Source organism: Aulonocara sp. 'chitande type north' Nkhata Bay, linkage group LG16 (assembly GCF_057382095.1).
Source record: "Aulonocara sp. 'chitande type north' Nkhata Bay isolate Kocher_YH1m ecotype deep benthic linkage group LG16, A_spYH_male_GT1.1, whole genome shotgun sequence".
Classification (NCBI taxonomy): domain Eukaryota; kingdom Metazoa; phylum Chordata; class Actinopteri; order Cichliformes; family Cichlidae; genus Aulonocara; species Aulonocara sp. 'chitande type north' Nkhata Bay.
Window position 1 is genome coordinate 9,836,841 of NC_141359.1, and position 72,089 is coordinate 9,908,929.

The 72,089-nt window shown below is 40.6% G+C and overlaps 2 protein-coding genes across 3 annotated transcripts in view; both read left to right on the plus strand.

Annotated features, from left to right (window-relative positions):
* Positions 1 to 247: 247 nt before the first annotated feature.
* Positions 248 to 34,188, plus strand: tbx15 (T-box transcription factor 15). Its single transcript, XM_086267282.1, has 8 exons — positions 248 to 761; positions 6,812 to 7,019; positions 9,846 to 9,947; positions 17,224 to 17,395; positions 22,739 to 22,906; positions 23,156 to 23,220; positions 29,485 to 29,582; positions 32,087 to 34,188. Exons 1-8 carry the CDS (start codon positions 575 to 577, stop codon positions 32,917 to 32,919), a joined length of 1,833 nt encoding a protein of 610 aa, XP_086123408.1. The 5' UTR covers positions 248 to 574; the 3' UTR covers positions 32,920 to 34,188.
* A 14,168-nt stretch (positions 34,189 to 48,356) lies between these two features.
* Positions 48,357 to 72,089, plus strand: part of LOC147310987 (uncharacterized) — a 24,032-nt gene continuing 299 nt past the window's right edge. Inside the window, exons 1-4 of one of the 2 annotated variants that reach the window (XM_086266598.1) lie at positions 48,357 to 48,703; positions 48,905 to 48,998; positions 49,186 to 49,273; positions 49,886 to 50,612. In XM_086266598.1, the coding sequence (XP_086122724.1) occupies positions 48,658 to 48,703; positions 48,905 to 48,998; positions 49,186 to 49,273; positions 49,886 to 50,260 (603 nt within the window). In that variant the 5' untranslated portion in view covers positions 48,357 to 48,657 and the 3' untranslated portion in view covers positions 50,261 to 50,612. Of the gene's footprint in view, positions 48,704 to 48,904; positions 48,999 to 49,185; positions 49,274 to 49,885; positions 50,613 to 72,089 lie in introns of those variants that run through there. The other variant, XM_086266599.1, reaches the window with a different exon arrangement.

Sequence of the window (72,089 nt, forward strand, 5' to 3'; positions counted from 1 at the left end):
AGCACAGTAAAAACACATATGTGTCTCCATATGATTCATTATGGAGTAAGTTCGTTAGGCTGTTGAAGTCGGAGAGATGGCTCCTTTTCCCGGACGCGCTCCTTCCTGCTGCTGCCATTGGACAAAACACTTTGTCTTGCTCTGTGTTCTTACTTCTCATTGGACACGCGGCTTTGCCAGAGCGCAGGAGAGCCGCCCTCTGCGCCTTTGAGAGAGAGAAAAAAAGACTCCTCCAGAAGTGATTATCAATCAGAGAGAAGTGAGGGGGACAGAGAGAGAAAAAGACACGGAGTGGAAGCACGGAGAAACGCGTGAAGCAGCACACCGCATCAAAAACACCGAGTCCTGCCGCGCTGCCAGGATGACACAGTCCTCCAAAAGTTTGTCGCTGCGTTTCTAGTCACAGTTGGGATTACTTTGGACACTTGGTGAGTTTGCGATCCGCTGTAAACACTGACGTGTGCATTTTTTCTTCTTCTTCTTTTTATTTTTTTGATTGTTTTGCTTCGCTGCGTTGGACGGACGGAGTGGGTTTTTCGCCGCTTCCCCCCACTTAGGGTGGATTTTGTGAGAAATGAGTGAAAGGAGGCGATCTGCCGCAGCTCTGAGCTCTAGAGCCCACGCTTTTTCCGTGGAAGCCCTGATCGGCTCCAACAAGAAGAGGAAGCTCCGGGGCTGGGAGGAGAAGGAGCTGGAGTTGTCCATGGAGAGCCTCGCCACGGACGGAGAGGATCCGGCGCACTGTCTGGATATGGATCCCGGTCAGTGCGCAGACACGCACAACATCGCTCAAATGTCACTGCAGAGCACCGCAAATCCACAAGTCCCGAGTCAAAACGTGGCTCTGTGTTCAATGACCCAACCCCGTGCAGAGCACACAGAGTCCACGCTCCACATTGTTCAGATCTTTACATTAAACAGACTGAGATGCAAGCCTGTGGAGTTATGCGTTTTGGTCTACAGGGATATTGTCTCATATATTCAGCATATGCGTTGATTTTCATCAGTAACAACAATAATAATAATAATAATGTTAGGACTTAGTTGATATTTGGTAGGTTTTTTGTGGGTTGGCCAAGTTTTGACTCTGGACTGGCGGATTACAATGTGAAGCTGCACCAGAAACACATAAAAACACATTTGAATCAGCTGTTTGTTCCTTGAGCCATTTTAGCCCAGCAATAATCTGCTTGAACTGCAGGGAGGCCTCAGTTTACTGCAGGAAGGTGCACTGGTTGAAACTAACCACTCAGTCTAACACGTTTCATCCTCGAAGAGGAGCAGCCTTTAAATAGTCACAATTACACTGTCCTCTGATGAGAGTTTAAAAAATAAGTTTCTGTGGAGAATTGCATTTTGCGCTTAAGGCGCACAAATTCGCAGAGCAGCCCGTCCATTCTCCATTCACGAGTGCGCACAGAGAACGCTTAAAGAAAAAGAAAGAAATCAAATGTTGTCACGTCATCTGCTTAAAACGGGTAAGCGCTTTAAATGTGTTGTATGAAACTAACAGTCACACAAGATGATTATGAAATATTTGAGTTCATAACTGCACTCAAGTAGTGGAAAGGCGGGTTGTGTACAAGCAAAGGAAAACTAAATAATAATAATAACAATAACAACGGAGTGAAATAAATATCACAGTTTAGAAAGCGTGGCAAAAAATAATTATATTTTATTGTAAGTAGTTTTATACGTATCCTTAAAACAAGCATGCGCGATGAAGCAATTAAGAAAAATAAGTTTATATAGTTTGTTCTTTTTTTATTTAAATTTTTAAATCATAGCTTTTTTGCAGCTCAAAACAAACTTCATTGTAAGTTTTTTGCGCCAAGTCAGCATTTCTATATTTTCATTGCGCAATATAATTATTTTAAATAAAACATAATCTGTTTTGTCTCAGCAATCTTAAGGCGTAATGCGTGGAGATTAAGTAACCCTGCAAAATAACCCTGACTGTTTTTTTTGTTTGTTTTTTGTTTTAAATACCTTGAGGCTTCCCTTTGAGTTCACAATGTTCGTTTTTCGCTTCACGGGTTTCAGCTGCAATTCAATTTAGTTTTATCTTTAAAATCATTCACGAAAAAAGATTTTTGTTAAGTCGGTCACTTGAAAAGTAAAATTAATATAGAGGACTAAATGAGCCGTGTAGATAATGTACGCTATGCACATGTGAATTCACATTAGTTCGCCGCGTGGGCCTGTGTGAATCAAGTTCTATCATAACCGCATCACTGCTCATTAAATGTTTGTATGAATGCGCAGAAAGGTAGAAGCTGAGCTTTGAGCCTTGAGCTAGCTCAGACGGTCTCAGGCCAACACTACCTCGCCGCCTGCAGCAGTCTGACCTTTGGGGTCGCACGGCTACTCTCCGGTCTTCAAACGGATCCAAACGCAAACCTTAAAGAGTAAAAGCAATAATAATAAAAATAACAAAAGCGAATAAACAAAACCAAACTATAGTTTTCTCGAGGGTTTGCCTCCCAGGAGCTCTCTTGGGAAGTTTGTTGTTATTGAAGGCCGTCCGTGGTGAAATGAGGAAGGTGGAACTAAACGCTGATTACAAGCAGCTCGTTTCTGTATGTGTTTGAAAGGGTAAACGCATCAAGAAAAAATAAAGCTTGATAGTCACTGAAAAAAAACCTTCAAGTCATTTACTAAAATGTTGTTTTTGGCTGCAGCGGGGAGCAGAAAGGTCTCTAAGTTCATCTCCTCATAGTTTTTGTATAGTTTCAGAATTTGTGGCTGAGTGGACCAGTTCCTGGTCCCTCTGTCCCGCTCATTAGCAGGCGGATTCCTGGCAGGTTCCGCGGGCCCTGCTTGAGTCCGAAAGCCTCCACTTTGGCGCGTCGGGCGGAGGTGACCGAGAACAGCGAGTCTCTGTGGTCAGATTATGTGGTTTAGAGGAATCCTTAACGGAGTGATTTTATTTTTACTCAACTCCAGGCGATGCTGGAAGCCGGCTGGTCGTATAACACGTTTATTAGCCTCAAAGACAAGGGCAGGACCGAGACAAGCACAGAACTGAACCAGGCTCGGATTTAACAGCCTGCCTGGAAGAGCTCAGCAGCTCAGTTAGCTCTGAAAAAACGTTGTTTTGTTAGACCTCACAGAACTACTTCCACCACACACTCATAATATTTATCCATTAAAACATCGATTAACAAGTTAAACTACATCTACTGTGAATTCAGAATTATGCGATTTGTATGGCGGTAATTTATAATAATTACTTTTTAATACGCAGAACTGAAGCCATGCAACAAACTGACATTTTGCTAAAAATCGGGTATTTATAACCTATTAAGGTCAATGTAAAATTATATATTAATGTCACTACACCGCTCCTTCTGTTTGCCATTTCTCCAAAAGCTCCCTCTCTGTGTAAGCATGCAAGCTGATAGAGAGAGATGGGCTTGAAGTTTGCTTACTTCCAGTCTGCATCAGTGTAGGAAACAGGTGCTCTCACGGTGTGGATGGTGTTACTCACTGGTTTCATGCTGGGCAAACCGCCGCTGTCCACTTCAGATGGCGTTTTTCCAGTTTTGCAACCTAAGACATGACATCTTTTATCAGTGCACCCCAACATCAAACGGATATTTGCAGATCATTTCAAAGGGATATATTTGGCATGTATTTTCAATTTTTTAAAAAGTTGCATGATTTGTAATATTACCTACTTGTGGAATTGTTTTGAAGTGTTGCAGCCCAAATCAGGTTAAAAAGGTCAGTACTGTTCATTAGAAGGAAATTAATAAGACATCTATACTCGATAATTTAAACCAGTATTTTACACTGATGATATAGATCCGATCTTGAAGTTTTAATTGGTGATAAAATAAATTCAAATAACAATAATCTACTTCCTCATTACTTCCAGCATTTTCCTTATTAACATATTAATAACTATCTATTTACAGTTCAACCCCGCTTGAGTTCTGCTGACAGTGTAGTGACAAAATGTGAACTGCAACACAAGAGACCACTGTAATGTACAGCACAGACGATTCAGTTCTGGCCAATTAGTGGCTTAGCATCAGTGTTAGTCTCAATTTAATAAGGCCTGGCATGAGCTTAAAGAACCACAAGATGCTGGCCCCATGTGATATTCTGTTTGTGTGTGTGTGTGTGTGTGTGTGTGTGTGTGTGTGTGTGTGTGTGTGTGTGTGTAGCTAACCACAGCAGATGTCATGACAGAATTCTGCTGAGTGGGCAAATTTTTGTCTATCAATAAATGTCAGTTTTTATTTGTTCAGCATAAAGTGGGAACTTAAGCTCTGAAACAAAAACCCAGGTCTTATAATCTTGGCGCTGTGCGACTCTGGACTAAAGGTTTTATGCTGTGTTTCCTGTTTTGCTCGATTTTGACACATTTGCTCTGAGTTCTTAAACTGTGACCTGACCTCAGACGTGCCATTTAAATCTACACATGGACATAACGCACACATTGAGCTCTACCTGCTGCTAGGTATGTTTGCCTGTTTGTCATTTAGGTTTAGAGCTCTGCGTTCGTGTGTGTGTGCAGCCGCCGAGTGGCAGAGGACAGGTCCTTCAGCCTAGTGTCAGGGCGGCCCGGCTCCAGCTTGGTCCTTTGGTTCGCCCCCTCTGCATCTTGAAGACATTCATACCAAAATTATCTCATTTAATCGAGCTGCTCATGCTGTCTGGAATGCATCTGTTTCCTCTGAGCGCCTCTGCTTCACACACCATCAACTAGCTTGAGATGCCAATAGTGGATTGCACAGGGTAGCTTTTCAGCCCATGTTTACTGCAAATATTCCGATCGAGCTTAATTTTGATGGCACAGAAGTTCGCATTCTTTATTTGTTTGGAACCTCGTTACTGTTAGAGTGAACTAGCAAATGTGTTTAGATTATTAGAAGACCCCAATTCAACACTGAAACCTGACAAATGATATTCTTGTAGATTTATACCCTTATTTGAGCTTCTTATTTTAATTTGGTGACAGACTTACAGTTGTGCCACACAGCTTGAAACAGAGTTAATCAAACTTCACTGCGGACATTATTGAGACTGATGGTGGTGCAAGGCTGAAAACACTCAACCCTAGGCCAAAACATTATATGAAAATTATATACCAATAAAAAAAAAGAATAAAAGCAAATGTCTAAAGCAGGTTAACAATAGAAGTCTGTTTATCTTAATAAAATAAGGTGTTTAATTTTCATTGAAAGCCCTGAGTTTGCTTGATCTAACCTTACAGGCCCCTTTAAAAATTAATTAGAGCAATACAGACGTGATTTTTTCTTCATTTCACTTAAGCCCTCCATCCTGTCCTCTTCCTTTGGCACCAGGAGCATGTGTTTATAAAGTGTGAGGGGGCAGCTGAATGACTGTGTGCATGAGTGTGAACAGTTAAAGGGAATCATGTGTGACAGTCCTCACTGGCTGCAGTGACACTGGAAGGATCTCCCAAGAAGATGATAGAAAGACTTTCTCCGTCTCTCTGTGGTCACTGCACCCCTCGCCCCCTGCTCTTCCTATCTCTCCCCTTCACTCTCTTGTTTCCAGCAGGGTTGGCTCGGCCTGCGCCTCGGTGTTTTTTTCGCCTGGGACTCTGTCCAGTCTCTCAGCAGCTCTGCATTTACATAACCATATTTGTGTGCCCTTAGTCTGCCAAGTCAACCTCCTTGTGTCAGGGCCCTCAATAAATAATACATTATTAGATTCTTTTTATTTTTTACTTTCTGGGTGGTGGTGGTGGTGGTAGTGGTGGTGGTGTTGGAAAGTGTGTAGGATATTCGGCTATAAACTATTTCTGAGAAAAATGAAACGAGAGAAAGCATGTGGTGATCTTGTGAAGGTTTCTATCTGGATAAAGTGCAGGTTCAAAGATTTGAGCAGTGAAGTTTTTGGCAACCCAGCTGGAAAAAAAAGATGATCTTTTTTTTTATATTTAAGCCCTAAAGGTTGAAATTTTAAATCTAAAAGACATCACATGTGTTAAATCACATTACAGATTCAAGCAGAGAAAAGGGGGCAGAGCAACTGCTGGTTGTGTAAGTCTACATTCCTCTTTCGGTGGAAGGGATTTGGGGGTTTTACAGCGTTTTTTAAAATTAATTCTATTATTATTACAAGAAAGTAGCTTTTTTAGTGTAGAATGCAAACTTAAGTAACAAGTGTTTCTGATCTAAATAACACAGCTACAGCTTGGGCGACGTATTTCAACGGAGTAAATTGAACTTCTCACAGAAAGCCACTCGAATTTCTTCGGTGTGCTTTTTATTTTGTCCGCTGTATAGTAGCCTGCTAGTTTAAAGCACACTGAAATAGGGCGACGTGAAATAAAGTGAGGTCACTCTGGTTGTTTTTTGGGGGAATTAGAAGCTCAGAAAGATGGAAAAGCTCTCCTGTAGGTCTGGATTTGCTTCAAGATCGGAGCAACGTTTTATCTGGTCTAACGCTGTGACTGCGCTGATGACTTTGAACGGTCAGTCTGTAAAACTTGGTCCAGGAGGAACACTTGAGGGGAAATTTCATTTGCTAAATGTTTCCCAGTAGAATTCTTCATTGTGTGGCCCGACTTAAAATTTAATATTTTCTAAGTCGCTTTTCAAAGGCCTTTACGCAGCATTTATTCTGCTTTTGACACCGACCCAGAACTCCATGACGAGCCTGAGCCAGTAAGCCAAACGCTTCTCTCCGGCTGTAGCCGGCAGGTGATTTGGAGTCAGCCGAGAGAACCGCGCTGTACTTTCTGGCCGTGCCAAGTTTCCTGCATAAAGCTTAAAGCGCTTAATTCCACTGTTTCAGAGCTGCCTTCTCATCTTCCTCATTCCCCCCTCAGACTCAGAGGCGAGTCCCGGCTCGGACGGAGAAGGTCTAGCTGAGAGGACGTCGTGTTCTTTCGGCTCATCTGCCGATCTGGCCCCGGGCCCCTGCGACCCGTCTCCCCCGGCCTCCATGGATGAGATTCAGGTGGAGCTGCAGTGCGCGGACCTGTGGAAGCGCTTCCACGACATCGGCACGGAGATGATCATCACCAAAGCCGGCAGGTAAGGTTCATATACACCCCCTGCTCCATCCAAACTTATCACACACATCCACCCATCTTTTTTTTTCTTTATTTTATTTAATTAGAGGTAAGCGTATGAAAACAAGTCTCTCCCGCAGGCCTCTCTCTCTCTCACTCTCTCGCTCTCTCTCTCTCTCTCTCTCTCTCTCACACACACACACACACACACACACACACACACACACACACACACACACACACACACACACGCACACACACACACACACACACACACCTCTGCGCTCTGTCTGGAGGGTGTTAATGTGTTGCACATGCAGGCCGCAGTGCTGCGTTCAGGCCCTCGTGACGCGGCAGGTTATTCCTGATGTCGGAAAAGAAGGAGACCTGCTTCTAATTAATCTCTGTAACATGTTCCGGCTTTTTTGTGCTCTCTCGGGCCAACAGTCCAAACACGGAGCGAGAACAGAAGTTGACCTGCGGATCCTGAAGGAAGTACCTTTATCCCTGCGCCCGCAGCGCCGTGCGTTTCCGACATTTCCCCGCTCGCTCCACAACAGTCGGCATGACTAACAACACCTCTGATAATGTTTCCACTTGAAGGCAAATAGCCCCCTTTAACACTGTATCTGTTATTCCATCTAATTACACTCTGATACTCTTTACACTTCCGTAGAACAATTTGCCTCTTTAAAATGTTTTAGGTCTATTGAATCAAAATGTTTAGGAAACACTGCGAAATGTTCATGTAAAAATCTCATTCATGTTTGTATTATTATTATTATTAAAATTATTATTAAAATTATTATTATTAAAAATATTATTATTATCAATACTACTACTACTAGCAGTATTGATAATTAAAAACACTTCCATTCCCTAACTATAGTAGAAATGTATGTAGGCCTGTGGGAGAACTGCTTTTTCCTTTCTGCAACACAGCTAAAAAAATAAATTCTAAAAATATCGCACACTACATTATTATCATTATTATTTCAGTTTAACAGGTGAGTTGTATTTGTTTTACATTTAGAAGAATTATTATGAGATCTGCTTTGGTCCATCCTATTGAGCTTTTTTCTTTTCCTGTTGCAACACTTTGGAAACCTGAGTTCAAATATACCCAAAGCTGTTTCTCAGCTCTTCCTCTCTTCAGATTGAAATACGGTCTCATGTCGCCCTCCTCCCGCCGTCACACACTACACTTGGCCGTTTTTATGAATTGGGTTTAAATTGGTAATCGGCTCATAAATAGAGCAGCAATCAGTTTGCGCCGAAGCAGAGTGAAGGCGGACGCGACCGTCGCCGAACGTATTTCACGGCCTGCTCATAATAAGCTCATAAATCCAGAAGAGAAGGGAAGCAAGAAAACAGCCCTCTTTTCTCATTAGGCAGGCCCCGATTTACGACCGTTAAACGCACAGCCGAACAACGCGGCGTTTGAAGTGCAAAATGAGGAATTAAGCTGAAATGTCTCCCTCTCCATATACAAACTTTTATTTAATATGGGTGCAGTTTTTCCCTTTAAATTGGACATTTTTCATGCGGTTTGCATCACTTCCAGTCTCAGGCTTTGCAGGCTATAGTTTCCAAATATGAAGAGCTGGTTGATAATATTTAGGCATAAAATCCAAATAAATCATCGATACAGGATAAAAGGCAGTTTCAACTGTTTTAAAATAAGGTAATACACCTGCACAGTATTGTTAAAAGCCAAAGGTCAGGGGTCACTGGCTTGGCAGAATGGATAATACAATGAGGATTCTTCTCCACTTCAATAATGGAAATGATACACACAGAAAAATCAACTATGTATATATATATATATATATATATATATATATATATATATATATATATATATATATATATATATAGCATAATAGCATTTTTCTTATAGATGCAAAGGGGATAATTAAAAAATATGTTCAAGAAACGTAAAAAAAATACATGTGATTTAAAATATTAAATAAATCTGGAGATAATATGTAAAGCTCAGAAGACTGTCAGCTGTACAAGGCAGAAGTTGTCCAGACTGGATTTATGGCTATTAAAGGAATAATCAGGGCTAATTGAAACTGTACACAGAAATCTGGGATCTTTGGAAAATCAAACGAAGTGAGATTCCAATGTCTTGAATAATTAGTCTACTTATCGCCTGTTTTAATGAGCATAAACAGCCTAAAATGTGCCTGCGTGCTGTCTCACATCCCTGCGTCAACAATAGCCGGACTGTTCAAATGAATGAATACACACTAATGTTTCCTCATTACAGAGAGGGAAGGCTAACAGAGCAAAAGCTGAAAAAAGTTTAATTAAATATTTTTAAATCAATGTTCTTGTATTGTTATCATTATTAATATAATTGTTATTGTTGTTGTTAGTGTAATTCACCATTTAATGTGGTGGTTATGATCATTAGTGTATTTTTTTCATGCTCCTAATACGAGTGTCTGCACAGTCGGCAGTGCTGCATCATGACAAACATCAGGAGTGTTTAGGGTGACAGATGTGCATACAGCAGCATTTCTTTGTTGTGTTCTTGTTTTTGTTCCCAATTTTTCTTCCTGTCTTTTCTTTTTTTTAAACTTTTTTTGTAAATATTTAAAGCCATAAATATGTTTTATACTCCACAGTAGGAGTAAAAAAGAGACCCCCTTTTCTTAGTAGCACAGTCACTTCATCTGAAGAATGAGCTAATGAAAATCACAAAACCATTACATTTTATATAAATTTTATATATTTATAGGTGTGTGTATGCGTGTGTGTGCGTATATATGTAGTATGTTGTTATTTTGAAATAAATCGCTCTCACATCTATTACCATATGTTGCTTTTTTCCCTCTAGGAGGATGTTTCCAGCCATGCGTGTAAAGATAGCAGGTCTGGACCCTCATCAGCAGTACTACATTGCCATGGACATAGTGCCTGTGGACAACAAGAGATACAGGTACCTCCTGTTTGCACAAACATTAATGGGCGTGAAGGTTGATGTAGCCTAGTCTAGTGAGTAGCATCTAAAACAGAGGTCCTTCGCTAACGAAAGTTTATTTATGTTCCCTTCCTGTTCTACTCCCTTTCAAATGCAGAAATGGACTTCTCCCTACCCAAATGCCATTAAATCAAAAATGATTTCGTTCTTTTGGGTTTTGGTGGGAAAGTTTAATGTCCCGTGATGGTCTAAATGTTCTTTCAGATGCTTTTCACCCACGTCAAGAATTAAACTGTGGCGAAAATACTAAGTAATTGTATTTTATCAAAGCCATTAAACATGGTCGACTATGCAGATGTTATCTAACAGAAGGGTACCTTTTGTTCGCTTCATTCTGAAAGTAGCAGTCTCTTTGCCCAATAACCCTGCACGGCTAAACATGCACAGTCACATCTCTGTGTGGGAACGCACGAGCGAGCCTGCACCCTGCTGCTGCTGTAGCTGGACGCAAAACTCTACTTTCCTGGATGATTCTCAAAACGCTGGATGGAGCGTAAACATTTTGACCTAGTTGGATTGTTCTCATCTTCCTACCATTTCTCATGTTGGTGTCGTACATAACAGGATTTGGATTAAACAAAGATATTGCAGCTTTTTTCCTGCTTCACATTTTTCAAAACGGCTACTTGAGGTGTTCTTGTCGTCTTCTTGGCCGAGCAGGAAAAAGTAGTTGCTCCCATCATTTGATTAAGGAGAGCATGTGTAGGAAGAAGGCTCGCATGTGATGAATCTCTCTGGATATGCAATAAGACTGATATCCAGGCAGACAGTATTGGCCCCTGAAGTCAGAGCCAGAGAGAGGAGATTGAAATGTATTCATCATCCCACTGGCCAAGCAGCAGAGCCAGAGTCTGCCTGCAAATAGGATAACACTCAGTATTCGAGTCTAATCAGGGAAACGGGTGGAAAAAATGAGGTCAAAATGGGAAAAATGCAACGCTGCACATCTACCTGCTGCTGCCGTAGCTGACCGTCCAAGTTTTCTAGGCTGGGGTTCACCTGCACATATTCTACACAGACCACGTCTGGTTTTATTCTTATTATTGCTAATACAGGCTGGAACTTTGTCCTGAAGCAATAATAAGGCAAATAACCCATGACCTACATACTTATCTCAATCACAAAGTTTTTTTCACAGATGCTGCTATTTGTGTTTCAAGTGATTTGGCAGTGGGTTCCCCTAAGCACTAAAAGCAATCACAGCAAAGCAGACAGAAAAATCTCATTTAGCAAAGGTGAGGTGTAATAACCTGAAAGGGTAAAAATGGCAAAAATCGATGTTTTATTACTGCGACATGTCTAATCCTAAAGATAACACAAAATCCAACAATGACTTACTTTGTAGATGTTGCGTCTTCTCCCAGCACATTTGTTTCACTCGGTCTAACCATTGTTACGGAAAACTGAAAACTTAAGATCGAAACAAATGCAACCCTGTTCTAAAAAGGTTGGTGTGCTGTCATGTAATGTGAATAAAAACAGAATGCAAATCTTTATTTAAGTGAAACTAGCACCACAGCACCTATCAAATCTTTAAGATCTGAAGTTTTATACATTTTTTGGGGAAATGGGGAAAAACATGGATTAAATGATAGGTTATAGGTCCTGATTGCAGACAGGGCAGTTTAGAACCTGCACCCTTGTTTCCTGTGCTGTTGTCATATGTGCAGATTTAACTTCACCACAGACACTTCTTTAGATTCCGTGAAGTTGTTTAAAACTGAACTTCAGTTGCTGAACAATTGATCCAAACAGTCTGTCACAGAGTGGCGAAGCTTTTTTCTTACATTTTAACCTCTCTGCGATGCTCTTTTCATACTTAGTGATGTTTATAATGCAACTATTTAGCCGTGAGCTATACGATGAAGTGCTTTTAAGCATTAAACACATTTTCCATTTCTCTCCTGCTCTGTTGCTGCAGTTTTTTTTTATTGCACTTGTTGCATCATCATAATCAATATTCAAAATTCAGAAGAAAAAATGGAACCTGTCTTATGTTTGATAATAATAATACTTTTCCTTCTTTAGCTATAGTTTAAGAAAATATTCATGTTAGTTCTTATAATCCAAAAGTTATGGTTGACATCTTCAGCTTAAATTGGAAGTGTGTTTTTAACTTGCAGCGTGGATTTAATTTCAGATGTTTAAACAATGTTTTTCAATGATGAGAAAACATAAACAGCTCTTTATTTTTTTTCTTTTGTCTGGATAGATAAATTGATATAGCGCTCAAGCACTTTAAAAACATATATGTATTAATAATGATCAAATTGACTGACTTAGTGGCAACATAATTGCGTGTGTGTGGTAGATCTGAGTGTATCGGCAGTGTTTTACAGGGCATATTTTTAAAGCAGATAGTTTTGTTGCACGAAAGATGATTGCAGCGAGCTAGTTTGTTTTCGTGTGAGAGTGACTATTTGTTCAAAAGCTGAGTGCACCACAAATAGATCCCCTCTCTTTCTGCAAAACAAAACCATGTCATTCCCTGCAGAGAATCTCCACTCCCCCCACGACCACTCAAACTCAATTAAAATTCATTCATCAGGAAGAAATAAAAGTCTGCATAAAAGACAAATTAGCAAATTAAAATAAAGTGACTTCTGCAATCAGTGCATTTTATTTGACCTCCCTGCACCCTTCATTTCATTTCATTGTTTAATAATGTAAAGTTTTCCACCAGAGCGTATAGCAGACGTTCTGCCCTGCCGCCTCTCCTTGCTCTCCCACCAGCGAACCAAGACATGGAGGATTTTTAGAGGCCAGAAGATCTTGTAAAATTAAATAGGATTTTCTTCCTGGCTGGGGAATTTACCACAGGGCTTTGCAAACTGAGCTGGGAGCTGTCACTGGTGTGTCTCAGAGTCCCAGGGAGTTTGGGGTCTGGAAATAAGGTCTTTATTGGAATCGACTTGCTTTACTTGGGCTCACTGCCCCTGCTTAGGAACGTCTCATTGGTACCACGCTCATTAAATCTCCATATATTACACTTCTTTTATGTGGACAGTCATTTGGTTCGTTCTGAGTTAAGGCCATTGAGCGTGGGGTCTGTCTGGCTCCTCAAGCATACCTCATTGCTTCGAGTGTGTGGCAGTGCACGTTGCAGTTTTGCTTTAACATGCGCAGGTTCCTGCACAGAAATGGGAAAATGGATCAAACAGCCACCAACATATTCACAGACATCTACAGGGATAAAAGACAGATGTATGCAAAAATAATTACGTTACTTTAGTCATGGGGTCAATCATAGTTTCCCAACCCTATAAACTAATCCCATCTTAATTTTAAAAATGCTGTAAATGTACGTTGACTGGAAAATTGACTGTCCTTAACTTTCTTTAAACAAATGTTTATTTGCTTCTATTAGCAAATATTCTGTTAGGATTGTGTTTGGTTCTTTTGTGTTGAAGCAGGAAAACACACACGTAGAAAAGGCACAGAAACAGCCAAAGATAGACAGTAATTCCTCCAACCAGGGTTCACCAACTATATCTTAAACATAGTCTCCATTGAAAAGTCAAGTTGTAAAAGTAAATCAACCTTCTTGACTGTTGTTTGATCTTCATAAGTATAGAAATAAAAGAACCCATATGATACTCAGAAACAATTAAAAGAGCAACAGCACACACACACACACACACACACACACACACACACACACCCAAAGAGCCTTGTCAGATTTGCATGCACAGCCGCCGTTCATTCCTCAAAACTCATCTGATCGTTCAAAGCCAGATTCATGTAATCACATCAATTCCAGACATTCTTTTTCTTTATGGCAGTTTGTGAGGACCTTAGATCTTTGTATATAAATAGAAACACACATATAAAAATGAGTGAAGCCTAACATTAAGGAATGCGTACTCAAAGGGGAAACACGCCTCATTGGGCCTTCAGTCTGACATACTTATGAGGACCACTTTGACATCAGCCTTAACCGGTACCTCATCTGAACCCTAAGCCCACTTTCAGCTTTGAATAATCCCAGTATTTTTCTTATAAACAGTAACCCTGCTTCACGGGTCCTGTGAGAACTTACAAAATAACTTCGCAGGGCAGTTTGGGCCTCCCAAGCATAGAAAATCAAGAGCACACGTGTATGCGTACGGAGAGCTGCTGGTCTTCTCTTACAAACTCAGAAGTCAACCCTGAATGGTAACTCAATAGCAATATTTACTCTGTCAGTACAGTAACTCAATATACTGTCCGGGCTTGGCAAGTGTGTAAATATGTGTTTTTATGTGCATGCCAGCCTCTGTAAGAGTATACGTATGATGAGCTGGACAAACACACACACATGTGTATGCATACAGACACATACAGACTGACAACCATTTTTCCCTTCTTTTTTCTTGTGTGTTTTTCTATTTGTGTGTTTCAGTGTCCCAGTCTATATGACTGTGTTTGTGTGTCTGTGTGTGTGAGAGACAGAGAAAATTGAGAATTGGGCCAGGCGTTGCAGTTCAGTTTTGTCAGCTGTATGGTTTGGTGCTGGCTGAGGGACGGAGTTCCCCTCCCCTCACCCCCATCTGCCCAGTAAGAGTGTCACATAAAGTCCGGTCTTTATTGATCGTGCCGGTGCCAGATGGCAGATTTATGGAAGATGAAAGCGAGGGACTAATCAGATTTCCAGTCCTGTTTGGGGCTAAAGTTTCCTCCTTTCTTAACACGTTCTCTACTACGCTGAGCATAACCCTAAACAGCAGTCCAAACAGGAAATTACAGAAACGCCTGGCATCCTTTGTGGGTCTGCATATGCATGTGTGTTTGTGTTAAGGTCAAAAGTCAGGGCCATGTGTGGAGGTGATATTAGATAACACGGTAGTCAAATAGGGATTTCTGTTAACTGTACCAAATCTCTGCATTTAATAGCAAGCAAAGACATTTTAATAAATACCTTTTATACATGTTATATTTTAACTGATATTTACAATCGGGAAGAAGATGTATTTGTTATAAAGTTTCAGTGTGGGAGTATATATGTTATCATTCATGATAACAAACAACCAGAGAATTATTACCAACCGATATTTTATTCAATTTTGGTGGAGACCAAAAATGGAGCAAAAATAAGAGAAAAAAAGGAAGATACATATTATATTATTATTACACCTGTTCAGGTCAAAACACCAGGTAAAAACATGTCATAACAGTGATCAGGAGTGGGGAGAAATCTCATGTAAACTCCTGTTTTGGTGCGTGGGAAATCCACAAAGAACGAATCCATCATAGATTAATGAATGATGAAATGGATTGGAATAATGAGTGTAAAAAAACCCCCCAGAATCAAATTGGCTTAATATGGCATCTCATCATGTGGTTTCTGCAAACTGTGCAGAAACATTCAGCTTCGTCATGGTTTGCTGAAAACTGGATTCCTGTGATGATTACGCTGTTTATGGTGTAACAAACAGGGGAGAGAGAGGAAGAAATACCAATGAAAACTTTGGCTTGTGTGGTTGTGGAGTGCATTAGACACGAGGCTGTTAACAAAGACCATTTGCAGATGCAGCCTGCAGTTCAGTCGGTGTCTGTGTGTGCGTATGCGTCTTCACTCCTCAAGTCCAAGCCACTTAAGAAAACATATTAAGTAAGCTGAATGACTTTTTACTAGTCCAGCATTGAAAACGTTCTTGTGAGGATTTTTAAGAGTTTGTTTGCTAAAAACGCACACATCAGTGTACCCAGCACACGGGCCTTCCCAGGCTTTTCAATGCTGTGATGTGTGCGAGCTGTTGGAGTGTCATAGGCATATGTAAGGGGTCATGGCTAAATGCTCCAGCTTGTAGCAATGCAAAAACGGGACTCTCAATCCTAACTTTCTTTGGACTTAATCTTACTGGCTAAGCTTCATTCTTTTTAAACATGCAAGGCTCCTAAAAGCAAAAGTTAAAAAACAACAATGCAGCGCAAAGTGAAAAACACAAAGCTCCCAAACAGAGCACGAACCACTCCTCCTGTCTGACAAACATTTACTTACAAATGTAATATAGCATACTGACTTTAGCTCCAATATGGTGGCCAGAGGGTGTGTTTGCCAGCATTCCCAAAAACACCCCCTATATGCTTTTTCAAATGCTCACAAAGAGGCCGAGTTGGTATATTCTTTTTATTTTTTGTCTTGGACATAAATGTGTGGTAAAACGGGGTGGTGCAGCCCTTCAAGGCAATAACAAAAGGACCAAATGAGAGTTTTGTCCATGTTTCAGGGGTGAGTGATGACTTTGGCAGAGACGCTGCAGATAAAACACTTTCAAGTGAGCGCAGGGCCAGAACTAAAAGCAAACAGCTGTGCTTCCCACTCTCTCTCCCGCACTCACTCTCAGCCTCTCTCGGCGCTTCACTCCTATCTCTCCTTCACCTTTCCGTCTGCTGATTTCATCTCCCTCATTGTGTCCGTCTCTCCCGAAGGCCGCCCGTCTCGTCTCCACGCATTTTAATTCCCCCTCATTGTTTCTTGCATTATTCCCTTGTTTTCCATCGCACTCATTCCTTTCTTTGTCCTTTCCTGTTTTTTTAATCAGCGCACACAGAGTTAACTTGTGGCTTGTCATTTCTTTTTAAAATGAGGGTAAAAGTCAGTTACTTTTGTCACATTTTTTTCTTTCTCTCTCGCTTTCTTCTCCCTCTCTCCCTGCTGTTTAATGGGTGGGTCGCCCCATTGTGCCCAAACTCACACACAACATCGTCAAATATTACGGCTTTGCTTAATTGAAACTATGCAGCAGAGCGTGCGACTGCATATGGAATATTTTATGTTGCGCTTGTTAGAAATTTCAAGCGCAATGAAGAAACAGCAGATGAGTTTTTTAACAGCCGGTGTTGTGGCAACGTGGCCGAGTGTTTGGAGTTTGTTTTCCAGCGAAGCGAAAAAAGAAAATCACTCCAGCTTATTTGAAATCCAAACAGGCTTTATAATAACCCCTCTAACCCTCAAATAACCTCAAATGAGTTTTCAAAACAGTGAAGTGGGGAGGGAATACTAGTCATGGACTAACTTTCTGGGGAACATGATTAAGAAATCAAAGCAGAAGAAGTCTCAGTGAAGAGACATAGAAAAAAACAAGTTTACAATAACATTTAGAGTTACTCAATTTAAACATGCACAGGTCTTCTAGAACATGCAATGTCAAATGAAACCTTTGTATTTCTAGCATAAGCTCAGACTCATCCTCGTGTATCCGTTTGTGTGCGCCAGCGTTGCTTAAACCAGGTTTCCCACTGTGTTTTCTAGGTATGTGTACCACAGCTCCAAGTGGATGGTGGCGGGAAACGCAGACTCTCCGGTTCCTCCGCGGGTCTACATCCACCCAGATTCTTTGGCCTCAGGGGACACGTGGATGAGGCAGGTGGTCAGCTTTGACAAGCTCAAACTCACCAACAACGAGCTGGATGACCAGGGGCATGTAAGCACAAGACTTTTCTCTGCTACTAAGTTAACAACAACAAAACATCTGTTATGGCACTTTTGAGTCTGGATGTTTCATCACTTCCACTTTGATGTCTGGTCAAATCTACCCCCTCCACAATTGTAGTGTGAAATAAGCAAATTCTTCCTGTGTCTGGAATTTATAACAAAGCTGATCAACTGCACATTTCTTCATGGCTGACTGATTTGTAACTTTAAAAAATACAAGTTCTACAAGTTCTTTTAATAAGATGATTTTTTTGTATTGACTTAACAGTGAAAACACATGAAGAGTAGAACTTACTTACAAAACACTAGATCAGTCATGCTCACCTCCTCTCTTGCTAGTCCATGTGCAATAATTTCGATGTTTCCCAAATAATGTAAAGTAGTACAAGCATATTTACAACAATGCCATGAAATGAGAACTTTAAATCATGCAGTGTAAAATGTTAATGGTTTAATTTTAAGCTCACTTCCTTAAACTGCTGCTGAAGGGCCCATGTGCAACTTTAAGGCCACTGGACCCAAAGGCCAATCAAATGTGAGTAAATGGTGCTACGCAGCTAAATAATCTGAATACGAAGCAGATTATTTGTCAACACTACGTTTTTAAAATTTGCAAATAAAAGTTTTGGAATCGTCGTTTATGTTCGTCGTTATATCTTAGAACAAAATCTAGAAATATTTTAAATAAAAGCTGAAGCAGCAGTGTGGATAAAACTTTGGACCACAATGACATACAAAAACAGAGTGACCTATCTGAGCTGCATTTGGTTTAAATGTTCAAGCTGTGATTTATACACATGCACTCGGTGCACTCCTGGAGCTGTGTGGCAGCTTGTGGATGGAAATGTTTTGAAGTGTTTTCTTGAAATGAAAGTTGACACGTTTCTTTGTAGAATTTGTGCTTTCGGGACTCACAGAGCCGTGAGACTTGTTCACAATCGAACCAGATATAGTGCATTCACGCTCAGGCCGCCCCCTTTTTCGAAGGATGGGCTGCTCTGAGTTCATTTAGAGGATTAAAGTGGAAAGATATTAAAAGTTTCCTTGTTTGAATATATCATTTTCCTTTCCTTGGGGGATTTTGTTAAGGTCATTTAAATGATTGAATTTGATTTGTAGTACGCTCCAGCAGCCACATCACTGTGCTAAATTTTAAGTCTGACCACAGTCTCTCTGATTTACTGCCCTGCTTGTATCCAGTCAGTAACAGAGGTAGTTAGCTATAGTGAGCCTCTTATTGCTTCTTGGCTGCTTAAAATATGTTATCCGGGCTTCATAGGTGAAATATTTAAAGCAAAAAAGCAAAAACTTTGACCATAATTTGTCTGATTTATTGCCCTCCTTATATATAATCAGCAAGTGGCCAGCAAGCTAAAATCAGTCCTGTATTTCCACTTGATTCCTCCTCTTATGGTAGAAATGAGTTTCATGTGAACGGAATTATAGTGAAAGCTGTTAGTTTAATTGTCCTCTTATGCTTAGCCCTAGCTTAAAAAAAAATGGCCAAATATAATACAGATAATATGAAAACTACCTAAGGTTGTTTGTGTAGCAGCACTGCTACCTATGACGTCAGCAGTCGCCAGCAGCAGACGTTGCATAAACACTGAGTGGTTTGTTGGAGTAGAGTTCGAATGTTACTTTTTTCTTATCAACACTGATGGAGGAAACAAGTCAATCAAAAGTTAAGTTTATTCTAAATTCAGCAACCTGTTTGATGTATAAATATCAACCTGTTTGCTAACATGCTAGCCACAGCCGCCATAAAAGTCTGTCATCTCGAGTCTGCATGAACTCCATGTGCTTTTAGAAACTAAAGGAGAGCTGGTGCTAAGAGAGGAAGGATGACACAGTGTCTGTCTGAGAGATCAGAGTTTCTGTTGCTACAAATCAACTTTGTTACTGAGAAAAAAGATCATACAGTTTTTATAGAAGCCTTGTAGTGACACCGCCATGACAGAGATGTCTCCTGCTCTGTGACAAAATGGCGGGTTCCACATTTGTGCAGCGCACTGCGTGGGCACGGCAGGTTGCTGCTCTGCAGATGATCACATCAGCTCAGTGGTGACAAAAGTAACAACATCTGGGCGTCAGCGCACGACGATTCGCTTGCAGGGCTTCTTCAGAGTGACGGGAGGTTGTCTTTCCTTTCCTGCTGCTCGGCTTTAGGGTCTTTGTTTCCCTGGAGGGTCTTTAGAGGCCAAAGAAAATTAATTTCGGAGCTTCCTGTGTGGGAAACCTCACCACGTCTCACTCATCCTCCTGACTTGTGGTGTCGTGAAATGTCTGCCTCATCACAAACAGAAACCATACGTGTCATGAATCATCAGGTGTCACAACAGAAGCAGTCTGTGAGCAAAATCAATATTTTTGCACGTCTCTCCGAGCGCATTATCAGAGCAGCGTTGCCATTTTACAATAAAAACTTGATCCATTCACAGCACTTGTCAGCAGATATGAGGTGATCTCACCTGTGTAAAGCTAAACAATCAAAAATCTGAATTAAAAGTAAAGCGCAGACAGCGCTGGAAGTCCACCTCGAGATATTTAGAGACAGGGGTTAAATATGGAGCACATATACAAAACATTATCAGCTTAAACAACATGATTTATTGTTGACTGCATGACTTTAGATACTCTTTTAACCTGCAGCGCTCCATCATTCATTAAGGATAAAATTCATCCCATCATTCTGTTTTGGTCGAGTATGAAAGAAATGCCCAGGTTGCTCAATTCAAAATAACACAGCAATAATATAAAAACACATTAACTTAATCATGTCATTAACTTTATTGTTTTTCATATTATGTTGTTTATTTTTTGTAAATTATTATTTTACAATGAATTTCTTTATGTTAACATAACCGTAAAATAAATGACATGAAATAAAATGGACAAGAATTTCTTGTGGAATTTAAAATAATCTAAAGTGACATCAAATCCAGCAGGAACTTATACTCCACCAGTAACTGTGCTCCACTATATATACTTTAAATAATCTAAGCTTATAAAAGTTTATTTTATACATTCATACAGTTTCGTGCTATCTTGATGATGATTATGTTGAAAAATAAAGTTAAAAATAAATTCACAATATAATATTCTTATAATATAAATCATTTTACATAATAATGCTATTCTATAGAAAATCTGAACATAAAAATATTAGCAGTAATGATATCAACCAAATTACTGTAACTTTTTGTTTTACCTTTTTTTATTTGGCAAACTAATTACATTTTTTTAAAGTGTGTGTTGTTTGAGTTGGTAAGAGATTACAAACAAGTGCACTTTTTAAACTATGTTATTGTACGTGCATTACTAATGCATTCACATTTTATTTGTATTTTTAAACTGCAGTTATTATCAACATGCAATTAATTTGCAAGTATTTTTGCAAGACTGTTGAATGTTAGTCAAAGCAACAGTGTAACTGTTTTATATCAAGATTGCACTTTGCTTTTTTTGCTTTTATTTTTCAAATGCGGTGAAAACTCTCCGTCCAGCAGTTTTGTGTCATTTGCACACGGGGGAAACCGTGCCGCAAGCTAAAAGCTTCTCTTACCTCAGTGCCTGCATGGACTCATTACCCTCAGTCTGCATTCTTATAGCTTCAAATCTGCCTCATGCTGTCCCTCTCTCACTGTTCTATGGGAAAACCTAATAAAATGCTAAAGCAGACTCGACTAGCCAAAACATTTTTTGTTACTTCTGTTTTGTTCTTTGTTAATGATCCATTGCATGGTAACGTATCAATGCTGCTGTGTGAAACCGTTCAAAATGCCACAGAAGATGTTTCTACAGTCTGCTTTGAGGCCTTTGCCCCTTTTTCTTTTATACTGAGTAAAAGACCTTCCAGAGACACAGCTGACTCATATATAGTCAGTGAATCCTCGACCGTTTTCACAGCTGAAATCACAGGCTTGCTTTGATTACTAATTGTTTATGGTCATTAAAGTGTTTTAACTATGTTTTTAAAAAAATCAATTAAAGCCAAATGTGCCTTAGACATTGAACGGGATCTAACTTGGTGGACATGCACGCGACATCTGTTATGTGCATGTGTTGGTGTCCCTGGTGTGAATGTCCAGATTATTTTCAAAGGGGGTCCAAAGAACGTCATTACCTACCACGGAAATGAAAACACCACTTATTAAACAATTGTATTTGAGCGTGAACAACTGTCAGCTGATGTCCTCTGGCTGCTCCTTGAGTCATTTGTTCTGAGTTCAGCGAGTCAAAGTGTGACTTTGAACCACAAGATAGTTGTTTCATTATTTTAACTTTTTTTTTCTTTTTGATAATTTACATTTTATTTAAAGTCTGTAAATAACCTGAAAATACGACTGGATTTTGCTCGAGCGCTTATGGCTGGAGTGGCAGACAATACGAATTGAAACTTTAGAATTTCACATTCTGTCAAATTGATTTGATATCACTATATTTAAACATTAAAATCTCCAAGATAAATTTTTTTTTCACAGCTCTGTTTTATCAATTGAAACAAACGTAGTCTGAAAACAACCCACAAAATGTGAAAGTATTTTTTCCATGGTGCAAAACTTATGCCTGGACGTGCTGCCTGGAGACCGTTCCTCTGACCACCCGGGTAAAGATACACCACAGCACCCGCCCACGCAGTTTGATTGGCAGGTCATCACTGGGCAGAGCATGCCAAAACACCACAAAAATGAATACCGAGCAACACAGATGGAGACATGTCTTTAAAATGAGGATTGCAGATCAGCACATGCGTCTCCACGCAGATGCCCAGTCATGATTCGTGTGCGTGTAGTGTGTGTGATTTGAGGTCTGGAACACTGAATGTAATGTTTTTGATATTCAGAGGTGTTTTCCCCCTGCGGCTCTAGTTTGAAATGACCCCCTCTGTTGTAACAGAGTGCTGAGGTGGTGGGGGGGTTGTGGGTGTTTGGCTCTGGGGAGGTTTTCTCACTCTCAGATTAATCAGGAGCAGACTGAAAGCCTGAGGCGAGGTTGGGGCCGACACTGTCTGACGCCTCCGCTCTGCAGTGAAATAATGTGAAATAATCCTCAAGCCAGCGTCACTGCAGTGAGAACTTTGTTTCCGCTTAATGTCACGTAGCCCTGGTCGGGAATCAGTGCAGCTAATTGATGTTTACAAGAAAGCGTTTTTTTAGGACGGAGGTTTTATGTTGTATTTTGAGTGTTTTGTACATTTCAAGGCACCTATAATGCATTCACACACAGATTTGTAACTACCGAGATCATCCTTCACAGATTACGCACCCCTGCGTACATTCACACAAAATGACTGACTGCACTTCACTCTCTTCTTTTCTCATATTTACAGATCATCCTCCACTCCATGCACAAGTATCAGCCTCGTGTTCATGTCATCAGGAAGGACTTCAGCAGTGAACTGTCTCCAAACAAACCAGTGCCCAGTGGGGAAGGAGTTAAGACCTTCAGCTTCCCTGAGACAGTCTTTACCACAGTCACTGCTTATCAGAACCAGCAGGTATTCAGCTCTGACTTTATCACCATAGTAAAAACTGATTACAGGATATTACTTTAAAACAAAAAAAGAAATCAGACGTAATTTCAGAAGTGCTCTGAAATTACTCATCTCTGAAAAGCTTTAAAAAATCCCTTTATATAATCTGCTTTCTTAAAAATCCTCACATTTTATAGCGATGGCATTTTCTACTCAAGCATTTTTGAAAGTTTATAAATAAAATGTCTCTTTCTATGTTGTCCTTTTCTGCAGATTACCAGACTAAAGATTGACCGCAACCCATTTGCCAAAGGTTTCAGAGACTCTGGAAGAAACAGGTACATTGTTACAACATCATCCAGGCAATACACCCTCCTTAGGTGTCTTCAGTGCTTTGTCTCTGTTATCAGCCAAAGCAGTTATACTGAGTCTTAGCTGACACATGCAAAGAGATAAATAACAACCACGTGATTCAGATTCTCCAATCAATCTAACCTCTGTGTTGTTAGACTCTATGGGGGGTAAACAAAGAACCCCATGCTAATTGTTGCACTGTGTGACCTTTATTGTGGAAATAATCCTCTGAAGATAGCACACATGCAGCTGCTGCCCAGATCTGCAGTACAGACAGACACACTGATGCACAAGCGAGAGAAAACAACGTTTGTTCTCTTTTGCTTTCATTGTTTCATTCCTCTGATTTTCAGGTCTTAAACTAATAACCTGTACGTGCATAAACAGGTTGAAACTGGAAATCAATGTCAAACGCTGTCAAAACACTGAACAGATACTGATGTATGTATTTATTATGTATTTATTTATTTCCACTTTTTGATTTTATTAAGACTTAAAGCTAGGAGTTGTTTCTGCTTTGAAAGGTGTTGTGACAAAGGGTTGTAGCTAATGCCCGGTTATATCAATACTGATTCAAGTAAAGGCCCACCTATGTTTGTGTTGTTGGTGCCTTTCCAACAAATAATATTACTTGCTGGGATGTATAGACTGTCCAAGAAGTTTGTACTTAATCTTTGAGTAAATTTGAGTATTTTACTAGTCTGTTGCTTGGAACTGATATATGGTACCTGTGCGGCTTATTAACTGAGCTTAGCGGTAAACCTGCCTCTCCATCACCTCGTCCAAATATTGTTACTTCTGGCTCAATCACTAGTGGGTGCATGTTGCTGTTCCTAGAATATGGTTTGCTGCACTGTGACTAGCTAATGAACAAGTATCCATACATCTTTAATCTTAACTGTAAATATTTGCTTGTCTCTGACATCTGCTGTGAGCTGATTATTAGTTTTTCCACATTTTGTCAAAGGTACCAAGTTTTCATCTCTCTCACGGTCACCTTTAGCTTCAAAGTGGGCTGATTGTTTTTATTTTAGACATTTAGCTCCATAAAACCCCTAAAATTTCATCACTCACTTAAGACCTGCTTCAGACTGAAATAAAGCCATAAAATGTGATTGGAACAACGGCTACATGTAACTAAATTTAGGCCAGTTTAACCTAGACGTCTAGACATGCTTTGACCTGAAAATCACCATATCCGTGCTTACGGGAATATTAACACTGTCTGTACTCGTGTTTTCTTTCTTTTTTAATCATGCCCACATTCCCACACGACCTATAAAGCAGTGAAGCCGGCCATTTAGTCGCTATGAATTACAACCAGAATTCCGTGAGATATGTTTGCTCTCCTCTTCCTGACACAAATCCAAACAAAAGGCAAATGAAACACAATACAAAAATGGTTTGACTCTTATTGTCGCACGGTAAAAGGTTGCACTGGGACATGTTGTCATTACTGTCTTGTTACTGTGTGATGTTAGCCAGAGACAGCAGCCTGACTCTGCACTGTGGAATACTTACTTCTACTTACTTTTCAAGCTAACTAATAACATTATTGATTATGTTGGATTTTATCCTGATGTTCTACATCACTGTTTACCTCTCCTTCTGCCTCTATCCCCCTCCTCTCATCTCCTCCCCTCTTTTCTCTTGATTCGCCTTGTTGCACCCAGTCACTGAATCATCCTATATCTATAACATAGTGGAGGAGAGGAGGAAAGAGAAGGGGTCTCCACACATGAAAGCAGCCCCCTCATCTGGTCCGCATTATTGGCGCACAGATATTTGAGACATCTTTTTTCGTTTTTCAGACAATAGACCGTTTGATTTATGAACTGGCATTAGAATTTCATTGCAGAAAAGCTACAGATGAAAAGATAACAGAGCACAAGAGATTTGTCTTTGGAGAGAGAAAATGAATTGATCCTCACGTACTGCTCAGGATTCCTTCCCTTCACGCCCGTCTGGGATTTGTTTTGGTTCAGATTTGGCCAGGACACACTGAGATTTCAGACTGCTTCTGTTACCTTAAAAGCCCTCTCTCAGTCATTCTGAATTTCATGCTTTGTGTCGGAGCTGATTTCTTTTTTTTTATTGCGTCATTCATGAATATTGTTAGCGAGCTGCAGCTCTGACCTTTGACCTTCATGCTGCTGTTTCAGAATAATTATGGTGATTTGGGAGTTTGGTCACACAGGATGAAGTTATTAGCTCAATATGAAATGTAACTGTAGATACGGCGTGTTTCCAGCTCACAGTCAGGTCTGATTTTTAATCAAGAAAAAAACTGCAAATATTCAGTTCAATCAAACATAAACGTCTGATTATAATTACACTTTGGCAAATCTTGAATTATGAAGGTCAACCCAGTATTAGGGCATAAATGCAATAAATGATCATATATCATCATGATGATGATGATGATTATTATTATTATTATTATTATTATTAACTGCAACATTGCTAATACAAGAGATAGGGCCAAGGGCAGATGCTTCTGCATCCCCTGAATTATTTTCACAAGATTTCTCAACATTTTGATGATCAAATGATGATAAACGAAACCACAATTAGCAAAAACTGGTTAAAAAAAATTTCATTAGCATGATAATCATGATTTTTCTCTTGGTCAAAAGTTTGTCTATCAAGGAAAAATCCTGCAACACGACCACCTCTGACTAACATTATCATCGATTTGGATGCAGTTTCCGATGTGGCAGTGATTGGATGCTGGCATCAGCATCAGGTGCAGCTTGTTAGGTTAGTGGCTCCTGTGAGCAGTCAGTGGATGTTGTCTGAAGCAAATGCCGATGTGTGTTGGCAAAGCCAAGAAATTCCAGCTGCACGGACAGATCAGGCGGAGTCGTTCGTAATTTTATTATGTGCACATGCATCCTTGGTGGCTAATCATCATCATCATCATCATCATCAACTTTATTTATAAAGCACTTTAAAACAACCACAGCTGACACAAAGTGCTGTACATTGGAACTGTAAAATAAAATTACATGAGATATAAATAAAAAACAAATAAAAGAAGAGTGAAATCATTAATTAAATAACTACTGCATTAAAAAAGAAACTAAGTCTCACTGAGGTTAAAAGCCAAGGAATAAAAGTGGGTTTTAAGACGTGATTTAAAAGTGGACAGTGAAGGGGCCTCTCTAACATGCATGGGCAAATTATTCCATAATTTTGGAGCCACAATAGAGAAGGCCCTGTCCCCTCTGAGCTTCCTCCTGGATCTCGGTACCTCCAGGAGCAGCTGGTCAGCTGACCTGAGAGACCGACAGGGTATGTGGGGATGAAGAAGCTCAGAGAGGTAAGGCGGGGCAAGACTGTGTAGACATTTAAAAACAAACATAAGAATTTTAAAATTAACTCTAAAAGACACAGGCAGCCAGTGCAGAGAGGCCAGCACGGGGGTTATATGCTCTCTTTTTCGAGTTCCTGTTAGGAGTCGTGCAGCCGCATTTTGAACCAGCTGCAGACGTGAGAGCAATGACTGACTGACCCCCACATAAAGTGAGTTACAGTAGTCCAGGCGGGAAGAAATAAAAGCATGGATCACTGTTTCAAGGTGCTGCCTCGAAAGAAAAGATTTTAGTCTTGCCAGTCGCCTTAAATGATAAAAACTGGACTTCACCACTGCTCTGATTTGGTTGTCCAATTTAAAATCACTGTCCAACTTAAAACCAAGGTCAGTAACAACAGATTTAAAATAGACTTCCAGGGATCCTAAAACAACAGAGGAGGACTCACAGGGACCACTGGGTCCAAACACCAACACTTCTGTTTTCTTTTTATTAAAATTTAAAAAGTTTCGAGCCAACCAAGCTTTAATGTCATCTAGACATGTCAAGAGAGGTTTTATGGAGATGGCATCCTTGCGTTTTAGTGTCAAATAAATTTGGCAGTCATCGGCATAACAGTGAAATGAGATCCCATGCCTTCTAAGGATAGAACCCAGAGGCAGTAGATACAGAGAAAAGAGCAGTGGCCCTAAAATTGAGCCCTGTGGGACACCACATGACAGAGGAGCAGAAGACGATTCGTAACCGAGAAGGCTGACAGAGAAAGTTCTATCTGACAAATAAGACCTAAACCAATTGAGTGCAGTGCCACCAATACCCACTACATCATGTAATCGAGAAATTAACATATTGTGGTCTACTGTGTCAAAGGCAGCAGTTAGGTCAAGCAAGACAAGAACAACATGGTTACCAGAATCACATGCCAGAAGGATGTCATTAAAAACCCTTAGTAATGCAGATTCTGTTCTGTGAAGGGTTTTAAAACCTGACTGAAAAACCTCAAAGATTCCATTTTCATCTAGAAAATCTTTCAGTTGACTAAAAACAATTTTCTCTAAAACCTTGGAGACTAAAGGCAGCTTGGAAATAGGCCTATAGTTCACTAAAACTGTGTGATCAAGGCCAGGTTTCTTAAGCAGTGGCTGTACTACTGCATGTTTGAAATTTGCAGGAACCACACCAGAAGACAGACTGCTGTTAATAATGTCAAGGACATACTGTTGTATACTAGGAAAAATTTCTTTAAAGAATTGTGGAGGGACAGGATCCCGTGGGGAACCTAATGTGTCAGATTAGGGTTAGAAAGGTCAACAGGTGAGACAGACGAGATAAAAGCAATTAACATTTCCTGTGCTTAGCTTGAACAAGTCACAATTATCTGTAATGAGTAACGACAGTCGTTTAGTCCACATCTTTCTTGTCACCTTGTGGTAAACACTAGATAGGAAGGAAAATCAAGGTAATTTCCAGTGAAACCAAACCTTGCTCACCCCCTAATAAAATACTAACCCTCTCTTGATTTGCCTTCTCTGCAGCCAGGTTGAGCAAAATGTAAAAGTGCTGCAGCTGCAACTGAAAGCAGTGGAAACAGGCAGCTGCGCACATAAAAGCAGGTGTGACATATTTTGTTATTATTGCCACGCGCGTCTTTTAAACGTTACTCAGCTTCTATTAGTATCGGATATGGGTGACATAAACAGTTATAAAAAATACCTAAGGTACTTTCTTTGGGTTTTTAAGCTGTAAAATGAACGTGCAGCTCATTTGCTGTGAAGCATTACCAACCGATTCCATATTCAGGGGAAATTCCAAATTAATAGAAAGGCCAAACTTGCACTGCTAATTCTCAAATTAAGCACCATCTTGTTTTCCTTTTTCTGAGTTTCTTGTTGAATCTTAATGCGGTCCTCTCTCAGCCTTACGGTTATGGGGGTGTCGTCAGTTGTCTGGTGACCAGGCTTTATGGCCCGGTGGAGGGATACAGCTCATTTGTTGGGTTTTGGTCCCGCGGCAGCAGTGCAACTGTATGAATGAGTGCAGTGATGATGAGGGCTGGGCTGATTAGCATGGCGCACTAACGAGCTGCCACAGCCAGGGAGCTGGTGGCCCTAAAATAACACAGGGAGCAGAGCGGACGCTGCTTTGCCTGGGCCAGAGCCGAGTGCCATGTGGGGAAGTAAATCAAGCAGGAAGGAGAACCATGTACAGATTCAGGATGAAATGTCACCTCAGATTTATATGCACACTAAAATTCTGCTCCTTTTTAATGGCCCCAGTTTCCTCCTAGCTGGACTCTGGTTTATCCCACCTCTCTCTCCATCTACATTATATATCTCAAACCCACCCCAGCTCCCGATGTTTCTAGCTGTCTCACTGACATGTAGAATATCACTGCCCATTTTTCTTCCATTGATGTTTTCAGTATATTTAGATTCTCCCTCTATGTACTCGTCAAGTCACAGTTTATTAATTCTATTAACAGAAACGAGTAAATTCCTTATTTAACTCTATTAAAAGTACAGTTTTAAAATAAAGTTAAGTATTAAAAAGGCTGATTTTGGTGCAAGAGTGAAGAAAGAAATATGAATACTTTCCCCAAACTTTGGTTATTGTTCTCATTAAGCGTTTCAGTGTTCATTTCAAACATTTAAATGTCTATAGTAACAATCAAAGCTCATAATTATCTAAAATCAGGCTTCTAGAACTTTAAATACAACGGTGAGCCTGATCGAGGCTTCAAGCTTTAGACTAAAAAAAAAGAGATACATGCTTAAAATCAGTGATTAATCTATGACTGATAATATTATTTTCTCTGTCCTAGCAGCAGCTTTTATTGTAAACTTCACTAAAAAAAAAAAAACTTGCCTCTTGTTTCCATTTCTTTTTTTGTGTTTGTGTGTGTGTCCTAAAATTGGTTTTGCATGTCTCTGTCAGGACTGGCCTTGAGGCGATCATGGAAACATATGCTTTCTGGAGACCTCCAGTGAGGACACTCACATTTGAAGACTTTACAAATATGCAGAAACAGCAAGGTATGTAAATAAATATATTTGTGCAGTCCTTCTCATCTGTCTTAAAGGAACAAATTTACCTTAACTTTGTGATATTAAAAAAAGTATTACAGTAGAATAATGTAAGGCAAAAAAAACCCAACCTACTAATAAACTACTGACTGTGAAACTGTATGATATTGCTTCCTTTTACAATATGCTATATTCAGTCGGTATTTTAAACCTTTAGATCTTCTTTTCTATGTGTTGAAAAACACGCCACACAATTATAAGTTTCCGTATTATAAAGCCTTTTCTCAGTTTTTGACCAATAAATCAGTAAGTAAACTTTGAAGACTTTGATGGGTATCAACCAGATTTTAATGGATTCTTAAAATGACCCCACTTTACACCCCTACAAATTTTGGCATAACTTTTTGAACTATTGTGTTTACAGACAGAATGACACGCGTGCAAACGCTAACAAACACATAACCTACTTGGCAGGGGTAATGAAATGCAAAATGATGTTAAAGTCACATTTATGGTTAAGAAACACACACACACACACACACACACACACACACACACACACACACACACACACACACACACACACACACACACACACACACCATAATAAGTTTATGAATGACTGTCAGTACATCAAGGATCGCTGTATCATGATACCATCATTGTCACGGGCGACTTGCACGAGTATTGTAATTATGAATTAGTTTGTGTTTTCAGATAAAACCTGTAAACTGAAACCAAACATGAAACGATCACTGACTGGAACATTTTTACTTTCGTTTTTTTTTTTTTGTGATTTTAAATGTATTTGGTTTAAAATTGGATTTTCATAACTGAAACGTCACATCATCTTTTTTTTAGGGCTCATTACAGTGTAGTGTAATACATTACTGCACAGTTACCTAGAGTTGTGTGCAGTGGTACTTACCATGACCTTGGCGCATTGGTGTCCCAGTGTGAACTCTCCATGTGCATATTTTCCCTCCATATATCAGCTGTGGTTGTCCTTCATCTGAGCTTGGCCATACACTGCTCCTCTGGCAGGTCTGCCTGCGTCTGCTGAACTTTTCACATCACGCGTAGCCGTTGCAAATAAAATCGTTAAACAAACCCTGTGGCTTTTGGACGGCTCCACGACAAGAGTCAGCGTCACTTGGGCCACCTCCCTTTGTCTCAGCTCCAGAGTCGACAACCAGGAACGAGTCATGGCTCATATCAAGGGCCTCGCCGCTTTCAAGCAACTCTAAAGCAATGCTGACCTGATCCATGTTACCCTCGGAGGTCAGCATGACGTGATGCTCCATGTTTTGTCAGAGCGGGCTGACACGTGTTTGTTATCTTTAAACTTCTCCGCAGTGATTAAGATTTAATTAGAGTCCTTGCTCTGTCAGTGAACCCTGTATCATCTCATAAAGACTCTGTGTTGTGTGCATGTGCACTCTGTGGTAACTGTAAGGAACTGTATAGCTTTGCTCTTATGGCACCAGACACCCTTTTCCCCTTCAAAGCAATCAAGCATTCTCCCTCGGCACTGAAGCCCCCCGAGCCCGTCTATCCAGAGGAAAACATGACATCACTTAACTATCGTTCTCTCTTTCCGAAATATATCTACCTTGCCCCCCTTTTCTTTTCTCTCCCTCCTCATAAGCTCCCCCCTTCATCTCCTTGAGCTGAGCAGAGCGCTGCGGCGATATTATCGAAGGCATATGGTGCAAAGAAGAGCCCGAGCCAAGCGAGTCCTGGATTATTTAGTTATGCGTCCTCCTCATTCCGGTTTCAAACTGAATTTTAGGACAGCAGCATGAACGTGAGCCAAGTTCTTATTAACACAAAAGTATGTGATTAATACCTCACAGCTTTCACATCTCTCTGAAAGGCTTGGCCTGAGGATCTTACTTGTGCCACCAAACTTATATGCATGTATTATATGTGGGGTGACACGAATCTCCTCAGAACAGAATATTTAATGCGGCGTGTTTTACAAAACAGTTCGTGATCGTGTATACAGAGTACGGCTGCAGTTGGTCTGAGAACAGGGGTTTGACAAAGCCCATTTGTCAAACAACACACAATCTCATGGGAACTTCAGTTTGAAGCCTCTAGTTCTTCAGTCTAGTGCAGGGGTGGGCAATCTCAGTCCACGAGGGCCGGTGTCTCTGCAGGTTTTAGATGTGTCCTCGAACCAACACAGCTGATTTAAATGGCTAAATTACCTTCTCAACATGTCCTGAAGTTCTCCAGAGGCCTGGTAACGAACTAATCATGTGATTCAGGTGTGTTGACCCAAGGTGAGATCTAAAACCTGCAAAGAAACATAAGCAAAAGTTGAATGCAACAGAAACCGAGACATGTCAGTCACAGTGTGGTCATGCCCTAAGGGATACCCTGCTTTATCGCTTTTTAATGCAGGTTTAAGGCCATTTGGAGAAGCCTTTTGAGGCATTACAGTTTCTGGTACTCCCACATTGGCTTTTGTATAGTTCACTCATTCTCTCTGTATTTCTGTTTTGCAGGGGGCAGCACAGGCACTTCTCCTACCACCTCCAGCACAGGAACTCCATCTCCCTCTAGTGCAGCACACCTCCTTTCTCCCTCCTGCTCCCCTCCAACCTTTCACTTGGCCCCTAACACCTTCAATGTGGGCTGTAGGGAAAGTCAGCTTTGCAACCTGGGCCTGTCGGAGTACCCTGCCTGTGCTCGCAGCAACATGGCGGCCCTACAGGGATATGGCGGCCTGGCTGAAAGTTCATATGGACGCCTCCAGGCTGCAGGGAGTGCTGTGGCGTCTGGTCAGCCCTCTGAATCCTTTTTGCCACAGAGGACTTCCTCTTTGATTGCTGCCGGCATGCAGGGTAGCACTCACGCTTCCCTGACTGGCAGCGGCAGTGGCGGCGGCGGCGGGGGCAAAATGGATGGCTATAGCAGTCAGCTCGGCTCATTCCCAGCCTCTCAGCTTCAGTACGTGATGCAAACCGGGGGAAGCTCCAGCTCAGCCTCGTCCTCTTCATCCGGATCCGCCCCTTCCTCTGCCCACATGTTTGGTGGAAGCCACCACCACGTGCAGCAGGGCTCCTACAACGCTTTCTCCCTCCACAACCCTTACAATTTGTACGGATATAACTTCCCCACTTCTCCTCGCCTGGCCGCCAGCCCCGAGAAACCCCAGGGCGGTTTGCTCTGCTCCTCCACTCCTGCAGGGGCATTCGCCGAGCGCCAGTACTTGTCCAACGGAAGCATGGACACCATGCACATGATCGGCAACACCACCGGTGGCCAGCAAAGCAGCAGCTCTTGTGACGGACGTCAGTATGGCTCCTCGTCTCAGATGTCCATGCACATGGTGTAGGAACTCAGACCCAACCTTGCAGGGCGCCACGTTTTTAATGTCTTCAATATGAAAAGTAAATCTACGAACCTGGTTTGGTGTTAAGTTTGAACCAGTGTTTTCACATGAAGGATAGATATACTGAGGTACAAAGGAAGCTTTCAGAAAAAGGATGTCCTCTCAACATTTTGTTTTTAAAGATACTTACAGTGGAAGACAAAAATATTATTTAATTATCTTTGTATTAATGAAGGACGGCAACTTGACAGCAATGAAACAACAACCTCATTCAGATCAGTGTTATAAGAAGTGGCAGTGTACTTACTCTGGTACAGAGGGGATTATCAGTTGTGAGTGTCATTGTGCAATAGAAGCAACAGGTTCTTCAAAATGACTTGATTCTTTGGGGACTCAAATGTCATCTGCTCTTCCTGCCATTCTGTAACCAAAGAACCTTCTATGTGATACAGAGGGCTTTTACTTCACTCGGCACTTGTGCCATATTAGCTTGGGAATGCCAAAGTGTCAGTGGTTGCTGACAAAATCCACAGTTTTTGGCTGGAATGAAATAGACAACTGGACCGGATCACCGAATGACTCTCCATGCTCCACGTACATGCAGGAGAGAAACTGGTGCATGCTGTGGCAGATGGTGAAAACACACAAATCTGGTAATTGATGCAAGAGTTCACTGAGGAACTTTTGCTTCATCCTGAAAATGCCAGCATATATGCACATTAGAAATCAGGACTTCACCACGCAACTCAACCTTTTCTCCTCTAAGACTGGATTGGTTATTTTTTGAGTGGATTCTGTTTTAAATATATATATAAATATATGTATAAGATGGCGAATGCAATCAATAACATAAGCTTAAAAAGTTGTTGTGTGACAAAAAGTAAGCAATAGCAGCACAGAGTAAAGTATGTTGTGACGTGTATTACAGATGTGTATTTAAGTGCTGAACAGTATAGCAATTTTACAGGACAATCTGTTATTAAAATGTGTGAAAAAGGGGAAATAGCAACGTAATTCTTTTTTTGTGAAACATTTTAAAAAAATGTAAATACAAGTGCCAAGCACCTAAAAAACAAACAAACAAACAAAAAAAGAAACCCTCAATAAACGTTTTAATTCATTTACATGGGTTGGATTTCTTCCCTCTCTGTGAACAGTACAGGCAATTATTCTGGAAGATTAAGAACATACGACATTTTCTAATTCAGATGAAAAAAATGCGTCTTTGTTAGTAACATATAGACTGTATATAAGGACTTGACAAGGTTCCTAGTTTGAATCCCAGCTGAACCCTTTCTGTGTGGAGTTTGCATGCTCTTTCTCTTCTCTGTGAGATTCCTGTGGATACTCCAGCTTTTCTCAAAAGTGCAAAGACGTGCATGTTTTAAAGAGACCACAGCTTTGAGGTAGATACAGTCCTGTAAATATATATAATAAAGCACTGTACAGTTAAAATGTAACTTAAACTTTAAGTGATCACTAAATGCAAGCGCGTTGCATTACATTAATTCACTTATTCGTTTGCGCGTTAAAGTCTTAATTTGAGCATTTTGGCTGTTGACAACTTGTGTTTTCAGTGCAGGATGTGAGAATATTTAAAGGAGAAGCAGAGTGTTAAATGATCATATTACGCTAACATGCTTGATTGTGAAGTGCTTCCAGAGACTGGACTGGATTTGACCGACACTGATACCTTTTAAACGGTTGAATGTGGTTCCACGGTGGTCCTACAGACAAGTGTCCTTTTTCATGAGGTGTTTTTGATCTTTCACATTTTTTTCTCATTAAATTTGCTGTAGTTAGTGCAGTAAGTAACATCCTTATAAAGTACAACAATCTATCTCACTTCTTAGATAGAACAAATGTCTAAGACTGTGACTCTTGAGTACAAAGCACTGCATAGCAGGCCATACTATTTGTTAGATTACATAAAAAAGGCTTTAAAAGTCACCTACAGCACAAATGCAAATGAGAGGTCCAGTTTAGTGACCTGAATTAGCAGATGGTTGTAGTTATATGGACAAAAAGATGCATAATTTTAAGCCTTAATACAACTTCCCCCTTTCCACCCCAACTGACCCGCACACCCACCTTGCTGTTGTTATGAAGCAGGGAAGCTGGCTACAGACCAAGCGCCTGTTTTGTGCCAAGCAGTAAACATAGTTATTCTATAAAATGGAAATCTATCTGGATCGGCCTGTTTTACAGCCTCAAGTGGCCATTTGAACAACTGTAACTTTTAGCTCTTTCACAGCGTGTTGGCTTAATTTGGTGGTTCCCGCTTGGTCATACGCCTCAAACTCAGAGGAAACAGGAGTTGCGCATAAGCAAAACAAATTAGACTGTTTAAAGTAGGTAATCAACAGAATAATGATGCTTTTACTCACCACATGTTCTGTATTTCACAGCTATATACTGATTAACTCTTGGAAATGACTGATAAATATCATCTAAGAAGCATGCCATTTTGAATGGAGCTTGACATTCTATCTACGAGAGCTGATTTGCCAGTCGCAGCCTCTTGGCCACAATAGCAACAAATGGCGTGATTATTAATTACGCAAGAGAGTGTTCTCTGCTTATAAAACACACACATCTGCTCCGCTCCACATCACAGGCACGGGCTTCAAACGCTGACGCAATGCATCGATCATAAACCAAAACTGGGAGAAAAAGACCCCAAGAAAAAGACGATTTTTCTCCCTGCTGGTTCTGTTTATTATGAGAATGAAGAATAAAGCTCTTGTGCCAACTGCACTCAGCTGCACTACTCCTGTTGTGCTTGTTGCACAAAAATATGGCACCTGTTTAAAGAGACAGAAAAATCCCCTTGTAATCATTTGAACCTCCAAGCGAAGGAAAATATTCAGCTTTTAGGATCGTTCCTACTGCAGCCTTGTGGTTCTTCTCTTGTTATACAGACGCAGATTCCAGCGATTTAGCCGGGGCCAATCAGCATCTATTACACGGATGTCTTCTGAACGGCTCTCCCCAATCACTTCCTATCACGAGTACAGCTCCAGCCATGAAATATCATATCTGAACCATCATCGGAAAATGAAGGGGGTAAAGGACCGTGGAGACGGCGACCCACTATTGGAAACACCTGTTTTTCCAAGCATGACTTCAAATAATGAGCAGGGTGATGTACCGGAGAGAAGCGTATGATTTCATAATTTGGCATCGCTCCATCTATCTGGACATTATTTCCAATAATTATTCACATTATTTGTCTGATATGCGCCCCATCTCCTGTTCCAGCAACATTCAAAATCACCCTGTTACCCACCCCCCCACCCGTCTTCACCGCAAATCTACCTCAGGGCCTGTTAAATAGGAGATGTATTGGTAAAGAGGAGCAGTGCACATGGCTCTACAGAGAGGCGGCATGACATAATGCACAGCAGGTCTGTTTTTATACCGTAAACTATCCATCAGGTCCTTAAGTGGAAAAGAATGGCAAGAGGCTTGAGTAACAGCCACTCGCTGCCTTTCATCGTGGCGTCTTTCATTAGAAACAAAATATGCAAAAGGAACTCACTGATTGATTAATGGCGGAGCGTGGCCGACTCGCCGTAAAACATGAAACTGTAAGACTTGGAGATACGGAACTGGAGCTTTTTTAACGAGGTCCTCTGACAGGGATGCTGCTTTGAGCCTGCTTTGACTGACAGCACGCTGACTGAAAGATATTCCATAATCCCCACATCTCAGCCATTGATCTTTCCCTCCCGACACATTTCAGAAATTTTAAAAGACTCAGAAATTGCTCTCTGGGGATTTCTACTGGACGCGAGTCCAGTTGAGGGGGGAGCTGTGACCATGTGCCAAAGTGAGGAAAAACACTGCTTTAATTTCAGAGAACCCTGAGCCTGGTTTTGACATGACAGAGTGTGAGTTTATATCGGACACTTCAATCAGTAAATCCTGGTAAACTATTGCCCTCTTGTGTTTATTCCTCTCTTATGCTTGAGATTCCTTGGCCTGACTCATCTTCACAGTAAATTATTGCTGACAGGAGACGCAGACCCACTTTTCTGAGGTGTTACGGTGGGCCTGACATGTGTATTGGAACACTAAATCATTGTTCTTCTGCAAAGGGCTCTCACATACCTTGGGCCGTCTTACACCAGCATTCTTTTCTCCTTCAAGGAACATCTTGAAGCTATTTTAGGATTGATAAAGTCATGATGCAGATGTCAAGCGTTAAAAAAAGAAACATAACAGGTTCTGGCAATGAGGCTAAAGTCTGTACAGCCACAGGAGTACAGATCTCTGAAACAACCCTGTGCTTGTTTGTATGTCTGTCTATAGAATGAAACAAAGGGAACATGTAGAAGAGGAAGTAAATATAAAGTCTTCACATTTATTTCAGCACTGCTGGATGTCTCTGTAGCTTACAAAGATTAAATAACAGCCAACTGCACTTTACATCTGTGAAAAGTGCAATAAAAATACATTTTACTTACAAATTAGGAAAAGAGAGGGTTTAAGGAGCCATTTTCATAGTGAAAACTATGTGATGTGTTTGGATTTTGCCAAATGTCACACTTATGATTACTGGTTGCACCTATCCGAAGGACATTGTTCCTGAAGTCTTGTTTGTTCTAATGCAACTTTGCCAATCTAAGCTGTGTTGTTATGTTCTTTTTAGAGAGAAAAGGATTTCTCCTTTAAAACAGGCCGTACGTGTTGAGTCTTTTTCTAATTGTACTGTCATGAACTTTAACACATTTACACTGAGATGTAGCTCTTGGGGTTTTTGCAGTATCTCTGAGCATTGATCGGTCTGACCTTGGGTTGAGTTTTCTGGGATGTCCACTTCTGGGAAGTGTAAAATTGTCTTGTCTTATAACCCTTCCCAGAAAACGTTCTTTAAGAACCTTGCTGCTGTCTTTCCTCTTTGGCATCGTGTTAAGACGCACCTGAAAGTTTCAGATCAGGAAACTGCCAAAAACTCTGCTTTTATAAATGTCTTCACAATTGCCGATGATCACTTTATCAAGTGCATCATTTGATTATCAGCAGCTGGCTGGGACTTATCCTCGTGATTCCTGTGTAAGTAGTAAAGGTGTACTTAGGTTTTCATAGGACCTTATACATGTAAAATTAATGTCCAAAGCCAACACTGCAAAAATGAATGAATAAATACAAATTTAAAAGTAAAAGACAAACAAACAAATACTTAAAATCAATATCTAATATGTTTTTTCACAATTTCTTACTTTGTTTTTGTTTTTCTTTGTAATTTCTAATGATAATAATGGTGATCCTTGAGCTGTTTCAGTGATTTTTTTTTGTTTGTGTCTCACAGAACTGATGATTTAAAATAGGAAATGATCTACAATGAAAAGAAGATAACCTGATAACTGGCAGCAGGGTAAAATGTAATAACCCCGCAAATAAGCAAAAGTAACATTCTTTAGCAGCACTATTTTACCTTAAAGCCTGCTTTGTCCTAAACTGTAGTTCTAAACTTGGCGTTTAGAATTATATCCAAAGCAGAATCAAATTTCTCTTGGGCCAAATCCTTCAACACTGTTACGCTGTTAATGCTGTCAAATAAATACAACCACAACATTCTCTAAAATGGCATAAATTCGCATGAAAGAATAGCAAGAAGTCTGATATTCTCATTGTAGGAACTACACTGGAAACCAGGAATGCAAGTGAGATGACTGCCAATAACAGTACTTTTCAGGATGAAAGAAAGTGAGATAAAAAAAAGTAAATGTAAAATGGATAGATCAGCAGAATATTGGAATAATGAGCCACTGAGTTGGAAACTTTATGTATCCCTCAGTCTCAAAACTGCATAACAGACGGTGGCTATCATATCAGATATTATACTGATTGAGACAATTTACCACAACTTATGTTTAAAAGAATTCTGCACAGTTAGAAACTTTGATGATATTAGGTAAAATATTCAGTCAACAACAGTCAAAGTTTGTGTAATGTTCTTTATAGCTGCAACATTTTGTTACTGTCATAAATATGCATTATTTCCTGGGCAAAGGAAGTTTAAACATGCCTATCAGCAGAACATCTTTGTAACACAGCTACAGTATTTGGTAGAAGACAATAAATTGAGATTTTCAAGCCTTGGATTTGATGTTCATTGTTCTTATGCTCAGTTTTACGCACAGAGATTAACTAAAACACAAATAAATATTCTCACACACTCAGAAAAGGGCCTCAGCCATGGCATGCGGGTCAACAGGAAAACAGTTGAAATGATTTTCCTTCTTCCTCTGGAGAGAAAAAAAAAGATGTTTGAGATATGGTTGACCCTCTCGGGCAGGTGGTTCTGATAAAGACCCCAGGCCCAGATGGAGACAGACCCGTCCGAGGCAGTCCCATGGTGCCATGCCTGCTGAGAACAAAGACGCCCCAGTGGAAAGCCCCCGTGTCTTAATGAGAGAGGTCCGGTGCTTTGTGGTGGCTTGCAGTCAGGTCCTCAAAGATTCAGAGGATCAGGTGACTGACCGGGCAGGTGACCCGGATATTGAAACCCCGTGGAGGGTTGATTTTTAGACTGTGAGAACCGGAGAGTTGGTGTGAGTTGAGTGTGAAGATGTAACAGTAGGCTCGGTGGAGCTGAAAGGCAAAAAAAAAAAAGAAGAAGAAAAGGAAAAATTGTTAAGAATGCTGGTAATACATTAAAAATCGAGTCTTTCTCGTGGTTATACCTGAAATTGGATTTTTAAAAACATTGACCTTTTAAATGCTACAGCTCGAACTATGAGAAGAACTTTTAATTCAGAAATGAAAAAACAGCACTGGCTTGATTTATTTTAAAGTACACTTTAAAGAAACATTTGTTTAAAGTAATGCACTAAGATGGATGTATGGATGAAACATTTGTAATAAATTAGAATGAAATTTAGAATAAAAAGAATATTGCCTTAAAGTGGTTTAAAATATGTTTGTGCACATGTGCACACTATGACAAGTGTGGGAGCTGAAGTTATAAGTTATTGCTGACATAGCAATAAAATAGGAGAGTCCTGGATTTTTCAGCATCCTACATTTTATTATAAGCCTTCCAACTTAAAATAAATAAATAAATAAAAAATTCAGTGATGTAAACAATGTTGAAAGGCATTTCAAATCCTCCATTCCAGCATCAGAATGTAAATGCATTGAGATTATCTTGAAAATTTCTGTTTTATTGTCTCCATGTAAGTTGTAGTTAGTCTTATAACCTTCAACAATGGATTTAATCCTTTATTTTGTCTTTAATATCCCCAAAAAACAGCAGAAGCAATCACAGCCACTGAAAACAGGGATATCAAAACTAATTCAAATAATGAATGAGATGAATCCCTCATCTGAAATTATTCTTTTCTCTCCTCTGAATTTTATTTTGGAGTCTGGAGACTGAATCTTCAGGAAATTAAAGAGCGGGAGCAGAAACTGAAACTCATTTAATGAGTCGAGTGGGAACATTTATTGTTTTACTGCATATACAGTCTATACCTAAATTTCAGGCGGAGCAGTATGTTTGGCACCAGATGCAATGACATGTATTAAAGCTACATAAGCTTTTCTATTAGTTAATACAGGTTCACACCTTACAAAGGCATAAAAGTTGCACTGTATTCAGAGGACGACAAACACTTAATAGTTAATGAAGTGAGCCACAGTTTGATTGTTAACTTAAACTGACCCCACCACCAACTGCACTCGACGAGATCTGTGGACATTTTACAGAAAAGCAATGGACTTGAGTGCACTATTGGCCCAGTTATGCTATAAACGAAAGCGTACAAAAGAGAAGAAGCCAGAGGTCGGTGCCATACAAAAAAGGCCGTCTCATAAAAGAGTCCTAATAAGTGTTTGCTTGAAACAGCATGCTTCCCTTTGAGAGGTTATTCAGAGTTTCCCATTTGCTATGCTCGTTACTTTCACAGGATGTTTGTTTAATGGTCAGTGTAGGGATGATGCGAACAAGCAGACAGATTTGAAAATGCAGACCTAATACACGGAGCTAAATATTCTGGAAAATATTAAACCCAACACATATGTGTTCTATAAATCACCTTTATAATGCTTGTCACATAAAATGTTACTATGACTGTGGGCTCGAGAGCGTGTCCGCCGTGTTAAAGCTGGCCTGATTTCAGGACTGCCAAGCAGCCCTTGGTTCCCCTCGCCACCATCAATCTATCTATGGGGGCCATACATGCCTGCCTGTGCGTGTCTGAATGCAAGTTTGAGAATGGCAGCTGTGCTCTCTCATGGATCTCACCTGCACTGGCTGGGCAGAGGCCAGGGACAGATTCTCAGAAATTTCACGGTGACATTTCTGAAGCCGTCAGTGAGCAAAGTGTCTGACTTAGTACTCTGATAAAACAACATTCTGTTGTGGTCTGGATAACACTGTTAAACAACGCTGGGGTAATCCCTGGTAACAGGCCTGTTGAAAGCGGAATCACACCCGTGCTCATTGTGCTGCCGAGCAACTTGGCCGGGGTCGCATTGCGACGTGCGCTGAGAGAGCAAAACATGAAGCCAGAGCGCTCTGTACTTTGGTGGAATTTGGAGTGGCTGCACATGTTTTCTCTAAACCTGTGTCAAAGACACTGAACAACTGTTTGGACTGTGCCAGACTTGACGACAAAGGCAAGCTGTGGGTTTTGTGTGGGTGGCTTCACAATTTGGTTACAATAGTCAAACATGCATGTGCCCATGGACACACAGAAGCAAGAACATTAGTGAGTGTATACAGGCGGACCTCTTTGGTTCCTTCATAATGATGATGTTCTCATGTGTGTGCTCTGGACTCTAGATATTCATGGACATTTGTCTCAAAACCACTGCCGATGTCTTCAACATCCTTTATGCGCTACTCCTTTTGGTTTTAAGTCTTTGCTGAATCACATTATTGTAGTTGTTGTTTCTGAAAGAGCTTAGAGAGAAATAAAGCACAGCAGACAAATAACCAATACTACTCCACTGACCAGCATCTTTATTTTTGCAATCTTGACACTGTAAAAGTTTTTGTTGCATTAAAGGTGATTATTTTACTTTTTATCCACTCTTTTTGTGCGATTTGAATTAAACAAAAAATCTTAAAAATCTATTAGAACTTGCTGTCTCAGTTTTGTCAAACTAAAGTTAAACTGACTAACAAAGTCAGTGTGTTTCCTAAGTAACACAGGCCTAGAAACAACCATCTAGCAACCACTATGAGGAAAAGCATTTGTATTCCCCAAGAGACTGTAATGGGTTTCTGAAGGTGGCCGGCAGCTGCTACAGTGAAATTGGTCACAGAGAGTTGTACGATGCTGCAGCAAAATCCTTTGAGATTGCCATAGTCACCAGTAGTTTGCATGAAAAAGGCAGACTGATCTAGGAAACTCTTTGAAGTTCAAGCCATTACTGAGTATTGCACCCACTAATTATTTAACTTATCTAAAAATTGTCCCAGCACAGCATGCAAGTGGATAAACCCATTCCTTCTTTGGATGGTTATTGGTTGATGTCAATTAACTTCTCATGGAAGCTCAGACAGGTGGATACCCTTCCTTCAAGGTTTCTCTGTGAATGTAATTTACAGCCTCTGGTCTCCATGCAGTCAATTCATGCGTGAAACTGTTTAGATATCTTACAGCGAGTATAGTTTGTGAATACCCCTGTCAGCCGAATCTCTCACACCTGCTACATAAACCAACAGCAAGCAGAAGTCATAATTGAAAGTAACAACCCAAGATCTTTATTGCAAATATGCTGCATGGACTGTATGAAGAAGTTATGCAAGTTTATTACTTTATTTAGTTCATTAATTTCTTTCACAATAGTGTGACTAAACTAGTTTCAAAATGATTATGAAGTCTCAAGTAAAGGCACTGTGACTCCCAGTGTTTTCTAGGAAAACATTTCTTAGAGCATCATGCTGTCTTCACAGGCTTTCCTTCCCAGCACACATCCACCCAGCCACCTACATCAAAAAGAAAATGTTATTTATCAGGCCATGTTCTTCTATTGTTTCCCTCTGACAGAGAGGGCGGAGCAGGGGCCACTGCCTGGGCTTCCTCAAACAAATTTGAACAACTGCAAATATCTCATCTAAAACTTGTCTCTTATCAAAGTGATTTAGGTTCTTATGTATGTATTTCTTTGCTGCATCTTCTTTGTGTAGTTCTTAGTAGGTAAAAAGTGGTTGTTAAGTGAGGTCTGAGCGGTGGGTTGGGTTAAATGAGTTTCGTGGTCGGGTTCGTTGTTAACATTATTCAGCAAAGTCGGATGTGTCCCGTTCTTTCAGAAGGATAGATTGGAGCAATGTGTTTTATACTGAGCAGTGTTGGGGACACGCAGAGCAAGCAGTTGCTGTTCAGATTGAGACCTCATGCTCAGTCATGGCCTGGGCAACAGGTTGTGTTTGGACTGCGCACTACTAGCCAGAACTGCTTTGTGCTGCCTGGCACTTAATCCACTTAAAGCCAATTACAAGTCTATTACTGTGATCGCCTTCCTGAAAATGACAATGCAGCATGTGGTGGAGGGAACCAGAGAGGAGGGAGCTCTGGTCCTCTCTCTGTTTGTTTCTAACAGCTCTGGAGTTAATTCTTTCCTCCCATGTGAGTGTTATCACCATTAGTTGGAGCAGCAGTGATTGATATAATGACTGTTTTGGCTAAAAGAGGCAGAAGGTGCTGAAGGATAAGTTCCTACTTTAACAAAGACAGTTTTACTTTTTTTCAGCAATAAATCTTTTCCTTGCTGTTCAGTCTATAGCACAGCTTAGTAAAGCTAAACATTTGTCTGTCAGCATATCTCATAAGCAGTGAAACATGACAACTTACAACTTTCATGAGCTACAGTATAAGCACATAAAAGATGAAATGAATTAGTAAAAATGAAAATAAAATCAGTGTCATATTTAACATATTTTAAATATTTTTACATTTAACAAAAACACAGCAAAGCTACAAATACAGCATGAAAACTAAACTTTCAACATGGCAGTACATTAATAGACATGTATACAAATGAGTATGAGCATGTCAGGGGCACAAGAGTGTGTAACAGAATACTGAATCCAGTTCATTTAACGCCTGTGGGTGTTATTAATTTATATCCTATTAAAATATATATTTTTATCTGGGGAAACGCTACACGTATGAAGGCTAATTTACATAACTGAGCCCTGCTCTCAAAAAACGACACAGATGTAACACTGTAAGTTTTAAAAACAGGATATTCTGTCAGCAGTGTTGGGGAGTAACGGAATACATGTGCCGCCGTTACGTATTTAAAATACAAAATATGAGTAACTGTATTCCGTTACAGTTGCCGTTTAAAAAGGTGGTATTTAGAATACAGTTACTTTGTTGAAATAAATGGATTACACGGCGGTACTGTCAGGACTGTTTGGGTTTTGTTTGACAGCCAAGTTCTGTTGTTCCAGGCGGCAGCGTTACGGTTGCCATGGTGACGCGCACTCTCTGCGACTGCGTGTTTCCTGGGTGAGAGAGCGCCTTTTTGTTGTTGTTGTTGTTGTTGTTGTGCTAAGCTAACAGGCAGAATGCTACAGGCATAGCCCTAAAGAATGTAGCATCATAGGCAGTGTAGTCCGTGCTGCAGGGAGAATGGACTGCCATACCCGATATGTGTCTGTGAGCGAGGGAGGGAGAAAAAGGAAAAGTACGAGCTGTCATCGAGCAGAAACGGGAGCTGGAAGCATGTAAATATAATAATAACCACTGCAGCCAAGAAGAGTGCCTGACGAGCCCAGTTGTAAGTAAGCTATTAAGACTCGACTGTACACTGTGTTCGTGTTTTCCACCGAAACAATAAGTTCCGTTGCAGCAGCCTTTCAGCGCCTCTCTCTGTCTCTCGCTAGCAAAGTTGACCCAGACAACAAAGTAAAGCTATTTTTCAGCTATGATTCCGACACGAAACCCGACGTATTAGTCAGAGGTCCTTTACTACGGTTCGGAGCCGCGGACCTTCAGTAACAGTAATAAATCACACAGCAATAGTACATTCATGTAGTTGTAAAAAGCATGATAATATATTAAGTAATCCAAAGTATTCAGAATACGTTACTCTCATTGAGTAACGTAATACATTTTGGGGCATGTATTCTGTAGTCTGTAGTGGAATACATTTTAAAAGTAACCTTCCCAACACTGTCTGTCAGTACAGAAGTTGACATCATGTGGTTGGTTAAAGCTAATAGACTTACATTAGTTTGTGTTAGCAAACTCAGGACAAAATCGATAACTCAGAGGAAAATAACAACACTAAAGCTAAAAATCAATTTAAGGGAATCACATTTGTCCATCTCGTGGCTGTAACAATGGGTTTTATGTTAAGAAACTGAGGACATACTGTCCACTTCCACTGTCTGTCAGCTTCATGCAATAAAACAATAATCTTTCTCTTCCCAAGCAAATCCAGAGTAGTGATGGGATTTCCGGCTCTTTTTAGGGATCCGGCTCTTTCGGTTCGGCTCACTAAAAAGAGCCGGCTCTTTCAGCTCCGAACCGGCTCTTCAGGTTGTTTTGTTGCTTTAATTAATTTATTATTAACAATAATATAAAATTATGCACAAAAGGAATTACTAACGTAAAAACAAGTGGTTTTATTTATATATGTTTATATATAAATATATGCGGTGGCCCCTAGAGACAAAACACGTACAAACTCCAAAACACATTTCTAGCATGAACTGAACTTCCAAAGCAGAGCTACTAGATCACTTAAATTACACAATTGAAAGCATGTGTGTATTGTTTGTGTATTTATACACAGGCACTCATATATATATTCAAATAATTTAAAAAAAAGTTCATTTACCTGTTATTACCACACACCAAATCCGGTCGTTGGTACTTGCTGGCTTGTGTAGCCACAAGATAACAAAGGCTCAACACTGCGCCCAGCATCCTGGAGCACTTCTGTTGTCTTTTGTACGTGTTTTGAGTTTTTATGTGCTTCGGAGTTTTTATATGCTTCTGAGTTTTTACGTGCTTCGGAGTTTGTACGTGTTTTTACGTGTTTTGGAGTTTTTACGTGTTTTGGAGTTTGTACGTGTTTTTACGTGTTTTGGAGTTTGTACATGCTTCAGAGTTCGTACGTGATTTGAAGTTTGTATGTGCTTTGTCTCTAGGGGCCACCGTAAATATACTTTTATTTATTCACTCCACATAAAATGTAATAAATAAATCATATAATACAAAAATCAACTATTCACATTTCAAGTTTTAACTATTTAAATTTTCAGCTTTTTCCTTTCACAAATTTAAAGTGAAAAGAACACAAAACACTGCAAACCACAACACAATTAAATATAAATTATAATATGAAAACTAAAAGAACATGCATATTCTCTGTCATATGGACCTGCATGAATAAACTTTCTCAATCCTTTATCATCTGCAACCGAAAATAGTTGTGGATGATTACTATACCTTTCTAATGTTGTTGTCCCTGCCTCTCTTTCTCTTTCTCTCTCTCTGGCTCTGTTCCTGTTAGTGATGTGCGGATCGATCCTGAAATATCGATTCCTCCGATACCAATCATTTATGTTCTAGAATCGATTCTCACATTAAAATATCGATATTTTAGTAATTTAGAGTAAATTTGTAGTTTATCATTAACAGGAACACAGTGGAAAGAAACTATAACATTCGGATTGCCTACATTCAAAGGAACTACTTCCTCTTCCGCCTTTCATAGTCATGTGCGAAATACGGCTGTATAAATGTCTCGCAGCCCCTTGGCGTGCGCACTCACAACAATGGCTGAGTGTAATTGTGCGGATGTATTTTACCTCCACAAACAGCTGAGCCGTGGTTTGCAATAAATGTGGCAAAAAAAGTGAGGTGTTGTGGCCATACTTGCCAACCTTGAGACCTCAGAATTAGGGAGACATTCAAAAGGGCTGTTTGGGCGGATAAATATATTTTACAGGGTTTATTTATCGGATAAAATACGTTAAATGTCACCGTTATTATTGGCCGGCCCGGAAACAGCGGGGGTGTCCAAATTCAGAGGCTGCTTCCACCTGAGGACCGGCCTTCGCAGTCTAAAGAAAGCCGGGTAGTACGTCACGAGCTCCCTCGGTGGAGTGAAACTCTGCCGTCTGCTCCTTGCTGTCTAAAATATAACCGGACACTGACGTAAACTCTTCTGTTTAATCAGTTTTCTGTTTGACGTTTATTCAGCTGTGTGAAAACCCCGGAGGAACCCTCCCGAGGGAATAATAAAGTTTAATTTAATCTAATCTAATAACTTTAATCTCAGCCAAACCGATTTACTCACGAACAAATAAAACACTGAAAAAGCCAAACAAGAACATTTTTAAGTTATCAAAGTGACTTGTACATCATGTTTAACCCGAGTGGTGAAAGACCGCGGGGGTTTGAAGACGATGTGTCGGTCGGCTCAGATATTTGAAGTTTACACAGCTACATTCTCACCTGAAAATATGTTAAAAGTTTTTTTGCGACCCAGAAAGAGAAATAAGAGTGATATTAAAACTAAGTCGCTGCCGTCATTGTTGGAAACTGGAATTGGCTGGGCCGCGCTATGAATTCTGCGATATGGTTTTTCAACTTTGTTGTCCGGGTGGAAAATCTGGAGAAAGGTGGGATTCTCCCGGAAAAATCGGGAGGGTTGGCATGTATGGTTGTGGCAACATCACTAACCTTGTCAAACACCTCAGAGTAAATCATATCACAAAATATGACGAGCGTATGTTGAGGCGAACTGAAGAGGAGGAGAGGGACAGGTGCTGCTAGGGTGAGAGTCTCTCACGGAGTCCTTTAGTCCTCCAGGCAGGCAAGGTGTTCAAATAGCACACAACTTTAGTTTTTTTATTTCTATATGATGAACTCTGCATTAATAAGTGATAAGAAGAAGGTATTCTGATGTCCTGTAATCATTATGACGCTATAATTTGAGATACAATAAATAAAATCCGTTTTGTACAAAGTATCGGTATCGGATCAGTATCGTCGATACCACCCTGAATATTACTTGGTATCGGATCGGAAAGGATATCAGTGGTATCGCACATCACTAGTTCCTGTGCTACTGAGTGTAACTACCGCCCCTCCCCCCTCTGCCCAGCGTAAAGCACAAGGCTCGCGTGCAGAGTGAAGCGGAAAAAAAGTGCGAGAGAGAGGCTGAGAGAAAGAAAAAAAAAAAAACCCACTTGACGGCTCGCGATAAGGAGCCGGCTCGCGTCGTTCACGTCAAAGAGCCGGCTCTAAGAGCCATTTCGTTCGCGAACGACCCATCACTAATCCAGAGAGTTTACAGTCGTGTCCAAATTCATGAGCTGCATCCTCCTGAGGCCGCATTTGTAGACCGATTACGTCACAGCGACGCGCCGAAGGCTGTCCAAATTCATATACTGCTCCGAATGCAGCCGACAAACGAGTCCTCCTTTTCCCCGAATTTGAAGGATTGGTCGGGTGTGTCCTTCGTGGCCCACCATATCCCAGAATTCATAGCGCAGCCCAGCCAAGCTCCAGTTTCCGGCTAATGGCGGCCGCTACTAAGTTTTAAAATTACTCTTATTAATCTTTCTGGGTCACAAAATAAACTTTTAACATATTTTCAGGCGAGAATGTGGGTGTGTAAACTTCAAATATCTGCTTTGTTTGTCAAGATATCGCATATTTGCAAAAGTGCTTCGACGTTTTCGGTGACGTCTGTCACCCACCAGCTCGACAGCTTGCCAGCCCAGAATTCATTGCACAGAACTTCATTCACGTAACGATGGCGGCACAAAAGGATAAACCGGGAGACGAATACACTTTTAAATGTAAGTATGTGAAAATCTGGTGGTACAAAAGTTAAATTTTTATAGCGGTTATGTTGTTAGGGTTGTGAATTTGCATAGACTTGTAATATTTATTTAAACAATCTTCATAAAAAGTGGACGTAAACTAGCTTGTATGGTGGGTTCCACGGTTTTCCATTGGCGCTTACATTTTTCCCAATCGTTTTTGTGATATGTTTATAGGGACCAAAGAGCAAACGGCAGACTTTATTAAAACTAGAGGAGAAAATGATCACCTCTTCACCGGGGTAAAAAATTCAGCGACTGTGGGATGGAGGTACACGAATAAATCAATTTACACATCATATTCATCTGAGTACGGTTTCAATAACCCTCATTCTGTACAGAACCTGTGATGTCCAGACGATATTCCTCTTGTGTTCTGCTGTGAAAACTTTTGGATTTAGGGATTATCATAGTTGTCATGGTTTTCTCTCTTCTCTTATTTTTTTGTGTGCGATCAGGACTATTCTTGAGAAGATGGGCCTACAAGGGAAAGTCACCACCTTGCAGGCCAAAAAGAAGTGGGACAACTTAAAGAAAAGATACAAAGTATGTGTGCTGTCAAGAAGATAATTTAAGAGAGAGATAAGATAGAACTTTATTAATCCCTCGGGTGGGTTCCTCTGGGAAATTCTATTTCCAAAAAGCACAGCACCGACAGAAGTACAAGTGAATTGCACATTTCAGGTATTGAGGTCTATTGCACCATTGACTATTTACAAAAAGTATTGCACAAGGTATTGTACAGTGAGGTGAAGAGGCACTACAGCTTAGTTGTTCCCCCCTCCTTTGTCCTCCTGTTTCCCCTCCCTCTCCCCTCCAGAGAGGAGTTAAACAGTCTGATGGCGTGTGGGACAAAGGAGTTTTTAAGTCTGTTAGTTCTTGTCTTGGGGAGAAGCAACCTGTCACTGAACAGACTCGTCTGGTTTTTAATGGCCGTGTGCAGAGGATGCCCAGCATTGTTCATAATGTCCAGCAGTTTCTTTAGTGTCCTTCTCTCTGCCACTGTCACCAGAGTGTCCAGCTTCATGCCGACCACAGAGCTAGCCCTCCTGATCAGTTTCTCTAGCCTGCATTAAGAATGAAATTTAATAAATGCACATTTACTAAAAGTTGTATTGTTTACATTTGTCTGTCATTTCTGATTTCCTCTGCCATTAGGATTGCAAGTGTCCAGGGTCAGGTGAGGGAGTCAGTGGGAAGCCCACTGCTGCTACTTGGCCCTGGTTTGGCCTCATGGATGAGGTGATGGGACAGAGGCCTTCCATTAGGCCCCCTGTCCTTATTTCCTCTCTCCCTGAGGACACTCCAGGGCCAAGTACAGCAGTGGGTGACCAAAGTGAGATGGAAGAGGAGACAGATGAGGAAGGAGGTCAGCCAGCAGCAACGGGAAGGAAGAGGAAAAGGGAAAGACAGGATGAGCTCCTTGAGCTCATCAAAGAGGACATGCAGTACCAAAGGGAGGCTGAGGAGAGAACAGGAGAGCAGGGACAGGATGGACAGACTTTTTTCCATTCTAGAAAGATTAGTTCCTAAATAAGTTAAAAATATATTCAGATATGTTCTTACTTTGTTCTATTTGTTATGTCATACTAAAAGTTTTTGATTAATGAAAATTAGTTCCCAAATTGGTTGTGCCTTCAGATATTCTTTTTTTTTAATACATTTCTTACCTTTTTCTACGTGTTATTTTAAGTTTTCCACTATGAATAAATTGATGAAAACAGATTTCGCTGAACTCATTTTATTTAGTTGTTTTTAACATGTATGAACATAAACTTTAAATGTCAATTTAAAACTCTTCAAAGGTAAATAATAATAAAACAAGAATATTTCTAAAAAATGAATTTTAGTCAGAGAAGGAAAAATATATACAAATATTTACAAATTTTCACACAGGATTAACCAAAGTGACCTGTTCCTGGACCGTTTTTTTTTTTTTCAAATATACTTTAAAGATCACACAAACAGAAAATCTCTGGCAGTGTTGCTGGATTTGCCGAAAGAAGATCAGACATGGATGGGGTGCTGCGACTGTGACCCGTGGTTTGTCTTTTCTGGTCAGAAAGTGGAGAATCGCACAGGGTGGTCTGCAAAGAGTTTTAGGATGCTTCCTCCCTCTGTCCACTGCATCGTCCATCCACGGGTTTGCAGGGCTGACTCAATCGACGGCTGCCACACCACTAAGAGGTTTTTCAGAAATATGCAAACCAGAGAAAGTGGATTCACTACTAGTATAATACTTGTGACTCTGTAGCAGACAACAGTTTGAAAAAATGGTATTAAAAAAGATGCTTAGATAAATGTTTACTTGCCTGTTAACAGTAGTCATGGTCTGGTGGTACCTCCTCCAGGGCAGACACCTCGGCAGACAGCTGGTCCCGCCACAGAGCACCACTGACTGCCTCCAATCCAGCCTCCCCCTCATCCTCTGCTCCATCTTCCTCAGGTTCATCCCCAGGAGCCACAATGTCACCAGCACTGAGGCAAATGTTGTGGAGGATGGCACATGCTGTTACTACCTGTAGTGATATACATATACACATTATTCTTTCATACACACACACACACACACATACATACATATATATATGTATACGCACACACAATTAATTTGACATTGGGTGGTCACTTACATGAGGTACAAAGGTGTGGTGCACCTCCAGCGCTTGCAGGAAGATGGCCCTGAACCTGTTCTTCATCATCCCAAAAGCACGCTCTATTATGGAGCGTGCCCTGGAATGATGGCTGTTAAAGCGCTGGGCTCCCACACCTTGGACTGGCCTCTTGTAGGGTGTGATGAGGGGGAGTGGACGCTGGAGGCATGGGTACCCTCCATCTGCGAGGATGAAATGCCCTGGAGGAGGGTAGACTGACTGTCTGTACAGTGGGCTGTGGCGGAGCACCCTGGAATCATGCACCGACCCAGGCCAGCCCACGTATGTGTCGATGAAGCGGCCCCGATGGTCACAAACCGCCTGCAAGATGATTGATGGAAACAGTTTTCTGTTCCTATAGCACTGACCATCAGGGCCACTTGGACACTTGATGCGTATGTGGCAGCCGTCAATTGCACCCACCGCTTTCATAAAGGCTCTGTGGCGTGCCAGCCCTGCAAACCCACGGGACACTACCTCCAGGTCCTCTGGGGTTGTTGGGAGGTGGATGACCTGGTAGCGAATGGCCAACACCTCTTTCGTGACTCGGTGGACGATGTAGTGGACAGTAGAACGCGGCATCCCAAACACTCTTGAGACCACCCTGTAGGATGCTCCACTTGCCAACCAGAAAAGTAACACCAGTATCTCAATTGTGGCACCCCATCCATGCCGCCGATCCTGGTTCAGGAGATTTAACAACACTGCCAGAGACTCCCTGCTTAGCCGAAAATCAGGCCTTGGATCCTCCTGGCTAAAAAAACGGTCCAGGACTGGTACACTTTGGTTAATCCTGCAGTACAACGGCCTTGTCTGGTTAAGGAAAAGGTGGAGAACAGCATAATCAGTTTTAATAGAAAGGTATGACTTCATTTATTTTATGACATCAAAGCATTATTCTGATTACTAAGCTTGAGTAAAATATACTAACACTGAGAAATAACATTTTATACATTTCATCTGTGTAGCTAAGCTTTTTTGTGAACTCAAAAATAACCCTGTTTTTGGCTTTCTGACAATTTTACTGCAATTTTATGTACAAAAATAAGTAACAGATCATATGAATAACTGAAAATAAATGTAAACTTATAGAAGAACATTTTCTAAGGGATTTTGTTCATATATTTTGAATGACCGCCGTCATTCAGTCACTGAAATTATCCATAAAACTAGCTAAGTAATTCCTAAATGCGTCTAGATTAATAGTTTTACCTGGATATGATTTTCTCTGATGAGCCTGGAGTACAAAACATGCCGGCGATGACGACCGCGAGACAGTTTTTTTAGATCGTTGATAATTAAAAATGAACACAAAAAACGGAGAAAGATTTCGGGGTCCATTTTCGATTTTCGTGCCGTGGCGCTGACGGCCGGAAATACTCTGATTTAAGGGCGGGAGTAGATCGAGAAGGCTAGACCGTCCAATTCCACAGCCGTTTACTTCCGGCTTACCCGACTTCCTGAGGACCCGGCCCACGTAGACCGCGAAGGCCGGGTCCTCAGGAGGATGCAGCTCATGAATTTGGACACGACAAGTGAAAATGGACAGTATACCATCAGTTTCTTAACATAAACTCATTGTTGCAGGCAGCGACAGCACAAATGTGATCCCCTTAAACTTTTAGTGTTGTTATTTCCTCTGAGTTATAGATTCTGTCACTAGTTAGCGAATGTTTATGTTAGCTATTAGCCACAACTAGGGATGGGTGTCGTTTAGGTTTTATCCGATACCAGTACCAAACCGGTACTTTTGAAACGGTGCCGGTGCTTAAACGGTGCTCGAACCGGTGCTCGAACCTGTGCTTAAAGAATGGAGAACACAAAATTGGTCCAAAAACCTCTCATGTTCAGCTGTTTTTTTGTAAAAGGATAACAATGTTAGCCTTTTCTGCAGCTATAGGGGATTTATGGCATCGCTCTTGGCTGGAAGCAGTGCTTAAACAATGGAAAAAACAAACTTTGTCCAAAAACCTGTTTAGCTGTTTTCCACTTTTTCTTTGGTCATTTTAGCCTTTTTGGCCAGCGTGAAGGGAGTATCTGCCATCAAACAAGAAGACAGCCGCATGTAACTACGACGGTGTTTGCTAGTTCACCTTACATGCATTAATGTAATAACGTGGTTAGCCTACTCAACGTAAATTACACACGCACAACATTAAGCTACTCGCGCAGAGAAGAGCGGCTGCTGCTGCCATCATCATCAGTATCAGCATAATAGCACTTGTTGCAGGTTGCTGAGTTTGCATCTTTTGCTGTGAAGTACAGCCAGACTTTTGACCGCTTCGCTTTGGGCATTTTTAATCTGTAGCTCTGCTCTAAAAGAACGTACATGCCTGGGCCCGCCGACTACGCTCGCAAAGGTAAAATGATTGGCTGGAATCCAAAGTGTATGACATCTCAGGAAAAAAAAAGCACCGAAATAAAGCACCGAAATGTGCGCTGCTTTTCGGTCTGGTTACTACCGTTTATGTCAGAACCGGTGCTACCGGTACCCATCCCTAGCCACAACAATCAATCACAGAATGTCACGTTCCGTACTGACAGAAGATGGTGCTGAACCTGTTTTTAAAACTTTAACTTTGAACACTTGTTTCTTAAACCCAGCTTCACAGATAGTGTTACATCTGTTTCAGTTTGTGAGAGCAGGGCACAGTGGTGTAAATTAGCCTTTATATGTAAAGCATTTCATGTCGCCTTTAATCGATTGCATTTTATTATAATACACAAACTGTCTGTCTGTTTGCTTGTTTGTGTGTCCACAAATTCCTTCTATATGATCAGAATTTGAGGAACCAAAATATTCACACAGTTTCATCTTAGGCCACTGAAGGTTATTTTCCATATCAGATAACACAATGTTATCATGTTGCCTAGCATTGTATCATTTGTGTGCACCTTATGGTCCGAAAAATACGTACTGCACACTGCAGTTTAATGTTGCAAAGCACCTCTTTTTAACTTCAGTGGATATTATACATGGTTATGCTCAGGATATGTCAGCCCATTTCTACTGGAAATGCCTTTTGGTTAAACTTTCAGCAAGGAATTAGCATTTGCACTGTTACATTTTTATAAAGCTTTAATGTACATAAAAACCAGCTTCTTGTTTAAGTGAAAATAAATGGAAGGTTGTCTTTTTGCACTAGTAATGTTGTGGAGTTGTATTTTGACTCGCATCAATTATATCATCAGTTATATCGTTATCGCAAATTTTCAAATATATATCGTGATAAATATTTTTGGCCATATCGCCCTGCTCTAATTGTAGCACCAAAATTTTAGAATTTACAACAGTGCAGAGTATCACATCAGTGAATCAATGACAAGAAAAGGGATGATACATAGTGAGCTGGAATCTCTAACCATGATTTAAACCACTAGCTGTAATTTCCAGAAACACTTAATACATGTGGAAAAAAAAACCCCAACAACAAAAAAACAGCACTTCTTGTAAGACGCAATAAATGCCTAGTCAGCTAGTGTTCATCTTTGTCAGTCTTGACGAATGCCTTAGCCTCTTTTAAAACTAAAACCAAAAACAAACAGCTACAGAGGGTCTTCCCAAAATTGCTCCTGGGGGTTCAATAAACCCAGCAGCTGGATGCAAACCTTCAGAGGTCTTCATTAAGAGATACAGAAACAGTTCAATGTGCAGTCATACAACACATTCACGTGTGTGTGAGTGTTTGTGAGAAAGCAAGTAGACAGATAAAGACAGAATGTGTGGGTATCATCTCACATATGGTGAACACACATGAAGGCATTCTCTAGCATCACATATAGTACAACACGTTGATTTAATTACACAGGAAGTAGGGCCTGCGACAGTCTTCTTATTTATGATGTGTTGTGGCCATTTACATCTAAGCCATGTGAGAGGGAAAAATCCAGGACAGCAGTTAGTCAGGAATTTCGACCACTTGTGTCGGGAAAATACGCTGTTACAGCAATGACTCATAAAAAATGCTTTGAAAATCAGCACATTTTGGGTTTTTGACACAGTGCGAACGGATTATTTGTTTTTATCTAAAGATCAGTGATACAATTTTCCTGCTCTGTAGAATCATCAGAATTGATGACCTGAAAGTAATTTCCATCATTTTATTTTTAATTAATGAGACGTTACAGTTTTAAAAGTCACAGACAAATGACACTGTCGCTGGGACATCAGATCGGTCATGCATGAGGACAAAAATGAGAATTTGTTCTCTAATCTGCTTTATGTTAAATGGAGTGTTGCTTGAATAATGAAAAATGAATTGCATGCCTTTCTGTTTGTGTCCAGAACGAATAGAATTGTTTGACAGTCAAACCATTGCCTGTACATCATGGGTTTCATCTTGCTTTAGGTTAAAGGTAATGAAGCTGTTTTGGAACAGTGAGATGTGCTCCCCAGATTCCTGGATGTCTGAGTGCAATTTTATGTCTTTTTAAAAAAACCTTTAGTGAGTGAGTTACCAGCTTTGGTTGTATAGGTTACAGAGTGGGCTCACTGGGAGCTATCTAGTTACCGCTGCCTGTGGCGTGTGCGTGGTGGGGAGAACGGGCAACGGGAGGCAGGCAAAGCGTCTGTTGAGTGGAAAATGGCCTCTAAAGCTCGCCTACTCACCTTTCGCAGTGACAACATTTAGCACCGCGTGCCCACCCCGTTCCCCTTTCTCACCCACTCACCACCCTCTCTCTCTCCTCTCCCCGCCTTTAGCCCTCACCCTTACACTATTACGGTTTTTAACGCTTTACAAACTGTTTTCGGAGTGATAGATAAATAAATTGATTTTGGGGGAGCCAATGCCCTTCAACAGATGGTCAGACGTGACAGGGAATAGTGGGTGGTGGTGGCAGCGTTGGTGAAGTTCTGCTCAAGCCCCCACTGTGGCCGAATGTGACAAAATGCAAAGTGGAATTCGACGGCCCCCGCAGTCCAGAATTGGCCCACGGAACGAGCATGTGAGAGGAACGATGGCATGTCCTTCGCAGTCCAGGCGCGTTTGGGTGACAGCTGTGATGTTTATAGGCCAGCTTCGATGACAGTCGAAGGGGGGAGCAGCTCGGCCCTTTTCAGACAGGAATTAGGTTTGTCATCAGATTCTAAAATCCTTCTGATTTATGATGTTTCCACCCCTGTTTTCTCCTCTACCCTCTTGACCTCCGCCGACAAACACCCAGCGGGAAGATGATGACATTCGGCAAAATTGTTTGTTTATCTATTACTTTCACCACAAAGGATCGTTTTCCCCAGACCATCATGCACCTAGCTACAACATTCACACCAAGTCCTCCTGCTGTGCACTTCTTTACTGGGAAAGTGTGGTACAAATAATAAGCACTGTTTGATTTATTACATTGTAATTACGCATATTTTTGTGCAATTTTGTCTGATTGGTAAAGTTTCCTGCTTTTGCTCAGTCAGTGAAAAGGTTCCACTTACAACTAGATGCACACCTCAAGTTAGAGGTTGTGCATAGGCTGCCATGAGTAGCTGTTGCAACTTCCTCGTGATTATGTGATGAAATCTGCGTATTAAACAACTATATTGTAATCACTTTTGTTGCAGGTTTATGGCACTTAGAACTCTCCCACTGCTAAAAACTATCATCACAAAAACAGCATAGGGTTATACCACTGCTCAAGCAGACAACCTCAGTATCTTTTTTCATCCCTTTAAATAGCAAAGCACTTCATTTACACTCACAGCCTCTGTTAACACAAATGTCTGATCAGCCATTTACATTGCATGTAGACATAGTCAGTATGACCTACTGAAGTTCACAGCGACCATCAGAATGGGGAGGAATGGTGATTTAAATAAATTTGAATGTGGCATGGTTGTTGGTGCCAGACGGTCTGCTGTATTTCAGAAACCCTTGGTCTATTGGGAGTTTTCCACACAACTATTTCCAGGGTTTAAAGGGAATGGGATGAGAGAAGGGAAAGTATCCTGTGAGCAGCAAGCCTCTGGGCGATAATGCCTTTTTGATGTCAGAGGTTAGAGGTGAACAGTCAGACTGCTTTGAGCCAAGAGGAAGGTAACAATAACTCAAATGACCACTCGTAACAACGCTGAACACACAAGTCATGCGACTTTGAAACACATGGGTTATACCGGCAGAGACCACACCGGTTGCCACTCCTGTCATCTAAGAACAGGAAACTGAAGCTACAGTTTCCACAGGCTCACTAAAATAGTTTATTAGAAGTTTGGAGAATTGTTGCTTGCTCTAATGAGTCTTGAATTGTGCTGTATCATGGTGTGAGGGATATTTTCTTGACTTACTGGTACTTTAAGTGCACCGATCATCTGATGGAAACTTGAAGTAGGTTAACTAAGATCAGGTAAAATTGCTTTTTACCAGAGGAGCCTGTCATTGTAACTTGCTATGATTCAAAAAAAGTTCTTGTAATCTCTCTGATCCACTCACTACCCCTAGCTGTTGAATTAATACTGATATGTAAACATAAGAAAACCTCAGTTGATAAATTGCCTGATTTAGCAATTATAAATTAAGCAGTATCTCGACTGACCATAGAATTAAATTTAATAATCTTGTCTGACCAGCAATTAATGAGGAGATTATGTGTGGAGCATCCCTTTTAATAGGAGAGTCATCACAGGGTTGTGTGCCAGGAGGCTTTCAGACAGGTCACTGAGGGGACTGAGGGGATGCGCTATTTTAGGAAGCACATATTGGGAAACAACTGAAAGTTTTAATTTAAAAATACAAAGTCCAGGCTGGTAGAGGCTATGCAGTTTACCATGCTTTTCATTGTGTTAACTCAACAACATTTGTGAGTAATCCAGAGTTTATATAATTCTAATATTTTCATGTGTTTGTTGTTCGAGGGTATGTTTGTGCTGAACTCACAGATAGTCTCTCGTTTCACTTTAGTGTAAAAGAGAACTGTAGCCTTTTCACATTTGTTTTATTTTGTGGATCGTTAAAGCAAAGCTTATAAAGCCAGATCCACTGCCACCTGAATCACAGACTGTAAATAAAAGATAGATATAGCTACTCGTTAAACAGGTTGTGAAACCTCAAGCTAAGCATTTTACATGCATGCTACAAGCCAGGGGTGCTCAGCTTCAGAATCTGAAGGACAGTATGTTCTCATATGGTAGCAAGTTATCAAACATAAGGTAGGTCTGCTCCTGCATGCTCGAGTTTACTGCTTTTTATTCTAATGAGGAATGATATTCACTGGATATGTAAAGCGCTTTGGGGTCCTTAGGGACTAGTAAAGCGCTATATAAATACAGGCCATTTACCATTTACCATTTACAAAATGGTATAATTTGACTTTCCTTCAGTTGGTGGCCAGAATACAAAAAAGGCACATTAGCACTGGCAACAAGTGGGAGAGCAGTGACTGTCACTCGGTGCTGGGTTTTTTTTCTGTGACTTTTACAATAAGCAAGCATAGAATTGAATAAAGTGGCTTAGGCACTGTGTGATATTCTTATCTGTTAACACCTACATGGGATTAAAAAAGTCTGCCTCTCCGTGTTAGCCCTGCGTCAGATTGGCAACCTGGCCAGGTTGCACCCTACCTTTCGCCCTATGGCAGTTGGGATAGGCTCCAGCCTCCCACGACCCCGATAAGGACAACCGGAAAAGAATGGATGGATGGATTAAAATATTAATGAAAAATAAGAGTGGTGTTAGTAAAACAGCTGGTTAAACTTGTATCATATTTGATACATGGGTTTTTGAGATCTCTGCATCATTAGTGTGATAGTATGATTTTGTTTCTGAAAAACCTGATGCATAAAATCACACAATCAGGCTGTTTTTGTCCAATAATTGCACAAAAATGCCAAATGTAGTAAAAATTATACAAATCATAACTCATGCAAATTAATACTTTGTTTAATTTGCATGTATGAATTGTTTTATCCTATTGTAAAGTGTCCTTGGGCGCTCATAAATAAAATTTATTATTATTATTATTATTATTAACTTATTTTCTATTCACTTCAATTTTTTGAAAAATTTGGAAATGATTTCATGGTTCAGGCTTTACAGGATTCATTGATCTCTGTTTTGTTTTTTTCAGTGGACAAACATTGCTTGCCTTGCTTGCACTGCGGTAAACTTTTATATACATTCAATGATCTTAACCCATTGCTCAGTGGGCTAAACAGTTTTCTACATGGGTTTTCTTTCCTTCAGTTAGAATAACGCTACTGTGAATTTGGAAGATATATTCATCAGGTACACACAAACACTATGACTAATACACTGTGTCTGCTGGCTATCAGCAACCTTTGAGACAAGGGTTATAATGAATGATTAGATGTCTTAATGAGACTGATAGTTGCTAAATATTCCACTGTTTTCACTTTTTAGCTAGATTGTCAAGATTATAGAACATAGGAAATTTAGAACTATTTTCAGAATTGCTGTATTTGAAAAGGAAATCAAGCTGGGTGGCATTTCCTCACATCTTAAAAAAATGACACCCTGCTATGTGACACTTCCCCTCTCCTTATCATTGGAATTTATAAGCTCTCATTCAGGCCAGGTGCTTAGACGGGGGAATGCACATATAACCCCCCCAACACGCACACACAAAAACACACACACCTATGTACATTTCGGATTATTATATTATATTAATAGATTTTGTATAAGTCACCTTAACATTCCAGCATCTCATTAAGCAGTTAATTCGCAGACAGGGACATCCCCAACCATAAAAGCCATGCTTTCGAGGGACCCCTTGGAGAGGAGAATCAAGGTGTTAAAATAGGGAACAGATTTATTAACCTCTAATTGTTGGTGTGGATGTCTCCTCATCATACAGGGGTGAGTTACTGACAGACTGCAGAGTGCTAACTTTTGTCAGTTGGCAGATTCATGATGCTCATTGATGAAACATCTTGCTGGGAAAGAATATTTCCTAAAAGTTGCAAAGTTGCTGGCACCATGTGGAAATGATCCCTTATGTCCTTAAAGGTGTATTGTCTTGTATTCTTTCACCAGGCAAATAATTAATAGCATGATGGGACGATAGAATAGGGAGAGATGCAAGACTGGAGGAATAGTAGAAGGAGAGAGGAGGACAGAAAGAGAGAGCAGGGGGTTATGGGCCTAAAATATCTTGGCGTGGGGGTTCGGCGAGGACAGCCACAGGGTTTGTCATGCTTGCAGATTCAGTGTGTTCACAGACCAACACACATAACGCATGACTAACTGTAGATAGCAGGAGATTGCAGAGGCTCAAAAAAGTGAGGCTTGTCTGGCTGGGCTATTTGTGGAGCAGAAATTCAGCTATGGGCACTACTGTCATCTGATGATGGATCAGTGGGAGAAGAGCAGATCAGATGGAAGGTGAGGAGGACAGGGCATCTTGTTGCAACACAGGTTTTGGGAAAAACAAATCTCTTCCACCAAGCCATGTGCCCGGGCATCAAGCGTTAAACAATCTCAGTCTCTGCATGGTCACAGCTAGAATTTCTTTCCTTTGGTCTGAACTGCTGATGGAGAGTTTAATCTCCACCTCCATGTGTTCACAAAGCTCTGCAGAGCTGTAGTTAAATGTGAAACTTTATCTACATGTAAATTCTCTTTCTGCTCCCCTTTCCAAAGTTAATGTTCAAACCATACTAACACAACTTTTACACTGATGCCGACAACTGCCTATTTATTTTAGCAGGTATTTACTTGTGTCTAGACCTAGATTGGTGATTTTTAAGCGTCTTTAATACTTTTTACTTTTTACTTGGTGGAAACCAAAAGACAAATAATAGGAGCGGACATGAGTTGATATGTTAGACCATTATTCAGCCTGTATAGCTGCATATACAGTACTATACTATCCATAAATGACTTGCTTCCTAGTAATTTGCTTCACGATTATGACATTTGCATTCAGCAAATACAGACTTGATTTTCTGGTCCTAAGTTTTCAGTTGCAGGAAGTATTACTATAAAAGGTGGAGTTTTCCATTTTCCAGCCCTGATACCTGTTTATTGCAGATTTGCAGATTTCCTTGTTATTACACAGAAACTACCACATTTTTTCCAGGTGATAAGCCACAGCATCAAACATCACATTTATATTGTTACCTCCAAATAAAGGAGAATGCTAAGGACATAAGGTAGGATTTATTTCAGCATCGACAAAGAATCAACCAATATTTCCTCATGTATGAAGTAATACAATCGCTATTGTTTTATCCACTGTGGTGGCTCTGTTTTGGTCCACCAACAGTGCCGTGACACCTTCCTGCCCCTCCTATTCCATACCCTTCTCCTCTTTCCCCTGGTGGTTGAGCTTTACTGGGTTTGGATAGCACCGGTGACCCAAGGGGCAAAAGTCTGCAGATCCCTTCACAGCTCTCAGCCCACTGTGTGATCTTTGATTTATGTATTCGTTCTGAATTACAGTTTATGAATGACTGTCCTTTAACAGCAGGAAACGAGAGAATAGAGAACCGAACTCATAGAATAAGGGTCTTGGATTGGTGTGTGCATGTGAGCGCGTATATGTGTATGTGTGTGGCTGAAAGCAGGGAGGGGGTAAGTTCGAAGAGCACCTGTGCAACAGGCAATCTGTCTTTGTCTAAAGAATGTAACAGTGACCTCTACATGAAGGTGTGTGTGTGTGTGTGTGTGTGTGTGTGTGTGTGTGTGTGTGTGTGTGTGTGTCAATCATCTGTGCGTAAGAGCAGGTGCTGAAATCTGTTCACAACAATGACAGAAAGTGCCTGTATGTTCATGTAACAATGTAACAAATGATACTGCATATTAAGTGAGAGTTGCAATTTTAGTTACTGTTAACTACAAGCAAGTTGTAATTTGTTGCATTAACTTCTCAGCTCTCACTAAAGAATTTTAATCTAGGCAACACTTTACATCATAAAAACAAATAAAGCAGCATTAAGCATGTTCATGCTTTCAGGCCTGTTCCATTAATATTAAAACAACATTTTTTACATCAGTTGGCTATCTTGGCCAACGTCACTACCCATCTAATTTTTTATTAGCTTAAATGTTTTGTTGACTGCTTTGACATTAGAAGGTCTAGTGAAACTTAAGCCCCCTCCCAAACATTACCTCTCGTTCTCACTTGGTATGCTCTGGATGGTCAAGTGGAACATTCCTGCAGACTGCATTTCACTCTGTTGGCTCAGATCTACTTTAATCACCTCAGCAATGGCTGAGCTGCAGATATAGAGTGTCAGTACCAGGGAAAGACAGAGAGAAAAAGAGAGTAAGAGAGTGGACCACAGAATTACTTTACCATCAGTGGGCCAAGCCAAGTTTTATAGGGTCAGAATGTATTCATATCAACTGGCACAGGTTTCACGTTTTTAAAGTGAGGTCCTTCACATTTCTATGGTCCTGTCTGGTAAATTTAGCTCCCAGTCAGACTTTTAACACAAACATAGTAAGTACCATAAAACAAATGCACCAAACAACAAAGGCTGTTTGTCATTGTCTTAAAATGCAACTGATATGGGTCTTATTTTAAGTCCATTATCCACTGTTGTCCATGTCTGTCTCCGCCACACACTCCAAAGGGAAACATCTGGCTCTTCACCTACCATATTTAATGGCCAGTTACAAGTTAGAAAAAGAAAGAACTTAGGATAATGGTAATGGTAAGGGTAGTAAGGATAATCAGAAAATAAGCTAACATTACCAGCTGGCTTTAATTCTAGCCTGCTGGGAATACTGGCCACAGTTTATGTCTTAATTGAGACACAAACTACAGTCTACATGTGTCATAAGCACATGATATATTGGCCCAAACCCAAAGGATTATGTTGTGTTTTTCAGAGACTTACTGACAGCCACTGTATAAACATAAACATGTGGCGTATTCGAGTAAATGATTAAGATCATCATATTTCTGGTACTGACAATTGTGACACATTCACTCTGCCAGTTGGCTCACCATTGAAACTGATTATCAAAAAACTTGTATTAGAATGTGTAGTAGACATGAACATAGTGTGTTCTGTTTAACCTTAAGCCAAACTATGGCAGTTGCCCCATCAGATCTGAGGACAGATCTCATCCTTCTATAGTAGATCGTGTGCTGCTTGTCCTGGAAAACCAGTCGTCCGTGCATAAAATGTAATATTATACACTGTGCCTCTCTCTCCCTCTTTCTCTCTCCACTGCACCTCCGTCTTCACCCTCCTGTCATGGTGCCATGGACCAGATCATTTACACTGCTCATACTGTGTGTCAGCAGGTCGTTACATTTATTTCAGATGACCACCAATTAGCTGGCTTCTAATTAATCAGCACTTTGCCTGATTGCCACACAAGTTGAGTCCGTCACCAGAGTGGACGTGGACCAATAGTTTTATGATTGTCAACTAAGAAGAGTGTGATCCATCTTTTCTCATTTGGACAGTGCACCAATGAGATTGGCTGCATAGTACTGTTCTTTCTGTTTCTCTGCTGAAAATGTTCTACTTTTAATATAATTGTCATTTTATTTTGATCTAACTGTTGAACAGTTGACAGTCTTGGCATTACAAACACTTTGTAACGTCACATTTAATTTTACTGTATGCCATCACAAAAGCTGGTCTTTAGCATTGCTTCAGTTCACTGAGATTTGTCAGCATTCATTTGTCCACAGCTCTTTTAAGGTCTCACCACAGCATTTCAATCAGGTTGAGGTCTGGACTTGACTCTTTTCATTTTCACCCATTCTATTTCTAGATTTTCTGGGTATGCATGGGATCATTGTCCTGTTGCGTGACCCAATACTCACTAAGCTTTAACTAATGGACAGATGGCTTCACATTTGACTCTAGAATACTTTCACATAAAAAGAAGTTCATGGTCAACTCAACGATTGTAAGGTGCTCAAGTCTTGTGCACAAGTCATCACACCTCCACCACTGTGCTTGACAAGAGGTATCTGTGCTTTGTGATTCGTGCTGTGCATTGTGGCTAAACGTCACTAAGTTGGTCTCATCTGTGCAAAGACATTGTTCCAGAAGTCCTGTGGGGTCTATCAAATCTAAGCTCAATTGCCACACTTGCATTTTTTTTTTACAGAGAAAAGGAATTCTCCCCCAAACAAGCCATACTCGTGCACCCTCACAAACATTAACATTTATCATGCTAACTTGTGTTTTTGAGCATTGCATGGTCTGACTTTGGGGTGAACTTCAATCCAGGAAGATAGTGGCACTATGTTCACAAACACAAGACCATCAAATTCCCAAAACATCTGCTTTTATGCAGGTGCTCACACCTAACCAAGTGCATTCAATTACTATTCCCCATGTTTGTACCTGGCAACAAATTCTTAAAATTAAATGATGGGCATTTTACCCAATGTAGCTTAGGTGTGCTACAATGTTACTGTTTAGGATAAATTCCAAATTAAGCAAATCAGTAAATCAGACCGATTGATGCATCGAGAATAAATACGATTCGAACATCAAGCAAAAAGATAAGCCAACTGTTCATAAACTGAGCCAACTGATTAGTTTTATCTTAAAAAAATCTTGCACCAAATTAAAGCATTTATTTGGGCATTAGAACATTTCATTTCTAATCCATCTTGTATAAGTGTCATCCAAATGTCAGTGCTCGGCTATACACAATGCATTATATGCATTAACACACAGGAGCCTACATAATAATACATTCTATATGCAATTGCATGGCTTCTCATTCCAAGGTACAAATGTCTGAAGGTACATTAGATGAAAGAGAAGACCACGATTTGATCACTCCATCAGTGAAAATAGCTTGCTATGATAATCATTTCAGACGACATGATATGAGCCCATGCTGACTGATGAATAGTGTTGTCTGTAATTATATCTAAATTGATTTATGGGGATACATTTCCAGAACGCTTTGACTGCATATAAGGTTGCACCTGTTCAGCCAGATGGAGATATAGATAGTCCACAAGGTACAGAGCATATATACAATACACACAGAATATAAATAGAAAGCCAGCATAGTAATACATCTTGAAGTTGTTTTTTTATGTATTTATATGTATTTATTTTTTAAATGCTGTTTTCAGAATGGGGCAGCCCATGTGAGGTCAGTAATCTAAGGCACCGTTTTCTTTTTTTCTGTTGTCAACAATACATCAAATATATTATATTTATATATGTGTATTATATCTCAATATACGCTGATGAAAGATTAAGTGTACCGAGCTTCCACATTGCTGGATGGGAACACTTGCGGTTGCAATAAAGTTTATATTACTCCATTCTCCATCAGTTGCATTTTAATGCTGTGCTGCTGGGACAGCACAGCATTCACAGGGTCAGTGTAACCTTGCCAGTCATTGAGTCACTTCTCAGTTTTAGAGGAGCGCAAATTACAGCAGGGTAGGCTTTACACATTAAAGGCCAGTGGAAAGCTAAAAGGAGGCTAGTGAGCGCGCCCCGGGCATGCGAGTGGGCAGCCGTCGCATGTTCCAGATATCGTCACATCACATGAAGATTCCTCACTACACACATTAATCTCTCACCATGATGCTTTACTGGGACTCAGACTACCGGTATGAGCTCCTGCATATTGTACAGCGTATCTCAGCAGGAGTGTGCGTGTGTGTGGTTGTTTCTGATATGTAGCCATGCTTCGCGATACACAGCTTAATTGTATCCTGATGACACCACAAAAGAATAACAACTGTCCTTTGTCCCCTACTCTTTAAGTTGGACTAGATAAACATTACAGCACTGAGGCGGCGTGGAGCTATCCAGATGATGTGAAACTGAATTAAACCAACTAGCCTCTTATTTTTCCTCTCTCCTTTATTTAACTTCATCCAGTTTTGCCACAGATTCTGTTTTGTACATGTTTAATGCATTGCTCACTTTTTGGCGTTGAGAACTGCTCCTGCCCTCCTCACAAATACACACATTACTGCTTAAGACGTGCACAGAACGGCTGCAGAATTTTTTTTTCTACATGTTCATTCATTTTCCCCATCCTGCTGTTATCCTCCCAAAATGTGATCACAAGCCAGCTTCTTTAACCTTTAGGCTACCAGCGTTGCCCCCCACCCCCCAACTTTTCAATCCAAGCGAGCCATAGAGTAGGAATGTGAAAATTAAATAAAAGCGTTGAGGATTGAGAGCACTGGACTGCGGGAGTCAGGGGTGTGTAAAAATGTACACCCTGTTTTGGCCAAAGATACACTAAAAGATATCCAGGGCCAGAGATTACATCTTTTTTCAAAGTAAATAAATGGAATTATGATGTTTTTCTTGGCTGCCCACATTGTTTATAAAAAAGCAGAGAGAGCAGTCAATTCACACTTTAGGTGATAACTACAGTGGGTCTTTGTGAAGCCCAAGAGCTGGACCCGGGATGATGGTTTACCTTGGAGGCTAATATTGGGCTCAACTTTGTGTGCAAAGTTGTCAGGATTTGTACCTTGTTTGCAGAGCATAACCCGTTTGTGAACCGGTCTCTGTGTATGTGTGTGTGCATACAGTAGTATATAGAGGGCATGTTTGTGTGTTTGCACTTGAACTTGTGAGTAGAAATTTTGTTGATTTTAAAGTGCGTCCTTTTTTTTCAACATTTCCATGAAAAAAAATCTAAGATGAACTGACACAATTATTAAAAGATTGCTGTAAATAATTTGGTAATGATTCCCACAGCTGTGTATATTTACTCTGAATTTATTCTCAATGATCTGACTCTCATTTGAGGTAACTAAAACTCTACTTGTGACAGCAGCTTGTGTTTTCAAATCCAGAATCAAAATGGGGCTCTCTGCGCCAACGATCACACGCTGTCACCTTGCAGGCCCGCTCATCTTTCCAGGGTCTCAACGTGCCAACATGGTTGTTCACGGTGAAAGTCTCTGATAAGAACTGACAGGTCAATAAAAGCAAAAAATATCAGCTTCATTATTAACCATGGCTCTAGGCAGCTGTCAAAATATCCCCGACCATCATGCTGGCAGGCTCCTCTCCAAACATCACCCTCCGTCTTTTTAGAAAGGTGCTAATTTTATGACACCAGAATGTTTGAACCCACAGATACGCCAGCGAGTTCAGTGCCAGTGTACCCAATTTGAAAACCGGGTTGCTTGTCCTTCCCCTGCTTGTGGCAGTTCTGGTCCCAGTGATGCTGACATTGGGTGCCTGAGAAGCTGCCCACATATCACCATGTTACTGACTGGTAACTGAGTGTCCAGACCACCTCGCTACTATCTCTCAACACCCTGATACGTTGAGGTGTTTACTGACAGTCTTCACACGTGTATTACAGTGGGCAAAACTGCTGTCGCAGCTCACTCTAGCAGCAGTCTTACTATAAGCACACACTAACTTTTACTACTGCTAATCTTCAGACGTGTAGGCACCCAACTTTATTTACCTGTAGTACCAGACATTCGAAGCAACGAGCTTCATGCGAGCGAAGAATATTCATTCTATTGTGACCACAACCACGTCTCTTCTAACACCTTGGCCATTACATTATAACTTCTAAAAATCCTGATGTAAAAAACAAACAAACATTGGACACATTTGCTTTTATCACATTTATAAAGTGAATTGTTAAAGAAATATCACAAGACTCTATTAACTTGCATATCTTACTATTGTTGTGACGTGCAAAAGGTGTTTTTAAACCAATACCAACCAAAGTTGAGGTGAAAGACTGGACAGTACCTTGGGCTTCTGCACATTGAAGTTAAAACTAAATATCCATCCACAAAACCACTATAACTAAATTTAGCTGCATGATAAATAAAATGACACCATCACAATCATAGTCATAATCAGACAGGCTGCCAGGCATCATTCAAACTATTAGTATCTATTACTCAAAAAAGGGACACTACTGGTAAGAACATTTCTTGGGTGTAATCAAAAGTTGTAGGACTCCTTGTGTCCTCCAGTGTGACAGGGCACTAGGCAAATTCTCCTGTTATATGAGGGAGGCCAGCGTTTGCTGTTGTCCAAACCGTTTGATGTTCTATTTCGGTGCACACTTGAAAGACCTCTCTGTCACATTAATCAGAGCTGTAGTGAATGCCGGACAATGTTTTCTGTCAATCCAAAGGCCTCTGCATGCACCAGCAACGATTTATTGGGAAAAAAAAAAGCTTCTATATTTGTAGCAGCAACCTTTCGCTGGACCTCACCAGCTGATGTCAGTTAATTATTTGTCCTCTGAATCTAATACTTTTTCCCTGTGCCAAAACTCTGGGCACGGAGAACCAAGGTCCTTACACTTACATATGGTCATATGGGCAGGCACTCGCAGGCACATAAGCTCAGATGCAAGCACACACACAAATAAACACACTAGCAGATGCTCGCTTACTGTGGGTCAGTGCGGAAAATCAGACCGTCCATCCATCTGCTTGTGTTATTCCTAGCAACCAAAGTTACGTTGCTATGGTAAAGATTTCCCACATGAACTTGTCAATCAAGCTGCAGCACCTTTTATGTTTTTGTTGTTTTGCCCCACTGCGCGCGCACACACACACACACACACACACACACACACACTTTTTTTCAAACTTTCTTTGAGTTCTACTTCATTTCCAGTATTGTAATTATAAATCGTATATTCTCTTATAATATTCTTCAGCTAAATTTAGCTGCCTCTACATTCATTACACTGTGGCTGTGAGACAGTTCTGAGTAAACCAAAGCAAAAGGAAAAGAGTTTTATTTTTTTTAGCCCCAAAGGCCAAACACATTTCTGGGTTTTGAACAAATTACAGCTTTTTTTAAAAAAAAAGACAGATTATGGATGTGCACTTCCCGTGGATGCCGGGAAATATCGTCCCAGTGCTGAATCAATCACACGTTTGCGTGTAACAAAACGTGAAAAGGTGCTCAGTACAATTCGTACGTCACGGTGGGTAAAACCCACATCTGTTTAGACAAATGTGTGATTTAGTGTCATGGCTTCAAGGGAGAAAAGCCAGGAAAACTTGATAAACCACACAAATCCTCCATAACCACAGAAAGCCTCTGTAAACGAGAGTAATGCCCAAATGAAGTGTGAGAAAAAGGGGGAAAAGAATGACTTTGTAATACCTTTAACGACACGGTTTACACTAGGATGAGTGTCGTGTTTCCTCGGAAATATTGCTGCGTCCGAAATATGGGCTGGCATTTGTCTCATTTTGCACGCTGACTTATGCTTTGGTATTACACTGGAAATAGTTATGCTTGGATTTCAGGCTGGTGTGATATTGCACCGACCTTCTTCCACTTCCATTAAAAATATACTGTTCTCCCATGGTATGAGTTTATTGGTGAGGGAGGACTTTTGAGTAGGAGTAGTATTTTCATGAAAGACATTTTCCCCCCAAAAATTAGTTTTTTTTCTCAATAACAATAACAAAAAAGAAAAAGATTTTTTATGTGCTCACACGTTAAACGTATTAAACACTATGAACTGACATTAATTAAACTACAGTGCAACATAGTTAAAGATGATGATTTTGCAGTACTGGAATATACTGGAAAGCATTTTGCATTTTATTTAAGCACATTTATTTTATAACTATAGTTACCAGTTACAGGTGTTATATTAAAACAGATATTATGCTATGCATCTGTTTTAATGTTTTAAAGTTTTAATAACAGGATGAACTATTTATAGTCTCTGCCATACAGCCTGGCCGGTAATTATTAGGAAAACCTTGGCTGAGATTAACATGGGGTCAGGAGTAACAGGAAACGCTACGAAGTAATTTTTTAAAAGGAACTTAATTTCTTAGATGTTATAACTGATATAATGAGATAAATGTACTTAAATACGTTGATTATTTGACACGTGATATGCAGTATCGATATGTTTCCTGGCTTACGAGGCGCAATTGTAACAGGTTACAGGTTACAAAATTAGAATGATTCTTCTTATTGATTTCTTGGAAAGCCCAGTGACTGAACTACACATCCCAGTCACAGCAGCAGGACACATATCTCAATTCATCATTGACTGACCGCCGACCTATAACAGCACGACCTTGCTCTTTGATTACACAACTGCAGCTTGACACGGATGGGCTCAGATGGGATGTAATGGAAAAGGTCTTATAGTTTCCTGCCACCCTTTTCCCAGTGAAAGCATAGGGAGTGAACACTTGGTGGGCTCTGCTTTCCCTTTGTAACTTCACAGGCCCCGAATCTTAGCCGGTTCTATAAAACCGGTCTTTAAATGCGATGCGGGCAGCAGGTGGGGGCTTCATGCCACGACAGGAATGCCGAGCAGTGGGAAGGACTGTGTGGGAGCTTAAAGATGCCCCTTGGCACTGTCGAGGAGACCTCAGTGGGGTTGCCCTTTAAGGCTGCACAGTCAGTGAGTCCGAAGTTCAGCTTTAAGTCTCTACATGTGAACCTGTCACTCTTGCAATCTGGAGGCTTGATGGGGAGGAGGGTGTGTGTGTGTATGGTGGGTGGATTTAGACCATTAGTTCTGGGCTGCCTGGGCACACACTCGCATATGTGTGGAGAGTCACTGGGGTCTTTCTGCTAATTATAGGCTAAATTCTGACAGAAAAATTAGAGGGAAAAGGGACAGCTGCAAGGTCCTGGGGATGACAGAGGGAAGAAGAGGAGGGGGTTTGATTTCTTGCTAAATCCTCAGACCCCCTCCTTGAACCAAAAAAAACAAAATTCAATCATCGTGGTGTCGTTCTTACTCTCTTATCCCCCTTCTCAATCCAGCCCCACTGCCTCCATGGTCCTCTCAGACATGTCAGAGGTCATCCCCAGATAGGATAACCACGGGTTTTAAGGAACGTTGCATCTTTTCCCTGAACTAATGCCATTTCCTTAAGGAAGCTTAGCCAGCAGCTAGAAAAGAACTGAGGCCTCCCCAGAGTGAATCAACCGCTATCTCGTCACACACATACTGACACCTGTGTGCACAAACCAAAAGAGAATAGGATAGAGCCTTTATCATAAGTCTAGATAAAATTATACTTTTTTTAAAGAAGAATTGAAAGAAGAAGACCACAAGTCTCAGATTGTTCTGTCACACATGAAGAGTTTATAAAGTCTTATATAAAGGCAGAGTAACTGGTACAGATACAAGATTAATTTAATTCCAGAACGGAAAGAATTACTCACTAACAAACACTGCACGTTTGGTTTAACTACCAAAGAAGACAACTGCTCAGGGTCTCTAAATTCCCAGGGGTCCCAAAGATCCCACATTAATTCTGCTTTCACACATAAACACTGGACAGCATTGGCAAAATCCAGTGCCAGTGAGATCAGTGTTGGATATAGTCACGACCTCTAATCTGCTGACTCGTGTTGCTGGAGAAAAAAAGTTCATATCAAGTGTCTGATTTTAGCTAATTATTCAACATATGTTTGAATTTGCATCTGCACCACAGGAGGCAAAATGTTTCTAGGGAGCAGATTTCTGACTAAGTAGGTGTGCCAGGTGTTTTTAAACAGGCCTGTAGCTCAGCTTGGATCATTAAGCTTTGTTAGGAATTCCACGCAGTAGCTCTGCAGAGCTTCCAAAATGAAGAATGAGGAAAAGAGCTATGGACCTTCAGGCTTTGTCTACTTTGCTCTGTCCTTTGTGGCTCCCTCAAAATGGTGCAATGAACCCAGCAGCAAGCCATTGTGTAGAACTCTCAATTTAGGACAACATGCAGGATGGTTCACATAACAGCCACTACTGATCATATGATGGAAATATACACATTTGCACACTCAGATCTGATTCGATTTGCCTACAATGTTTCTAGGATTCAAATAAAAT

Coding starts and splice junctions, on each gene's coding strand:
- tbx15 (XM_086267282.1), top strand. CDS start 575: ATGAGTGAAAGGAGGCGATCTGCCGCAGCTCTGAGCTCTAGAGCCCAC. Junction 762..6,811: donor CTGTCTGGATATGGATCCCG/GTCAGTGCGCAG, acceptor TTCCCCCCTCAG/ACTCAGAGGCGAGTCCCGGC. Junction 22,907..23,155: donor CTGCTTATCAGAACCAGCAG/GTATTCAGCTCT, acceptor CCTTTTCTGCAG/ATTACCAGACTAAAGATTGA.